The 60948-nt window shown below is 37.5% G+C and overlaps 4 protein-coding genes across 4 annotated transcripts in view; 2 read left to right on the top strand and 2 right to left on the bottom strand.

The window, feature by feature from the left end:
* The first annotated feature begins 5494 nt into the window (after nt 1–5494).
* On the top strand, nt 5495–27942 carry ltl (larval translucida). Its single transcript, XM_034983425.2, has 8 exons — nt 5495–5931; nt 20221–20389; nt 21459–21665; nt 22409–22597; nt 24235–24462; nt 24727–24948; nt 25074–25272; nt 25654–27942. Exons 1-8 carry the CDS (start codon nt 5606–5608, stop codon nt 26076–26078), a joined length of 1965 nt encoding a protein of 654 aa, XP_034839316.1. The 5' UTR covers nt 5495–5605; the 3' UTR covers nt 26079–27942.
* A 3378-nt stretch (nt 27943–31320) lies between these two features.
* On the top strand, nt 31321–50620 carry LOC117995488 (protein zer-1 homolog). The gene is made up of 8 exons (XM_034983496.2): nt 31321–32819; nt 33727–33935; nt 34691–34862; nt 35550–35711; nt 47156–47317; nt 47837–47986; nt 48320–48572; nt 48901–50620. Exons 1-8 carry the CDS (start codon nt 31791–31793, stop codon nt 49083–49085), a joined length of 2322 nt encoding a protein of 773 aa, XP_034839387.1. The 5' UTR covers nt 31321–31790; the 3' UTR covers nt 49086–50620.
* LOC138404528 (uncharacterized) lies at nt 36954–45078 on the bottom strand. Its single transcript, XM_069508771.1, has 2 exons — nt 44392–45078; nt 36954–39113 (listed from the first exon to the last, which is right to left on the bottom strand). Exons 1-2 carry the CDS (start codon nt 44406–44408, stop codon nt 37232–37234), a joined length of 1899 nt encoding a protein of 632 aa, XP_069364872.1. The 5' UTR covers nt 44409–45078; the 3' UTR covers nt 36954–37231.
* Nucleotides 50621–56648: 6028 nt separating the features above from the next.
* LOC117995427 (glutamine synthetase 2 cytoplasmic-like) overlaps nt 56649–60948 on the bottom strand; it is a 9906-nt gene continuing 5606 nt past the window's right edge. Inside the window, exons 5-6 of the mRNA XM_034983446.2 lie at nt 60419–60558; nt 56649–59350 (exon numbers count right to left, since the gene is read on the bottom strand). Coding sequence (XP_034839337.1) covers nt 59202–59350; nt 60419–60558 — 289 coding nt within the window. The 3' untranslated portion in view covers nt 56649–59201. The remainder of the gene's footprint in view (nt 59351–60418; nt 60559–60948) is intronic.

Below are 60948 nucleotides of genomic sequence, written 5' to 3'. Positions count from 1 at the left end.
ACTTCGAAGTGATTCTTTCAGCATTCCTAGCCTATTTAATAATACTTACGTAGCCGGTTACGAAACACGAATTACGGACCCGGATATAATATTCTTTTCTCCCACTTGCTCGGCATCGGCTACTTTACTGAAGAAAGGATTTCATTACAGAGGACTGTTATTGGGTCTTTACTGGCTGCACGCCAGCAATTTCCAACAGGACTTTAATGCGAATTGCTGGACAGTTTCATACTGATGGCCGCACGCCAGCAATTTCAAAAAGGATTGTTATGGAATTTGCTGACAGTTTCAAACTGATGACGAGGTTCTTTATGATATAGACTAATATAAATTGATTTTTTAAGGTACCTACCCGATTTTATTAATATTTTGACTTACAACTTTTTTTTGATAGAAAATATTACAATAAAATCTTAACCTAGCCTTATCTAATTACTATTTCTGCGCTGGACAGTCAGGCTGATCCGTTGCGCAATAAATGAGCCAGCCCTTCTGTCACTAGATGAGACTATTAATCGTGGTGTCGTAAAAAAATTCTGCACTAAGACTCTATGGCCCAGAGTCTCGGAAACGGAACAAAAATATAACTCTCGATAAGAGAGGCATACTTGCACCGCTTGCCGTTTTCAGCTATTTCTGCTGCGGCTCCCGGTCTTGATGCTGTGTCCCTTATATGACACGGGGCCAATGTGTCAACGCACGTTGCGTCCCACATTAGCGCCCGTTCCCGTTCCTAGGGAACCAGCGTCAATCCATCAGGTCTCTTGGTATCCCGACTAATCCCTGCCAGCTCAATGAGCGCAGGAATGTCTATGGTGGCAAGAGCCCTTTTAATCGTATCGTTAAAGCCATGAGCCATTTTAAGAGCCATGCTTAAATAGCCTACCAGCGCTCCTTTGGCAGGAGAGTCCGTGGATAATATTACGCTTATTTTTTATTTTTATTTTATTTTGTAACTTTGTTTCTTCAAATATTTTTTTATTGCTTTCACGCAAATGGGAGCAAAGTACGTCTCGGCTGAAATAGCGTAATCGCTATTTCAGCCGAGACGTACGGTACCAACCTCGTTTAGTTAAAAAAGGACTCGGCTTCGTCTCGGCCTTCCAATAATACTCGGCCAGTAATCGTTTTATTTCAGGCCTGGACTGTAATGTACTATTATCACTAACTAGTTAGGAAAGTATAAATTAATAGTCTTATTTTGTATGTTATCAACGTAAATGGAAGGATCTCACCTGCCCTACCCAAAGATTTTTTTTTTATTCACTTACAAGGTATATATATTAGCTTAATCTCACGTGATGGTAAGTGATGATGCAGTCTAAAATGGTAGCGGGCTTACCTGAAGGGATATGGAAGTTTCATTTAACCCTTACACCTTTGGTTTCTACTCGGCATCAATCACGGCACGGCACAATATTGCTAATTTTTAGCCTAGTAAGGAATATATTTTTCTCATAAAAAAAAATACTTAATATGTCATCCTACCTAATGGAATCCACAAGTGATCGGAAGGCTGGTAACTTACCTTGGCCAGCATTTTAGTTTTATTAAACTATTCAGCGGGTTAACGCAGCCAACGTTCTGGACACATTGCCTCTTCGCTTTATCTTTATTTACTTTCATCATCATTATTCCATCACCAGCTTACTACTGAGTATTGGTTTTCTCTCAGAATCAGAAGGATTTGGCCATGGTCCACCACGCTGCCCAGTGCAGAGTGGCAGACTTCAAACACCTTTGAGAACATTATGAAGAACTCTCAGGTAGGTTTCCTCTCAATTTTTTCCTCCGCCGTTAAAGCAACTTTTATTATTAATTAAAACGCACACAACTTCGAAAATAACGCGAGCCCGGGATGGAACCCCAGACTTTCCGAATAGGAGGCAGGCATCTTCTACCGCTCCTACTTACAATAAATTATATTTTAGAATAAAATAATGTTATGTTTATTTTTTACAAAAAACATAAATGTTACCTACCTTTTTGTTTACGATTATATTTCTATCTACTCTATTTATGTACTCCTCCTAACATATTATTTAAAGCAATTTTGAGGCGTACATTTTATATGAGGTGCCAATTTACATTTTTTAAATTATCCATCTTTCGAAGCTGATTAATTTGTAGTTATTGAAGGTGAATAAAAAGAATTACATAACTACTTACCTAAACGTTCCTCCTTCTTTAATATGATTTTCTTATACGCAGAAGCGTAATCGCACCTAGCATAATATTGATAGCAATCGGTAACATATTAAACGAAGCCGGTAAAGGAAAAGTAACACCCGAAGGTATCTCAGTAAGAACATGAAAATTGAAACGCGTGCCATTAGCTAGTGGGCGCTCGCTTCTCCGTTTCTCATCTATCAATAGCCTATCCAGTCCATTGCAAGAGTAAAGGCGTCTCCCAACGGAAGGGTTTGCCCATAATCAGCATGCTGGGCAAACCCTCCCGTTGGGTTGGTGATCGAAGTAGATGGTAGTAGTAACACAGAGGATGCTGCGGCCCGTTCTCCGTACGACATCCGCGGGAAAAGGAGGGGTGGTAACAAATATTCTGATCTGCCGTCACCACACTACTCGTGTGACCACACGGCGCACAGCTCCGTTTGTATGGACCTCTAATTCTCGAAAAAATATTTTTAGTCAAATCGTATATCAGCATTAATTTATAATTACTAGGTAGGTAGGTACTTATAAATCAATGTATTATATCATGCTGAAATTCTATTGTTTAGTAAGTAGATAGGTATAACTATTGTCATACATTCATATTCCCCTTCACATTGGAAACAGAAGGCAGAAGCGACGTGGAAGCGGAAATAAAAGCAGCCTTCCCTTGGAAGGAAACGTGAGTAAATAGAAATGAGTTACCAAAAACCGGCCAAGTGTGAGTAAGACTCGTGCACCGAGGGTTCCGTACTACAGAAGAAGTAAAACGGTATCACATAAACTCCTGTACAGGTACATAATAATATAATCAGTATTAAATTAAATATTTTTTTAATTTTAAAATGTTTGTGGTTATTGAAGTGGTATTATTACAACCCTGCTTTGAACGTGACGTAGAGGCAACGTCGAATCTTGATAATCGAACGGTAGGTTCCTCTTTCACCAATGGTCGAACGTAAGTTGATCGAGTGAAATCATTGATATTGGAGGAAATGACGCTTAGATGAAAATATACAGGTGTAACCAGAACGCTGGCAAAAACGAAAACAAGACGTGATAGTAGATTACTCATATGATACCACAAAAAAAACGCGATAAAAATATAAAAAATCCTATAATTTTATCCAATTTTACGATAATATATTGCGAATAAAACATTTGACTGATGCTAGAGGTCAACGAACGTTGTGTAAGTAGACCACTCGGCGTCAATGACGCGTCGTAGGCGGGTAATTGACCCGAGTTTTGCACGCTATACATTGCTGGTTTGAAAAATACTAAATCACTAAAACTACAGAATGAGGCAATTGGTTATTGGCTTATTGGTATTGGATTGTTTTAGGAAGTATAACAATAACGGTAAGTTTTTGCTAGCGTTCTCGTTACAGCCTGTATAAGTATGGATATTAGTATGGATACTATAGTGTGGCTTTAATGCTTGTTTAACGAATTAAGTAACAGCCGCACTCAGAGTCACTTAATCGTTACTTAAGGCATGAATTAGTATGGATAAGGAATGCCTTAAGTATCTAATAAGTGACTCTGAGTGCGGCTGTTAAAAATTGAAATTCAACATTGTGGCATCTTGTAGGTACCTCAGACATTCACCATAGGGGTTTGTATCTGAGGGGTCTGGCGTCTCAACACAAGCTGAGTGGCCTACTTGTTCAAGGTGCTGCGCTTTTGTAAAATAAAAATAATTGTTGTGCTAATAGTATAACATGTAAAGAAAGTTAAAGGTGAACGTACTAAAAGCTATAACAAAATAATTTCAAATATATCATAAACGTTCTTCGATTATGCGAATGTTATCATTCTTATTGGTTATTTTCTTGGAACTGTTATGTACTTCTCGTGATGTAATTTCGTTATCAGTCCCTATAATATGAGAATTGAATATTATAATAATATTACTTTGTAGTTTGTGATTAATTAAGTTGGGCTTTATATTCAAAAATATCAGTGCATAATATTTCACTACGTCAGAACTATTACTTGAACTAAAAAACCGGCCAAGTACGAGTCAGGCTCACGCACCGAGTGTATCGTACCGCAGTCGTATTTTTTCAATATTTTGCACGATATAATTCAATAACTATGATGCCTAAAAATAAGTAAAAATCTGTTTTAGAATGCACCGGTAAAGCCCTTTCATAATATGATACCCCACTTAATATAGTTATCTTACTACGAAAATTGAAAATACTAATTATTAGTTCATGACCACAGTTTAATTTTTTTGGGTGATGTATTATGTAACCCTAAATTCACGGTTTTTCCCCTTATGTCTGCTATAAGACCTACTTGCCAAATTTCATGATTCTAGGTCAACGGGAAGTACCCTGTAGGTTTCTTGTCAGACAGACAGAAAGTCAGACAACTAAGGGTTCCGTTTTTCCTTTTCAGGTACGGAACCCTAAAAACACGTTGATCAAATAAGATTCCCTTCAGCTCCATATTTATTTTATCTATAGGTATCTATACTAATAAATAAAATTGAAGTGTCGGTCTGTAATTTTGAAACAGCTAATCTACCTATATGATTATTAAAACTGTACCATAATTACTGTATCACATGTTTTTCAAAATTTTGTCTGCCTGTCTGTCTGTCTATTTGAACAAGCTATTCTTCGGAATGGCTGAACCTATTTTGACGGGACTTTCACAGACAAGTAGAGGATTAACCATTGGCTACTTTTTTAACCGACTTTCAAACACGAAGGAGTTGTGTTTTTCTACCTATGTACAGCGAAATCTCCGAGACTACGCGCAAAGGACTTAAACTATACAGCCTGAAACTCTGAAAATAAAATAAAGATGCCTAAGTACTAATCAGGACGAAGCGACATCAAGTTGGTGCGCGTTTTCATAGAAAAACTTTAGAGTTTTCATAAGAGATCCGTCAGTATGTCTGAGATCTTACTGCATACCCGCCCATGTGCTAGATATATTCAACTAAAATGCGACTTGAAGAAATACGAGTATGTTTTTGCACAGTTACCTACCTATCACACAAACTTTATAAACTAAAATAACTTATCAAACCCGGATTTTTCTACGATATAATATGATACACTCGGATTTGATTAGATTTTTTTGCTAAAGTTCAGATTATAGTTTGTAGCATTAAAAAAAACAGCTAGCTACAGTACATATTTTTAAGTCGTTGTCTACTTGTGCTCTATAATACCCGTCATAAATTATAAAGTGCACGTGAAGCAAGGTGTGATAATTGAAGTGTATGAATGGTTGATAGCGTAGTAGGCGGCGCACGGTGGTGTAGAGTGATGGGTGGTGATCGGTGGTAGATGTAGGGATGACGGGGTGGTCGAGTGGACGCGACGATAGCGGGCGGTCAGAGCGCGCGTCGCGGCGGCGCGCGCGCACCGGCAGGCCGCAGTAACGCGAACATCCCCGACCGGCACACACGATGATCGCGTTCGCGCTCGTCGCCGTCCTGGTGTGCGCGCTGGCCGGCCGCATAGGCGCCGGGGCCAGCTTCCACTGTGCCATGCGGCGCGAGATATCCCCTTGCACTTGCCGAAGAGACGACGTCGGCACCGGCGCCATCCTCGTCGTCTGCCAGCGCATTAGCACTTACGAGGACATCGCGCGAGCCCTCACCGGCAAGTTCAGCCCCGAGACCAAGATCGGTCTCGACATATCCTACTCTCAGCTCCCGGACTTCAGTGAACACAGCTTCCGAGAACTCGGCCTCTCGATAACGAGACTCAAACTCAACTTCGACAACCTCAGGCAAGTCGTTTTAACAATGCCATCGAATGTGTTTCCTTCTGAGGAAATGTGTAAGTTCTTTGTTAGTGTAAAATGGTCTGACGGAATGAATCGTCATAATAAAACATCAAAACAGTGCGTGAGTTGAAAGAGAAACAACAGGTCTGTGATAAGAGAAGCGACAGCGATGAGAATCGCTTCGTTATCGAGAGCGTGGGCGGCACCCTCTCCAGGGCTGGCTGCGAATCCACTCGGTGCTTCGTGGCCACGGGGAAAACTGAGAATAAACTCGTAACGCCTCTTAGTAACTTTCCCTCCATTTGATAAGTCGTTTATAATCGTAACAACATCGATTAATTTTTAAGTAGGTACGAGTAGTCATGAACAAATGTGAGAAAATAATTAAGAACTTACCTATTATGACTAAAACATGCAAGAAAAAAGTCAGCCAGTTAAAATGATTAATCAAACAGTAAACTCAACTGTACCTAGGTATTTACTCTGATGATTTTTAGAAATTCAGATTTAATTTATCCAAAAAAACAATTAAAATGAGCTTGACCAATCAACCCGACCCTTATTGAGTACCTACATCAATTAAGATTCTAGTACCTAATACTTAGGTATTTCTAAACACAATTCATATTGCTGTAGTCATCAACATAAATGGAAATTTTATTTTCTCTGAAACTCAATCGCTACTGATTAATATGGAATATTGTGAGTCATATGAAAGTACCAGTAGGTAGGTACCCAGTGCACCCGTTCGCGGGTCATGTACGTAATTACATGTTAGATAAAAATCCTCGCTTTTTGTCTTCAATTAATCAGAGAGTGATTGTAAACATCAACTAATTACCTATCCATGAGTTGGCAAATATCGATATAAGAGGAATATTTAATTTTCATAGTTGTCTCTCAGTAGAGTCGGCGTAAATTCCACAAACATTACGGGGATCACTTCTAGGAGACGCAGAGCGATAGGTCGCCGGGTTATCGCAGGTCGGTTCTAAAGCAGTAAAATTGAATGATATCACATTGGTCGTGTCATATTCACTATATTTACCCATTAAATGGTGTACAAACTATAGTGACGTTGTTTGTCGTGTTATTGTTTGACAAATGAACAAATCCAATTAAACAATTGCAAGTAAACATTTCTGTTTGGAATTTTATGTCCGGTTGCGTTTTTCTAGTTCTAATTGTTATGAATGACTTACAAAATACCAGATGCTGCCCACGACTAACATTCGTATGGATGTACCATTGACTTATATTATATTACTTCGTATGGACAGGGCTATATTGAACAAACAAAATGGCACCGACTCAGTGATGCTACACCAATGCAACCTCAGTGACGTCTGGATTTCAAACGGGTCGTTCATTAGTATCTAAGAGGTGGCGCTGATTTTGTCTGATAGTGTATGAGTACCCTTAAGGTACCCAAGTTCATTTTCCACGAGCAGCTCTCTTTACATTATTATCTTGACCTAAAACTTTTGACCTTTACACACATTGAATGTTTTGTGAATATTGCGAAGTACAAAATTTTATTGTTTGGGAGGACGGATCAATCCGTTACTTCGAGTAGCTAATTAATATATTAATTATAACCTAGTAATATTGGAGGTTAACAAATGTCAATATAAATACGTATTAATTATTGCTGCATTCCATACTCTTCCTGTATTAAGCCTGTATTTTAATTAATATAAATATACAAGTACCCACTACCTTTATCATCACACCCGGATGCTTCTGCTCCTCAAACACCGAGCAAACATGTCCTGAACGAGTGTTCGCACTTCAGTGTAAGCAAATTGGAGCTCGAGTTCGATGTTGAGGAATTACAACCTCGAACTGGAATTCCCTCTTATGTCTTCCCCTCATTTAGGACCGAAATTCGCCGACTTGCATCTGTATCGTAAAAGCAGTGGCTAAAAGAAGCAAGTTATTATATAGGTAGGTAAGTAGTAATAATAGTACAGTTATTAGGTAACAGGTACCTAAATATACTTAGTAAAAAAAAAATAAGTGCGGATACCAGCCCAGAGTGAAGAAGAAGAAGAAGAAGATACTTAGTAAAAATTTATAAAATAATTCATAATAATTTTTTATAACAAAATATTTATGACGATTCAAGGACCGTGACATTACAGGGTTTTCTGGGAGAAAAAAACTGTCTATATCAGTAGTATATACATAATTATAGAGACTGATAGAATAGAATAGAATGTTTTTTTATTCAGGTAAACTTTTTACAAGTGTTTATGAATAGTCAGGTAGTTTTAATTTACCACTGGTTCGGAACGCCGTTAGAAATCAGTCTCTATAACTATGTAAGTATGTATTGATATTATAATTATTAGTAACGTCTACCTATATTATAAATATTTTATAAATACTTCAGCTATTCTAAATATTCCAGTGCCATATTTTGGTAATGTGTAAGAAATGTGTATTAAATTAAAACGTCGGCCTTTTTATTTAGGGGTTGTGGTTTGATCTATGGCATGCCCCCCTTACTTTTTGGACAAATTAAATATCACTTGCTTCAACGATGAAAGAAAACATCGTGAGGAAATGTCGGTATATTACCGTTATCTTTCCATCTTGTTCAGTGGGTATAGCAATTCTACATCGAAGAGGTTTCACTTATGCCTTAAACGTCCCATATGTGTCCTGTCATTTTTCTGACAGTGTTTCTAACTATTCCACCCTGATGTTCAGATGGGCCTGCATAATTATGTTTCTTCTGAGAGTGGCGTCAGCCGCCATTTCAAAATAAGTTGGTTAAGTAAAGTAGACAGTTTTCTTATTTCAGATTCCCAGAAAATTTAATTTAATTTGATTAAATAAAAACTTGATGTTGTTTATAAATGTTTTTTATTCGTCAGTCAGTTTGAATGTGTTTATCATTGATTTAGATTTTTAAAAACCACGTTATCAAAATCCTCTCGTTAAAGAGAAAACCTACTTGTAAAATCTCAAGATCCAATTGTTTGAGCTGTATGTTAATATGTCAGTTAGTCAGGTTTTCCTTCTACATTATCATACTTGTAGGTAAACTAACTAAACCAGCCCGGCTTTCCCGAAGTGAATTTTAAAAAATTGTGAGGGATGGAATTTCCAAATCCATCCCTCAAAAATCCTGTAACACATACCTATGTACTTCTTCAATTTTTTCTCAAAAGTATATGCATTGAAATGGACAGATTTTCATACAAACTTTGATCCCGCACTATGTAACTCCCTTGAAGAGGTATTTCTGAAAATCTGAAACATAATTTCTTGATTTCAAACCAAAGTAGAAATTTCCATAAATAAAATAAAATAAATAAAATAAATTTTCTTTATTTCAGAACTTTAAATATTCTTTAAACAGTAGTAATATTTAAAGACTTAAAACTATGTTAGTACGTATAACTTAGATATAGCTTGAAAAATTACGGACTTTCATAAAAACTTTCATTCTCTTTTTACCCCTTACGGCGGCGGTTACGCACTCATCCGATCAGAGTCCAAGAAAATTCGTTCCTTTTGGTTTTGTATGGTAGCTTATGACATAATATGTTGTAGATAATCGCTGGTATTCTCACGGATGACGGATAGAACTCGGGTGACGGAAGTGCAGAGCTAATCGCCGTTAGGGGTGGAATTTCCAAAAATCCTTTCGTATAAAATGAAACAGCTGTCATTTAAAGTTATAAACCAAGTGATTTAGGCTATGCGTTGATAGAGCTGTCAGTCTTTTAATAAGTGTAGGATATTACGTGAAACAAATAAAATATTATTTTAAGACATACATTACACGTGAATATTAAAGTGGGGTATTTATTATAAAGTGGTTCTTTATCGATGCATTTACTAACCAATGTAGCTTCTCATCGCCGTCTAAAGGTCACAATTATCTCTCTTCGGTCATCTCTTAATCTACAAAAACATAAACATAAGTTCTATCGATCTATTTGTATACCTTAGTAGGTATGTTTAAAGCAAGGAAGTATTATGAACTGTAAATGAATGACATAATATTACTAATATAAATTATTTCCAAAATCTGAAACTTGTATCATTAAATTTATTTCGCAATATACAATGTTTGTCTACTTATATTATAATAATTTTAATGCTCGCGACGTCGTCCGACACAAATTTCAAATCCCTTAGGCATTGAATTTTCAAAAATCCTTTCTTAGCAGATGCCTACGTCATACCTAATAGCTATCTGCTTGCCACTGCTTGCCAAACAGCCCGATCCGTCCAGTAGTTCGAGCTATTAGTTGATAGATCAGTCAGTCAGTCAGCTTTTCATTTTATATATAGATTTTATTATAAGTATAGATAAAGTAGATAGTTACATAAAATCACTACTAACTAATGGAATGTACCGTGATTTTTGTAAATACATATCCACCTAAATGTGCGTACTTACAAATTCTCGAGTTCTGCGAGATATTTTGTTTGAGATGTGATTATTAATTAGTAGGTGGGTGGGTACGTAATACATCAAAAAATATTGTAGACCTAGCTAGTAGGTACATATTTTGTGCCCAGGTACCTACTCTATACTAAATCTACACTCAACAATATTTTTTTTGTATTGTAAATCTGGAGTGTCACAGACAGACTACCTACCATAAGAAGTGATTTCTTCAGAACACAGTATTTGCATACCATTTATTTGTTCTTAGCTGTGATAGTCAAGGGTTTATGTCGCCCGCCTCCTAATCGGAGGTTAATGGTTCGATCTCGGGTACGCACCTCTAACTTTTCGGAGTTTTAAGTAATTAAATATTACTCGTTTAACGGTGAAGGAAAACATCGTGAGAAAATCCCGTGTGAGAAATAATTTTTTGCCGTCTACTGTCCGAAGTTGTCACCGAAGAGGCCGCGTCTCGAAACGATTTTATGGACTCCTAGCGACCCGCCCCGCCTTCACACGGGTGCAATAATTACTAATGTGCTATCAGTGTAGTAAGACAGCATTTTTGATGAAAGCTCTCAGTTGGCTTGATTTCTTCCGATATCTTGAATAATTATCGTCATCTTTAAACAAACTTATACAAAACAATATTGAACTATACATATAAATTGATATTGATAAAAACTGCATTTAAACCCTTTGCATAGTTTAATAGATCAAAGCGCACAGAGAAACAGACGGCGGGAAGCGACTTTTTATACTAGGTATATGTATAGACGACGCGCTAAGGCGCTTAAAATTTTGTTATAATCGTTATAATCGTTCACACGAACAAATTTGTCCATCGTATTTAAGACTTTTGCGTGTATACGCAGTCTGTTATGTGCTTGTGACGAAGCTGCGGTCGAATAGGAATGGTCGTCGTGGGAACGGCTGTCTCGTACGGCAAAACCGTAATTAATAATTAATTATAAATAACGTATAAGTTAAAAAATCGAATTAAATAGCCGCCGTGTGGACGTAGCCACGCTTCACTGATCTTTTTTATATTAACCTAACGGGTTTTCTGTAAAGATACGGTGTAAGTACTCTACGAAATTTAAAACACTGTTTATCGATATATTATGTAGTACACACTCCAGTTATTTTCCCCGGCACAAATAGATAGGGAAAAAAGAAATAATTAAATATATCACTACAAAAAAAATGTGCTGTGATTTATACCTTTACTAATCGATTTAGTTAGGCTTCGCGTGGGTAAGTCGGATATAACTTTTTTAATTTTTTTATTCAGATGCAAGTTAGCCCTTGACTGCAATCTCACCTGGTGGTAAGTGATTATGCAGTCTAAGATGGAAGCTAACCTGGAAGGGCTATGGCAGTTTTTTTTACTTTGTGTGGTAGGCTTAAAACTGCATTTAAATCTACCAAGAAGTCTAGATGTTATAAGCTAGATATACTTTGCAGACAAAATATGCAATGTAACTATAAAAAGAATTTTTTTTCTCGCAACCAAAAGCGTTTGTTTATCTTTTAAGCTTAAGCAAACTAAGAAAAAGATAGTTATATCATTTCAAGTTCTCACTCGCAATTTTAATTTTTTGTGTCAACTATCATGTCAAAAGTACGATTTTAGTCCTGAATCCACAGCTCTGTCGATGAATCGTACTTTTGACATGACAGTTAACATATAGAGCTAAAATGGCACGTGAGGTCTTATTTTGTACAGACTTACGATGAGCCAAGCATGTACTGAAACTGGCATCATCCCTATAGCAGCAATAGGTATCTATAGGTTATGTAATTATAACTTTTGAAACCCGCAAATGATAACAATATGAGTGCTAAAAATATCTTCACACTTTGATAACAATACAAAAATAGGTTTAACTTCATATATTAAATTTACATTAACCATTATCCATTTTGAGAGTAAATTGATAAAGAATTATGGGTCTAGAATAAATCTACATTCAATGCACTTCTATTAAAAGTAAAAGTAAATGCTTCTGAAGTAACCGTGCGTGATCTCTGATAGGTTTACTTCAAAGAAAATGTCTTAAAAACATTTTCTTTAATTTGAAAATCGCCGATTATTTTTCAGTATACAATGAACCAAAAGCTTAATTTGCTGTAATCCGCTGAAACAGGTTGAATCTGTATGATGCAACATGCAGCATACGAAATGCACAGCCCGCCCTCCCACTGCTTACCATGCAGGAAAAGCAAGCAAAGTACTTTGCAATTGTGCATTGTAAGGTCTACATCTCCTGAGGATGCTCCGGTGTCGGGGCGAAACGAGTGTTTTTGGGATTTATGTGGTGCTGCGTGGTGGTGGGGCGTATTGCTCTTGCCGAGTGGATGCTTTTCCTGCATGGCTAGCAGTGGGAGGGCGGGCGTTGCATTTCGCATGCTGCATGTTGCATCATACAGATTCGACCTGTTTCAGCGGATTACAGCAAATTAGGCTTTTGGTTCATTGTATATCATGGACTTCCGCAAAGTAACGCCTGCTTCTATACAATATTTTTCAGTAATTTGGTTGAAATCCATGCTTATCTTCTGTTGCAAGATGCCACTCTTTTCCCGAAACATACAATTTCTTCTACTGGATTTTTAAAAAATCTAAATCCACGCGGACGAAGTAGTGGCACTGGTCTCATTTATCAAGAAAAAAACTATATTATCAGTACCCTTATTATAAATGCGAAAGTCTGTTTGTGTGTTGGTTTGTTGGTTTATTGGTGTGTTGGTTTGTCTTTCAATCACGTCGCAACGGTGCAACGGATTGACGTGATTTTTTGCATGGGTAAGATAAGGACCTTGAGAGTTACATAGGCTACTTTTTATCCCGAGAAATCAAAGAGTTCCCACGGGATTTTTAAAAACCTAATGCCACGCTGACGAAGTCGCGGGCATCAGGTAGTAATGCATTTAGAACTCACCATATTTGCTCTATGCGTCAACTGTCATGTCAAAAGTATGGTTCATCCTTAAGTTAAGGACTGAAATCGTACTTCTGACATGACAGTTGACACATAGAGAAAATATGGCGACTGAGTTCTCAAACTGTATGCACTATAAACAAATATTTTTTCGCTGCTTGCCATTGACAATGTATCAATGTAGGTCTCAGTAGTCAGTACAACCAACTACCAAGTCGGGCAGACCCGAGCCTAGCGCTGAGTTTAATTGGTCCCGTTTTGTAATTTAATTACCCTTTGGCCTAAGCCAGCGACAATTATGAATCGTTCTCGACCACGGCAATACATGTGCCACGGAGTGTAGGTACCTACTCATTTCCTCGATACAAATATTTGAAATTAAATGTATATTACGTAATAGGTCGAGATGGCAATCGGGATACGAGGCGGGGGCACGCCCGCGCTATCCCGCACCGGGTTAGCACGGGGGCTGTGCGGGTGTGCGAGGCCTCCTCACCTCGATTGCTATCTCGACCCGTTGCGCACCACATTTATTTCACGGAGGACAACTTACGTGCCACTTGTTATATTATATCAGAACTCTACCACTGCACCGTTCTAAATGCAGACATTCTACTGAAAATTTAATTTACTTACTTATTTTTCAATGAAAATTTTACAACTCGTATTCTTCATCTTCTTTATTGTATACTGTTCAATCCCTCCATTCCTCTTTATCTTAAAGAAATCTTTGAGTACCGATGTGATACACACTCTTTTTCTCTTCGTTCTCAAAATAATCTACGCCTGAAAGTTCCTACACACTCCTCTTCTTATTATGCTAAATCATTTACTGCTACCGCTATACTGCTATGGAACTCTCTCGCCTTGCATATCAAACAGTCTCAAACACTATCAATTTTTAAAACAAAATTGAAGCTATTTTATTTGTCCTCCATTTGATGTGTTTATTTATTTATTTTTACTTTTTATTCCACTTATCTGTCGTCTATTCCTCTCTTATTTACTGTTGTATTTTTATTTATATATATATATATATATATATATATATATATACATACCAATATTATGTGTATTTACTTTATTTAATCAGTACACCCGTTCCGCTTTCTTTAATTTTTATAATATCCTCTACCCTAAGGTTGCCTGGAACAGATCGCTATTTTAGTGATAAGGCCGCCTATTGTACATGCTATCTTTGTTATATGTCTATTGTTTTTGTTTTGGTGTACCTACAATAAAGCATATTTTACTTACTTTTACTTTACAATAAAACTTAAAGCTAGCCTTATCTAATTACTATACAAATAATGCCCGCGTGGTATGGTGCCAAGAATACTGGATGCATTTCCGCGCTGGATAGCCCGACTGATCCGTTGCGCTAAAAATGAGCCAGCCTTTCCGTCACTAGTTACATTAATCGCTTGATTAATCGTGATGTAATGTCTCGTAAAAGTTTTTTTTTTTTCACTAAGACTCCATGGCCCCAGGGTCTCCACGGCAAATAGGTAACTCTCGATAAGAGAGGCATGACACTTGGACCGCTTGCCGTTTTCATCTGTTTCTGCTGCGGCTCCTGGTCTTGATGCTGTTTCCCTGATATGACACGGGGCCAATGTGTCAACACAAGTTGCGTCCCACATTAGTGCACGTCCCCGTTCTCAGGAAACCAGCGTCAATCCATCAGGTCTCTTGCTATTTAATTACTTAGTTTTTGTATCGCAAGATTGAAGCCAACCATGCGCTTGATGACAATCATCTTTATCTAAATACTAGCTGATGCCTGCGACTTCGTCCGCGTGGAATTAGGTTTTTCAAATATCCCGTGGGAACTCTTTGATTTTCCGGGATAAAAAGCCAATGTCACTCTCCAGGTCTTTATCTATACCCACACAAAAATCACGTGAATCCGTTGCACCGTTGCGACGTGATTGAAGGACAAACCAACAAATCAACAAACCAACAAACAAACACACTTTCGCATTTATAATAAGGGTACTGATAAAATAGTTTTTTTTAATAAATGAGACCAGTGCCACTACTTCGTCCGCGTGGATTTAGATTTTTTAAAAATCCATACTGACTGACTGACTGATCTATCAACGCACAGCTCAAATTACTGGACGGATCGGGCTGAAATTTGGCATGCAGATAGCTATTATGATGCAGGCATCCGCTAAGAAAGGATTTTTGAAAATTCAACCCCTAATGGAGTGAAATAGGTGTTTGAAATTTGTATAGTCCACGCGGACGAAGTCACGAGCATAAGCTAGTACCTAATAAAGAGCAAAAATTAGGTCTAGGTTGGAGCTCACTTGCCTAGAAAATGCCTATCCACATTTGCTTTGAAGGTATTTAGATTATAGATACAAAACATGGACTACGAGAATATCTAAATTTACAATGAGTTCCTTCGGGGAGAAATTCGGGTTACCTCTCACTCATTTTTAACACGTTCATTACCAAGTTAAGAACAAAAGTTTTCCTGAGTGGTCGGTCTATTTCATGTTTTTAAACTTCATCATCTTCGTTTCCTGCTTGTTTTATAGTTTATATGAAATTAAAAAAAACGCGATCGTTTCGCTTGCTCTGCCTTCAATTTGATTATCGTTAGAGTATTTATTCTAGAAAACTTTGGTAAAAGAATTTTTACGTATCCGTTTACATATACTATAGTGTCAGCTTACTGATTTCCAGCCTGCTTTCAATGTACATTACGCGGCAGAAAATAATGAACTAATAATAATAACCTTTAGAATGAGATTTCGGCTTTATAGAGCGTTGTCACTGTCACTCATACCTATGTGATGTTTTGTCGGTCTCAACGACAGAGACAATTGTTCTACAAAACCGCAATCTCTTTCTATTTATTTTTTGCCGCGTACCTACTATAAATAAAAAAAATCGTTTCAAAACCATATCTCATCCAAATTTCATCCAAATCCGTCCAGCCATTTTTGCGTGATTGAGTAACAAACATCCAAACATCTACACTTTCACATTTTATAATATTATTTGGAATTAGGAATAGGATTAGGGTATGTTTATGAAACCGAAAAAAGGCCGGAGTTTTTCCAGTATCTTTAAACCAATGCTAAGAGACGTGGTCGTCTCAATCATAGACAAATTGAAACTGCAAGTAGCATCCTGACGAAACTTCATCTAAATAGTACCTATTTAAATCAAGATTTAAATTAAATCTAAGTGAATTCACTTTGCGGCCAACTAACTGCAGCTAAAAATTGGATTTCCCAGTAATATTTATGTTTTTATTTTTATCATTTATCACTGGTCACTGGTAGAGATCTCTCAGAGATAAGTACTTCCCTGTCCACTGTTACTCTCTTTTTCTCTTTGTTGTAAATGTTTTTGGTACAAATTAAATTAAATTAAAAATATGACTACCCTACTACTACATCCGCTATATTGAATTTAAAAAAATATAGCCTGTCTCAGGATGCTGCTAGGGATTCGAACAATACCCCATATCATCCCCATATAGTCCGTACAAAATGACTTCTTACGCGCAATTTTGACTCTATGGTTCAACTGTTTTAACTCTATGGTTCATTTGTTCAGAAGTTTCTCCTTCAAAATAAGGACCAAAATCGTACTTTTGACTTGACATTTGACACCTAAAGTTAAAATGGTGCGTGAGAACTCTTTTTAGGGTTCCGTACCTCAAAAGGAAAAAAGAACCCTTATAGGATCACTTTGTTTTCTGTCTGTCATGTCTGTCAAGAAACCTACAGGGTTCTTCCCGTTAACCTAGAATCATGAAAATTGGCAGGTAGGCAGGTCTTATAGTGGACATAAGGAGAAAAAACTGAAAACCGTGCATTTGTGGTTACATCACAAAAAAATGTGTTCACAAATAATTCGTTTTTCAACTTTTAAAGTAAGATTACTAGGTACTACTACTACTAGATACCAAGTGGGCTATTATAATTATGAAAGGGCTTTACTTGTACATTCTAAAACCGATTTTTATTTATTTTTATGCAGTACAGTTTTTGATTTATCGTGCAAAATGTCGAAAAAATACTACTGTAGTACGGAACTCTCGGTGCGCGAGTCTGACTCGCAGTTGACCAGTTTTTTTTACGCATTATAAGTACATTGAAATCTGTCAAGGCATTTAGAATTTATGGTGGAATAAAGCAACTCACACAGACAGGTAGGTACGTAACCTACATGAGCGCTGAAAACATTAGGTACACTTCTTTTTTGGGCAGTAGTGTAGTAAGGGTATAAGATTTTGCTGAGGGTTGAACTTGATGATGATGATTCTACTTTTACTTCCTTCATGTATCGCTTATCACTCAACCTCATCTTATAAGCTTTTCCATCTTTCTATATCGAGCTGAAATATGGACCTTAAAGTCTGCTGACCGGAAAAAAACTGGCCAAGTGCGAGTCAGGCTCGCGCAATGAGGGTTCCGTACTACAGTCGTATTTTTTCGACATTTTGCAGGATAATTCAAAAACTATGATAGATAAAAATAAATAAAAATCTGTTGTAGAATACACAGGTAAAGACCTTTCATATGATACCCCACTTGATATAGTTATCTTACTTAGAAAATTGAAAATACTAATTATTAGTTCATGAACACAATTTAATTTTTTTGTATAATGTAACCACAAATTCATGATTTTCAGATTTTTCCCCAAATGTCAGCTATAAGATCTACCTACCTGCCAAATTTCATGATTCTAGGTCAACGGGAAGTACCCTGTAGGTTTCTTGACAAACAGACAGACAGACAGACAACAAAGTGATTCTATAAGGGTTTCGTTTTTCCTTATGAGGTACGGAACCCTAAAAATAAATGCCGTCAAGATGTTTATCACCTGGATTGAGCACAAAAGCAACGTCTCCGTTTTAAAAACGCTAGGCGTAAAAACTCGGCTATCTACCATTTGTTTGCGAAAACACTCGCGATCTCTTGGTCACATAGGCAGAGAAGATGCAACAAGCCTAGATAAGTTCATCTAACAGGTAAGATCGAAGGAAAGAGGCCACGCGGACGTTACCCGAGACTAGGGTTGCCAGGTCGCCAAACCTAATAGCCGGACAGACCAGCCAGTTTGGCCGGACATTTGGCTAGAAAGGCCGGACACCCTACATTATTGAGGATTTTGTGTCTTGGTATTAATAGTTACGACAAAAAAATTGTATGTAAAATCAAGCTTTTTTTATTATTGTCATAAATATTGTTGTCGGACGGCCGAGCGCAGGCGAGTCGACTGTCGGTCGCCTGCGGGAGCGACCGACAGTCGACTCGCCTGCGCTCGGCCACGCTCTTTTGCGAAATGTAAAATCCTAACAAAAGCCGGACAAGCCGGACACTGTTTATTTTGGCCGGACACGCAATCAAAAAGCCTACCTATGTCCGGCTTTACCCGGACGCCTGGCAACCCTACCCGAGACGTTATACGGACGTAAAGGAAGCACTTGCCTCTGGCATCTACCGTGCAAAACTGTGCAAATCACATTTATCCGAAAGAAGCCACGATCCTCGGTAGTGATGAAGTGATGCAAGGAGGAGGAGGGTCGCTTATCATCATCGGGCTCTTTACATTTTGTGAAATATATTATTTATATTTTACTAGTTTATGCTCGCGACTTCGTCCGCGTGAAGTACACAAATTTCAACCCCCTATTTCACCCCCTTAGGGATTGAATTTTCAAAAATCCTTTCTTAGCGGATGCCTACGTCATAATAGCTATCTGCATGCCAAATTTCGGCCCGATCCGTCCAGTAGTTTGAGCTGTGCGTTGATAGATCAGTCAGTCAGTCAGTCAGTCAGTCACCTTTTCCTTCTATATATTTACGTACGTTTTGACGTTTGATAAAAAGATACTGATTTGACTAGTTGTCAATAGCAATTTGCAAAATTGATGCAACGTCAGAAACTTAGAAGTGCGTGCGCGCCGCGCCGTTCATGCGACCATTTGGCGCCGCCCCTGCAACGATAACCCCGGCACGTTGACCCCGCGTTTGTGTTTACTAAGGCATTATAATGTGCACAATAATACAAGTCGCCTTGCACTTGCACCTGCTTGCGTGATTTTTTCCGTGTTTCCAACACTCCAGCACTTAAAGGCGTTCGTGGCAACTAGGAGCACGAAACTTGGTCTACGGAATGGAACTTGTTTAGGCTATACTGTTTAGCTGAGTGAGGTGTGAGCCTGGTGATTAAGACGTTGGTATTCTATTTGTGAGGTTAGGGGGTTGATCTTGGGCACATACTTCTAACTTTTCGGAGTTATGTGCGTTTTAAGCATTTAAATATCATTTACTACAACGCTGAAGGAAAATATCGTGAGGAAACCTGCATGCCTGAGAGTTCTCCATAATGTTCTCAAAGATGTATAAGTAAAGGCTGCCATACCGCACGTGGCCAGCGTAATAGATTGGCATGGCAAAAATGTGATGAAATTTTATTTTGTTCATTAGCATAGTTTATTTTAACTGTCACATAAAAGGGACAGATGAAAGACGAATACATGCGACTGAAATGCGAATGCTGAGATGGATGTGTGGTGTGACAAGGATGGATAAGATGAGAAATGAATATATAGGGGGAAGTTTGAAAGTAGCGCCCGTGTTAGAAAAGGTGAGGGGTAATAGGCTATAGTATGGGCATGTAATGCGGAGGGAAGAAAGCCATGTCACTAGAAGAATGTTAAATGTGCGTGTGGAAGGAAAAAAGAGGAGTGGACGACCAAAGAAAAGGTGGATAGATTGCGTGAAAGAGGCTATACGTGTAAAAGGAGTAGATAATGCGTTGATGGATGACAGAAGTGAGTGGAAGAAAAAGACATGTTGTGCCGACCCCACGTAGCGTGGGATAAGGTACGGAAGAAGAAGAAGCATAGTTTATTTTAAAACGATAAGCCAAATGATAAAGATCCTTGTCCTTTTACAGTGAACTAAAGGAGAGCGTTTTCACGAAGCTGGACTTACTCGACTACTTCAGTTTGGCTGACAACTCATTCACGGAAATGCCAAGGCACGTACTTCGCCATATGCCGCACGTCAAGACCCTCGACTTCTGCAGGAACAAGATCACTAAATTGACGGAGGAAGACTTTAAAGTACGGGGTTTTTATCCTCTAGGCCAGGGGAAAATGTAACCGAAAATCGCACGCGCAATTTTTATTATTATTATTTTATTCATTATAGGTATACGCTTGACCACAATCACACCTGATGGGAAGTGATGATGTGGCCTAAGATGGGACGCGTTTACCTAGAAGATGCCTGTTCACTCTTGTTTTAAGATAAGATTGTTTAGAAGATAAAGATAAAGATAGATAGTGGTTGATAGATGAGATATTTCCGCTAAAATATCTCATCATCATCCTCAACAAATAGACGTCCACAGCTGGACATAGGTCTCTTGTAGGGACTTCCACACGCCACGGTCTTGCGCCGCCTGGATCCAGCGGCTCCCTGCGACTCGTCTGATGTCGTCCGTCCACCTAGTGGGGGTCTTCCAACGCTGCGTCTTCCGGTGCACCTTGGGACCCCAACGTCTAACGTGTACAAACTATGTGCCCTGCCCATTGCCACTTCAGCTTCGCAACCCGTTGAGCTATGTATGTTGAGCTAAAATATCTATTGTGTGGGAATGGAAGAGCGCTATAATGTCGAAGAAAATTTCAGCGTGCGAATTCTGCTAAATTTATCCCTGAACTTACCGACTAAAAGTCTTTACCAAAGCATTGTACCAAACCACGACTACATGATTGAACTCTGTACACGAAAATCACACGCACTTCTTCAAAAATTCTATACTAAACTAATTATTCGCCAGTGAGACAGGAGTGAAGAAGGCGGATAGGGAGGCGTAAGGGGTGCAATGGATTGACGTGATTTTTGCATGGATATAGTTAAAGACTGGAGAGTAACACACACTACTTTTATCCCGGAAAATCAAAGAGTTTCCACGGGCTTTTAGACACCTACATCTACGCGAACAAAGTCACGGGCATCAGCTAGTAATACATATTTTTAAAAAAGTACTATACGTACTAGGTAAGTACATACATAGTTTAATCTAGCACCAATTTCACCCAAATCTTACACCATTGCATTACGGAAAATCACATTGAATTTCTAGTCGCAAAATTGTATCCAACTTGACACTGTATCTTCTTATAGGATATTCAAGAGCTGGAACACCTAGTTGTTGCTGACAACCAAATATCCAAGATCGAGAAGCACGCAGTACCGAAGGGTTTAAAGCATGTTCACTTGGGAATTAATAAATTGAGCTCTTTAAATGGAGCTCTTCGCGATCTTGATGATTTGGAATGGATTTTCATTAATGCAAATAACTTAAAATCCATTGACAATGAATTGCCTGTGGTAAGTACATAAATTATAAACAACAGATGTTGTAATGTTTTTTATAGAATACTGTTAGCTATAAGATATAGAGAAACCCAGTATCACTTTTTTATATTTCACCGGACACAAAAGTGGGTAGTTAGACCTGATGAAAATCCCAAATTGATTTGGACTTTATTCAAAAGCACTTCGTTGCGTGACGCACTCGGCAAATATAGTTTATACCTATAATATGAGTTTTTAACTGTTATAAGCAACATAGATATCCTACGATAAGCAAGTTCTAGTCGGCACTTGCATCAGGGTTTGCAACCAAGTAAAATAAAATACTACAATTCATACAACGCATGTCGGGCATAAGCTAGTACCTATACTAAATAGATAAACGCCTGAATATTTACACGCATATTGTAGTAACAAATTTCGATACCTTTATTAGTTTTTAATCAAAACTACTTTAACTCTAGAGCCAAGAGAAAGAGCCTCAATAGCTCAACGGGTAAAGGAGTGGACTGAAAACCAAAAGGTCGACGGTTTAAACCCCGCCCGTTGCACTATTGTCGTACCTACTCCTAGCACAAGCTTGACGCTTAGTTGGAGAGGAAACGGGAATATTAGTCTCTTAACTAATATTCTTTAAAAAAAAAACAAACACCGAGGTGTACGCCGTAAATATTCGTTCTTTGGAATTACGGAACACTAAACATATAGGTAACTTAAAATCAAAATAACAATTATGATGTATCTATTTAAAATTCCAGAAAGCCAAAAGGATTACGCTGATACATGCAGCTCATAACGAGTTGCAAAGTTTGCCCAAAGATTTGCAGCAAATGCCGTCTTTGGAAGCTATGTTTTTCTATGACAATCATATCAAATCTCTGGATGGAGCGTTGCAAAAATCGAAGAGGCTTACGAGGATAGGCCTGTCATTTAATAAAATTGAAAGTGTAAGTTGTTCTATTTACTTTTGGGGATGTCTGGGTTAGTTGCAGCGCATATCAATCGATTGGATTGGAAGGGCTTTGAAGATTTTGGCCTACCTAGTTGTCAGCCATTTTTATTTTTTTCAAAAAGAGCGGCCACGCATAAAACCTATATATAATATACCAATAGCTGGCCTTAAGGGGACTCAGTTCAGTGCTTTCTTCATACAAACGTAGGAGGGAAATTACAACAATATTCGATATTGTACGCACAAAACTAAGAATTGTATCGATTTATCTCGTCATTATCTAGGTTTATTGATATATAAAACATTGAAAAAAATATTGATTTAAAAGTTACGAGGCTCAAAAGATTCCTATTTTAACACTAAATTAATGACAACTTTGGATGTAAATAAATAAGGTTAGGGATATGAAAATTCTAAAACAATTTATCATTAGACGTAGTTTATTTATTCATTACTTGAAATAACTTTACTTTGCAAACATAAATTCAGCAGTTTTTTCTCAAAAATACTCTTCTTAAACCCTTTTCGCGCGTTTGATTTCGGTGAAAATCATCGTGCCTCTCAACTTTCTCATACAATGTCAAGTTTTTTTTTTTTTTTTTTTTTTTTTTATTAACTATCAAATATTGAACATTTTACAAATACTTTTAACACAACAAAAAAACCACTAAGGTTTAGTATGTTGCTTATCATTCCGTCCATTAATCGATTTTGGGTATAGTGCTTCCATAAATAATATATACATTATGTATAGAAGCACTAGCACTAGGGAGCGTTACATGATAATAATTTGTTATATTTAATTTTTCAAAAATGGGAATTCAAAAGTGAAAAGCAAACATGTTACCCACGTGCGCTGCCAATTTCGGTCGAGCGTCCTGCGTCACCTTAATACAAATAAGAATTGTGTGAGACAAAATCTTCCAAAGTAGCACATTTCCGAGCATTGATGTTGGAATCCCCCTCTACTATTATTCTAGGTTTCCGAGATATAAACTGTCAAAACTGTAGGTACTGGTGGCGTAGGCTAGCCACCAGTACAACAGGCAAGCTAAGCTAAGTATGTCAATCGGCTCTTCTCTGAACGCACGTTAGCAATTAGCAAATAAGAAACTGTAGGTACATATAAATAGGTAGTATAAAAATTAATAAAGTAAGAAAATATGTATATTTATATTATATAAGATAATGTAATATTATACATAAGAAAAAAAAATAGCATGTAACATAATTATTATAATAATGAATGACAAGCTGAAAAAAAAAAACGTAGCTGTTCATTCTCGTCCAACAGAGCAAGGCAAAAAAAAAAAAAAGAAAGCAAGCCATGTCAGCTATAAAAGGTCTCCGATCATCATGTCGGAGGACAAAAAAGCGGACATACAAAAAAAAAAAAACGCACGTTACCAATGTTTGGCTCTTCTCAATTCCAACACGACTATAATGGACAGTTTCATATTGCTGACAAGGTTTTTTAAGTGTACACTAACATGAATTTGTTAGGTGTTCTTTTAGGTACACGTAACATATGTTTTATTCTGTTGCATTTTCTTGAGGGACGTGATCCCAGAATTGGCCACGAGCGCTGAGTTTTAAAAACCTGGTTGTAAGATTGTTTATCTATTTTTACAGTTAGCTGAAGATGAGTTTGCTGAAACAGAAATATTATCTGAATTGGATATGGCATACAACCAACTTAGGACCCTAAATGGCTCCCTAAGAAGTCTGAAATCTCTGCGCTATTTAAATTTAACTCACAATTCCCTCACTGAATTCTCTTTACAAGAAATCAAAGGACTTAAGCGCTTGTCTGTAATCGATCTCTCTTACAACAAAATAAGCAGCGTGACTGGAAATATGGTAATTTATTTTTTATATTATTCACGCAGCTCAGCTTATCCAGTTGTTGGTAAGGGTTTGTATAACTCCGCATCTATGTCTGTGCTATATTATATTATCATAAATAAATTCGTGTACCTGATTCTTAAGGTATTTTCACTCTGATAAATCATTCAGTTAGTAAGAAAAAAGTCAAGTTAGGAACTTTAAAATAAAGAAAAGAAAATTCGTTATTTCTGCAGACTACTTCCTATCTACTATTTATTTACATATTACATGTTACAGAATCTTGTGGATGTTGAAACACGAGTATTGGAGTTGCGTTTAGATCATAATCATATTCTTAACCTGGGCGGAGCTCTGATGGGTCTTCGTGGTCTCTTGACACTGAATTTGAGCAATAACCAGATACAAAAAATATCACCCGATGATCTTATAGGCCTAGAAGATTTGAGACTCCTGGATGTATCTCACAACCATATCACAACCTTGGAGGAAACTTCGAAGGTTTGTTGTACCTAGTAGCGATGATGTGGACGCATTTTGGCTTGCGAGCATTTGCGAATTACAAATTAATGTTTGCGTGTAAACACATTGTTTTGTTATTGCAACATGTATTAAATTTCTTCCAGACGTTTTTACCATCGCTTGAAGAATTGATCGCTCACCATAATAACATTACGATATTGGACAAAGATTTTCATGGCCTGCCTTCGCTCTGCAAAGCCGATTTGTCCTACAATAAGATTCAATCAGTGAATTTTGAAGTTGTTTCGAAATCAAGATGCACGATCAATGGAGTGCCCAGTATATTGAAGATTTATCTTCAAGGTTGGTTCCATCCTCTCAGTGCCACATTTATTTGCGATTAATGTTTGTATACCTATGTACAAATTAAATTATAATGCACTTTTTAGTGATTTAATGTAATAATGTTTTGTATTTGTCTGTTGTTGAATTGCGAATGTACATTGAATTGTTTTATTTTTAATCTGCTATGGCGAAATTATACTATATTTGCATATTTTTATGTCATTCTAAGCATAATTTATAATCTAACAATGACCTTTAAAATGCACCTTATTTGTAGTTACATTCAACTTATTGGCTACAGATAATATTCTTTGAGAGAACTAATAGAGATTGTGACGATTTAATTGCTTCTGTTCTACTATGTAGTTGTTTATTACTTAGGTACTAAATTTGTTTCAGATAATCCCGTGTTATGCGACGAGCGAATGTACGAGTTAATGACGATACTAGGAGGCTTGAACGCGCGAGTCAGCGGTGTATCAACGTGTGTTGCTACACAAACTTCGGCGCCTGTTCTGATGAGAGCGCTCAATGATATCGTCCCTGATACTCCCGTAATCGTCGTTACCCAGCTAGGCCCAGGAGTCCAAGTCGTGGAAGGTCGGGAAGTAATACCATCTCAGCTTGCATATCAACGAGTCGGCGCGCTGCTCGGGCATGTCATATCCGACCGCGACGGCGGTCTGATGCTGGTGGACCCTCCAGTAACGCTTCCTCCAGAAAACACTAATGTAGTCGTCAAATGGCCGGATGAAAGGAGAGAAAAATCTCACCCCCTCGCGGATCACCTGCGTCTACGTGATTTAAACTCCTCGCCGCAATGAAAGTGTCCTGTGCCGGCTCCGCACGCCGACATCTAAGAACTGAGTGCTTCGCCTTAGTAAATAATATGCTGCCTCTGACGTAAACTGGGGCAAAGTGTCTTCTGATATGTTTGGATGCATGGTTTGTATGCAACTTTTAGCATTCGCGATGTATATAGGAGTCATAATTCGAGGCATCCTTAAAATTTGGAATCTTTAAATACGACGAGCGATGCACATACCTAAGATTATACCTAAGCATAGAATATAGAAACTGAACGTGTAGATAAATGATTTATAGCCGTTGTTTGTTTGTGTGATTGTTTCCGATGTAGGTATTTGTAGCCAATTAATTCGATTACTTATGACGTGTATTAAGGCTGTTTTACGCTGGAGCAACAACATGCGACAATCAGACATAATATAAAATTTGCAGAATGCGGCAGTTTATAATATTATGCCGAGAAAACATCGTGCTGTAGAATTGGAAAATTATGGTACGACAGCTGTTTACCGACGATTTTTGCTGCATTCTAAATTACTGTGCCATACGGCCATGTAGCCTCCAGTATGCTGCAATGTCGCAATTTGCTTGCTTTGGCGTTAATGGAGTTTTAGAATAATTATTATTATAAAGAAAACATTAGTGTCTTAACGTTTATTTCGTGTAGAAAAGCGTCGCACTCTTTAACTATTTTAACAGCATCACAAAATACTGTATAAATCATGAAAGTTGTACCTAAAATAATTTATGTCATGTATAATATTATTAATTATTATTATAGAATAAAGATGATAGTGTAATTTATATTGGCAATTAACAATACGTAGGGGAAAAAATAAAATATAATCATCATGGAATAGAACCACATCTATAAATTAATATTAAGGTGTTTGTTGTGAGTTGAAGATTGTATCCAAGCAGAATCGCTTTGATTTTATAAGAACTAAGATACTTACATATTAAATTAGACAGTACAGTTTAGTTTGCCAGTTGCAAGACAGACATTTTGTAGACATGTGACGCAGGTCAATCTTAAAAACTATTATAGCTTTTATTAAGCATCTCCTCAAAATGCGTAGTCTCTCAAGTACTAAGTATAGGACTGAAAGAAATATTTTGTTAAGACGTCATTAGGTTACCTACCTAGGATGAAACCTATCATTTTTGGGTTGTTTATAATTTTGTCGACCCGTATACCCCACCTTATTTACCCGTAGCTACACTGCGTTAGCGTTGGAATGGAATTAAAAAATCGATGCATCGACATGAGTATGTCGATGCTGGAAAAAATAAAAATGGCAGACATAAGGTAAGCCAGTTTAAAATATTTGTTTAAGATTTGAACTAACAAATTCTGAACTGTTTCTGAATTTTTGTAAATTCCAAAATCTAAAAATTTACTATTTATATCCATGACTTGTTCTTCGGATAAAAATGCAGCGAACGAGGAAGGATCTAGAACATTCTCCATTTTATAATTACCTATTGTTTTTCAACAAAGCGCTATGTAACTATTTTGTATTTATTTTATCGATACGATATATCGAAATATTTTTAGATTTCCTACTCTAACGCAGTGGGTGTACGGGTAAATACTAATTTTCCTTGAACCCACTGGTGGGTTTCCACGCACCAGTGGGTTCAAGGTATTTCAAGTTCAATGCCGGTGGGTGCACGGGTCGTTTACCACCTAAACACGCCTTTTATCTATTTCTTCTAATTACATGTATACCCTACATAGGCAACAGTTTGTCTTTTACCTGTAATCGAAACTCGAATAGAAAAGCCAATATATTATTAATTGTTTGTAGCTATAATTGCCACTATATGGAGATAAAATAACGATTGTAGTTGTTGTTTGGATTAAATAACACAAAAAGAGACGTCGTTGTCATTATAAATTTTTCTCACCTCAGCTTTAAGGAATACAGTAGGTACCCAGCAGGAAATATTGTAAATATTTACATCGATCTTTAGAAAGAGATAGCGGTTTCATAGAGCGTTGTTTCTGTCGTTGAGACCGACAAAACGCTCTACATAGCCTCATTCTAAAAGTCGATGTACAATATTTCTGTAGGTGCTTATTACTGTAGGTGCTTAGTACCTATAACACGCTACAGGTGGAGATGACAATCGGGGTGGGGACGCCCGCCCCACACACCCGCACAGCCCCCGTGCTAACCCGGTGCGGGACAGCGTGGGTGAGTGCGGGTGTGCGGGGCGTCCCCCCGCCTCATACCATACTTATTGCCATCTTGACATGTCGCTTACTATACCTACGAGCATTGAGAGTCGTAACGTAATAGATACCTACGTCTAATAATACGACGTAATAGACATAATAGATACGTAATAGAAACGTCTCTCAATGCTCGTTACAAATACCTATCGACAAAAACTACTGAATAATACCATCTCTATGATAATACCTGATAATACCTATATCGACGCTGGAAATGATCTTGTCGTATCTCGAAAAATGGTAAAATTACTTTTTTTTTTATATTTGGAATCAGAAAAAAATACCGCGTTGAATGGTCTGACTTTTGAATTCCTAAGACCTTTTAAGATACGACGTTAATTTTTTCTGCACATTTAAAAAAAAAACATACCTCAAAATGTTGTAAATACTAAAAAATCAACTATTGTTTATTTTTTTAAATTCAAATACAAGCCCTTGACTGCAATCTCACTTGGTGGTAAGTGATGATGCAGTCGAAGATGGAAGCGGGCTAACCTGGAAGGAGTATGGCAGTTTTTATTTAGCCCAAGCCCCTTTTCGTTTCTACACGGCATCGTACCGGAACGGTAAATCGCTTGGCAGCACGCGTTGCCGGTAGGGTGGTAACTAGCCACGGCCGAAGCCTTCCACCAGACCAGAAATTTAGAAATTATAAATTCCAAACCATTGCTAGGAATCACACCCGGGACCTCCAACTAATAAGACCACAGCGACTGCGCCAGTCAGACTGAATTACCACAGGTCGTCAAAATATTATAATACCTATACTACAGATACCTAATAAAATCTTGGTATACCAGATATCGGCATACGGTTTAGTTAAGTCAGTTCCTGTGGTAGCTCTCTGCGCGGTGCTGCAGGGTGAGAGTGACTCTTTTATTTTCCGGGATAAAAAGTAGCTGACCTTCCTCGGCATGTACAGCACGCGGCCGAAAGTGATGAACATTCTTTAGAATGACATTTCTTCTTTGTAGAGCGTTGTCTCTGTCACTTATACTCATATGACGTTTTGTCGGCCTCAACGACGGTGCTCTACAAATTTGCTATCTCCTTCTAAAGATTGATGTTCATCACTTTTGGCCGCGTACTGTAAGCTAACTTTGTACTATTTCATCAAAATCAGTTCAGACAGACAGACAGACACACTTTTGTATTTATAATATTATGATGGTTTATATTTATTACGGATCCAATGTAGGACCTACTTTACCTATCATAAAAATTATAGTAGTCCACCAAATTGAGTTAACATGGTTACTCTAACTAAGAAAACACAGGAAAGGGACGCACTGAATACCCGTTTTTCTCTTTCGGCTCGCGTTACTGGCCTTAGTAGGCAAGGGCGGATCCAAGGGGGGGGTCACGGGGGTCATGACCCCCCCCTGGGCTGCGTCCAGGACCTAGGTGGACCACTAATTAAAATTGTTAAACATAATGATTTTTTATTTTTATATACCTAGATTTTATGTAAGTTCCTTCAATACTTAATCAATTTAATATAATATTTTGTATGATGGCAAAAACATTATGTTCTTGCGAACAAACGCATCCAAAATTTGAATTTTACCGCGCCACCGCTACCTTTCATCGAGATGTCACATTTCGTGTGTCGTTCTTCAATGATTGAAGAACATCACACGGCACTTGCCCAGGGCCCACGATCGATTGGGGCCCAGTAGTCCCTGCCAGATCACCAAACTATAACAGACCAACCGATATTTTAATACCCAAAAACATATTTATTTCGATAAAATCAACGGTCAAAAAAGCCATCTCAAACAAAGGACCGTAGAGATTGTTAAATGGTCTTATATCCGATCTTTATTGCCTTTACGCAAATGATAGAATATTTCATTCTTTTTCACACTTTTTAAAAAATTCCTGACAGTAAAAACCTCTAAAAGTAAAAAATAATATGTATTATATACCTATAATGTATTGGTCGGATTGGTCCTTTACGTTTATTTTTTATAGTAAAGTTTTTATTATCCAAGCGCTCGTTGCATCTGGGGACCCCTAAAGATAATAGAACTATTCTTTGTACAACAGATGACTTTATAGTTTTTAGTACAAAATTTTTGGCATTTATCTATATCGTAATACAATATTTCTGACATTTATCTTTTCTTTTTTGTAAATAATGTCATAAATTTTGCGCTCGCTTCGCTCGCACGTACGGTTCACTACGATTAAAAATCCCTTCCGAGATGCAAGCTATCACTGAGTAGTACCTACCTACCTACATTTGGCCGTGAAAAAGTACCTAACAAGATGATAGACAGACAGAAAATTTCGCGCTCGCTTCGCTCGCGCTTTTGCTCTGTATTAGTTGTTGCCCGCCCGCAACCTTGTCCGCATTGATTTAGGTTTTCAAAAAACCGTAGGAACTCTTTGATTTTCCGCATAAAAAGTGTATGCAGGTTTCCGGGACGAAAGCTTTTTTTGTGTAGTACCTGGTCAAAAAGATAGACCGTCAAATGGTAACAGATAAGTAGATAGACACGCTTTCTCATTTATAATATTAGTAGCTACCTTATGATTTTTTCGTAAATATATGAAAAATTTCGCGCTCGCTTCGCTCGCGCTTTTACTTTATATTGGTTAATGCCCGCAACTTCGTCCACATAGATTTAGTTTTTTAAAATTTCCGTGAGAACCCTTTGATGTTCCGGGATAAAAAGCCGTTTCCGAGTGTAAACTATCTCTGAATAGTACCAAATTTTGATTTAGAATATGGACTTTGAAAAGGTAACAGATAGATAGAAACATTCGCATTTATAATACGTCTTGAACGTGACTTATCTGCTTTCTTTGGCTATTCCAAGAAAATAGTACCTACCTACTCTGTCAAGATCATAGGGGCCCCGTTATTCTAATGTGCCCAGGGCCTCCAATAGGTTAAAGACGGCCCTGCGTGCGGGTGTGCGGGGCGTCGCCTCCCAACCCCCGCTCGTCATACCCCGATTACCAACTCGACCTGTCGCAAGAGGTCGAGATGTTGTGACTTGACCACGACTATGTGACCCCCCCCTGGCACCAAAGCTGGATCCGCCCTTGTTAGTAGGCCTTCTAGGTGTACTATGTAGTAGTACATGCAAGTTCTTTGGGACTCACAAACTCAATGGCTTACCAAGTTTACAATGTTACCCGTGACGACTGTAATCTATGGTATAGACTCAGCTGCCATGCCATTACCAAGTGCCAACGGCAGTCACAACTCCATGAAAAAAAATCGCTTGCATCTTGCACATCACATTGCGAAAATTTTTCGGACAAGTGAACAGTGCCGTGATTTGGTGAGAATTTATCATTTGAGTATCCTAAAATCCAGACTCCTGTCTACGAAATAGTCGAATACACTTGTTGGAAGGCGGACACAAATACACTGGCAACAGGCTCTTCATTATTGCGTCTCAAAGTAAAACGGTGACACCGATCACGAAACTACCTTACATTTTTAACATGTAAATTTAGTACTGCTTTTACAATGTCGGAACGAAAAATTTCTGCACTGTACGATAACTCTCCGGATACCCTTCTAAACTTGTCTTTGGAATACATCAGTAACAATTTAGATATTTACACAAAATGGGACCTCGAAAATGGCTGTTGGACCCTCCTGAAATGTATAAGATTACCCGCAGAGATTTCTGAAAGATTATTGCAGGTATATCAAACGAAAAAACGCGTCGACGATCACTTCGCAAAGTTGTTCCGCGACCCATCACAAACTCGTTTGGAGAATCTGTACCTGCGGGATACAAAAATCTCAACTGAGTGCGTTCAATATTTGCTGGAGCACAAGCCCAGGAGGTTGGAATTGCTGCAATGCGATAACCTATCCAATGAGTGGCTGGATTTGCTAAGTAGAAATAGTGAGAATCTGGTGAGCCTTAAACTAGGGCCATTCAACAGAGACGTTATCACGTTCGACAGGACGAATGGGTACCGGCAGCGCTACAACGCGATCAACGCACCGAAGTTGCGCCAGCTGTCCGTCCAGTGCAGAGGGTCTCCACTTTGTCCCATTCTGCTCACGAAACCACTATGTCATCTTACACATCTAGAATTGTTCGACTTCCCAACCTCGGCCACAACCTGGACTTTATGTGAGATGAAAAATTTAAGATATCTCGTGCTTCACAATGTTTCATGGTCGAAAGCAATAGTGGATTGGATAAAAAAGCTGCACTTGCTAATACACCTAGACATATCTTATGCCAATGAGCAGTTCGGCAAATTCGCCAGACCCAATGAGGTTTTGGCTGGCTTAGTAACAAGTTTGATTCATTTAGAATCATTGGATATATCCGGTACAAACTTAGCTGGGACTGGCTCTGCTGTCCCAGCCCTCACTGAAGAGAGCACATCTGAGTCAATGGAGGATGCTCAGGTTGCTCAGGTCCGGTGTGACATACCAGGGCTTGTGAGCCGAGTCAACAAGCCACTACAGTTCTTGGGCTTATATGGAACCCAGTATGGTGCATGCAAGAGGCATGACATCCCAGCAAAAGTAGTAAGTACACTAACTTAAAAAAAAACTTGCCTAAGTAAATAATTTTCATTACGTAATCCATACTAATATTATAAATGCGAAAGTGTGTCTGTCTGTCTGCTAGCTTTTCACGGCCCAACAGTTTAACCGATTTTGATGAAATTTGGTACAGAGTTAGCTTACATCCCGGGGATGGACATAGGCATAGTTCCTACGGGACTTTAAAAAACCTAAATCCACGCTGACGTTTGACTGCAGGTAAGACGCAGATCCACGAAGGCGCGGGCATCATCTAGTAAAAAATAATTTTAGAAACTAATGAAAGTTGTTAAACCATTTTACACAAAAACTTTCTGAATTCTTGTATTTTTCATTAGAGTTCTTAATACCCACTTAACAAAATATTTCAAAAGTCATTCCTTTGACTCTCTACTACCCTACTACCCTAGGTACTTCAACCTGCCTTACCAACTCACCAGCTTTAAAAAAAACGCTAAACACTTCACTCGGGTGGAAGTTCTGTAAAACCTTTTTTAGCAGGATTCCCATTATAGAATAAACCTATATATGCAAAATTTCAACTACACCCAGCATTTTGAGCTGTACATTGTCAGGCTAGGCTCGCCCAAGATAGTACCTACGCTGGCATCAGCCGCCGACGGCTCCCATTATTGCACGGCAACGGCACCTTCAAACTTATGAAGAGAGAGAGAGAGATGTAAGAGATAACAGTTTACATGATAGAAAAAGAAGTATGTTAAACTTTAGATTGCAGTGGTGTGCAAGATGAATTGTGGCACTAGTTGTCTAAAGACTTTGCAGAGTGAGTTCTCTGTGTCTGTACCTATAGGTACTAATAAGAAGTCTGTGTTCATATGCAAGTCATTTCTTCACTCTTAATATGGATCACCTCATTACTCTTTGACAGATTACGGGAGACTCCAATGAGGATCAACTCCTAACAGCTGCTGAGGTTTATATAGAGCGGCCCGGAATATTAACGCGAGTTCTCAATGACTTGTATTATAAGTTCCGTAGCACTGAAAGATACACTGCTTACGCCAGTCGCACACTGTGTGTAGTGCTTGATGCTATGGAAACACATGTTGAAGAAAAGCACATACAAATTTCTTGCAGGTAAAACAAGTTTCTTCTGAACTATAAGTAATAAATCTTTAAATAATAATTTTGCACATTTATGTAAGTATATTTAGTGTAAACTGTGTAATTAAAAACTATTACTTGGACATTACTTGAGTCTTGTAAACAAATATTCAAACCTGTGTCTCCCTTGGGCCATCACGCCCGAAGCACCAACCAAATAAAGAGGAAAGATTCGTTTGTTTGTAATGGGAAATGGGAAAAAAATTGGGAAAAGTTGATCAAATTTAAGTTATGAAATGATTCTTACATAAAACTTTTTTAGTTGATCGGCATCAAAGAAATTGTGGAAGGATCTGGAAACATTATTATCCCAAGCCATCTCCTGCCATTATGTGATTAATGGAAAGGAGTTACGAGTACGACCCTCAGCAATGAGGAATATGGCTATAAAAAAGATGCAATTTCATTTATTTTCAAGGACAACTTGCGCTTGTCCAAAAATTGACTATGCCAAAATTGTTTTTACAAAAAAACACCTAAGGCTTTCTAAGACAGTTTCCCTGTATCTCCTATGGTTTTCGATTTCCCCATATTACCCCAGTAAAAAAAAGTTGCTATGCCTGACTGACTGATCTATGACTAAGCAATATAGTCAAAGTTTGTTCTGCTGACTTCTGCTGGTTCTCCTGATATCTCCGTGACCCCACAAGATTGCTCTGCCGACATATCCATTGACAAACTACCGTTGTCTTTGTAGACTGTGGACTTTAGTGTGAGTTTCCTTTCAGTGCCATCCTATTCTATATAATGAAAGGAAGAGAAAAGAATCGCATTGGGATAAAGCTGAAGAAACGCATCATAATTGCGCTGCTGGATGGCATGGAGGCTCACCTCGAAGACGAGACCTTGATGCGGAATGGTTGCCTGACACTATGCCAATTCAAGATCCCGAGAGATGTGGTGAGTGGAAGTTACTTGACTTGCGTGAGGATTCGGGTATTTTTGATGGTGAATTGATATTGTAGGTGCCAAGTAACAACTTCGTGATTAAAGTCACAGGTTCTCAACCCTGTGGGCTGTGATGTAAAACACTCCTAAAGGATTAGGGCTCAAGAACTGTTGATGGCTTGATAGCGAAATAATATTTCAGAAGTCAAGCATAGACTTTATTATTGAACTTCAAGTTCCAACTCACTTCAATGACTGATTGCAGATAGCTTTGAAATATCAAACAAACAAAACTCATCAATCCTGATGCTGCAGGGTTACTGAGTTATGAAGATTCAGGAACTGTTGAGGTTAAATTAATATTATAAGTACCAAGCAACAACTTTATGACTGAACTTCAAGTCCCAACTCCTCATTCCTGATTGCAGCATGCAGTACCCCTGCAGCTTTAGGAATGATGCTGCAGGGGTGCTGGCGGGGTCCTAAATTGTGGAGATCCATGTGCTGTTTAGATAGTGACTTGATATTGTAGGTACCAAATACAGATATTGCTTTCATTGAACTCCAAGTCCCAACTCGTCAAACATGATGCTGTGGCACTTCTAAGCTGTGAGGGAATGAGCCTAAAAAGCTTAGTTTAGTTATCTTATCTCTCTCTAATTTTAGTTATATTTTTATAACTTCTTCTTTACGTTTCAGCTGTTTGCATACGAACGCGTAGTACGGCTTCTGTTGAGCGGCGTCGTCGACGGGACTCATGATGGGTTCGTGCAACGGATTGCTATCTATCTCCTGAACTCTTTAGCATGTCATGTAGATGGCAGACAGAAACGTTTGCTCGGCCATCATGACGCTATAGAGGTTAGTAACAATATTACATACGAAAGTACGGCTCGCGTAGACTAATCGGATTTCAATGTGCAGGTGGTGTCAGGAAAATAACTTTGATTTTGAGTGTTTTATCGAACTATTTAGTGGGTAGCATAGTATAGACTTTTATTTATTCAAATAAAGTATTACAAGTGCTCAAATATCTTTAATGTATTGGCTCACATGCGACTTGTCCTATGAATGTCTCTGTAGTCTGTATGTAATATTCGTATTATTTTAAAAAAATATATATAAATTAAAGCTGGCGAAAAACACGAAAGGTTTTTATGATTTCTAACACGCAGTGATGCGAGTGTTTTCGCTCGCGCGCTCTTTAGCTCGGGCAATCTGGATTTTGGACTCGATAGAACTCTTCTATATTTATTAATTAATTATGTTATGTGAAAATAATTATTGTTATTTAAAAGATATTACTGTTCCTTTCTACATAAGCATCAGTGACATTGAAAAAATGTTTTTCCTCGCGAAATTGTATATCAAAATAAAGGAAAAAGCTCTGCTTATTAGGCTCTTTACGCACTTCATCCAATCCAAAGTAGCTGTAGTAATTTGTATAGGGTGTTGCGCAATACATTTGAATTTCATTTTCCATACCTTAAACAAAAAGTTTTGCTGCTATTATTAATATTGGTTACTAGACAATGACCGCGACTTTGTACGCGTGGATTTAGGTTTTTAAAAATCAATTATATTGTAATATTTTTATCCATAAAATAGTCATTAATTTCCGTAAATTTTTTGGTAAAAATGGTGGTAAATTACCGTACATTTTTTGGTAAAAATGGTAGTAAATTTCCGTACATTTTTGTCTCGCAAAATCTGTGAACTATAGAACTATGTACATAGAAGCGCGCGCACTGCGAAATTGACTCCGCACCGGATTTTAATAGATTTAAATTCAAATTTACGTATTTTAAAACGCAGCGTAATTCACCATATCGCAGTGCTCACTCTCTAAAACGAATATATTTTAAAGTGTTATACTCATTACTCCGTATTTTTTTATTTTGAATATTATATTCTCTACTAATACTAACATAGGATAAGACTGTTACTAACACATAATATTGTGGTAAAGGTAAATAAAATATTTGAGTCCAAGGCGCCGTCCTATTGTCATCGCTCGTGCGATGATGCGATGCGATTTCATCGTGCTGTTAGGAGGTCCGCTTCGACAGTCTTTTGAAAAAAAAACCACAAGAAATGTCCAACGAATTTAATTTGGAAATTCACACACACGGAACTTTTACTTCACGCGAATACAGTAGTTTCAGTGTTAACTATTCAATATGGAAATGTGGACTGCCTCGCCGCCTCGCGGATTGTTCGCTTTATATAAATTGAAATGCTGAAGCAGCGAATTAACACGTCATGTTAAAATTATTAATTTATAACATTTCCCCCCTTTAAACGAAGCTTTAATTTAAAATAAAGCGTAGTAAAAAAAAAGAAAAGGAAAAGGAGAGAAATGGTAAAATATTCTACATAATTTAATTATTTGTAAGATTTCTTTTGGATGCACTAAGATTTCGAAGGTCTACAGATGCGTTATCTTCATCATCTGTTATCTGTGACATTTCAATAGAACTTTGGATTTTGTTTTCTTTATGCGAAATCTTTTTGCGATTACATTGGTAAAAAATTTGGATGCAGAATTCGTTGCAATTACGTTGTTTAAAACATTTGACAATCTTATAACATAAAAATAGAAAAATTAACGAAATAATTATATAAGTAAAAGCAGAGTAATACGAGCTATATTTTATAAAATGAGATTCCTCTTGGATCCTGTTGATTTGCAACTCAAGATCGTTGAATTGGTTTATCGAATTTTTTAAGGAATCTAAATTAATATTACTTAGGTTAATAGGTGATAGAAGAGGAATCGTTTTGTTAATAATCTCTTGGTTGCAGCAGTTATCATTAGTTATATCAAAATTAATATTAAAGTTATTATTATCAATAGTTAAATTTGAAATGGTAGAAGGTATAAATTGAATCGTTTTAAAGTAACCAATGCAACCTTTGTTCAGTTTTAATATTCCAGTGCCAGATATAGAATAATCCTTAAAGTTATCATTACAATTGATAGTTAGTTTGCTTGTTTTTGACTGTACAAATATCCATTGATTATTTTTTAATTTATGCCATATGTCAATAAGACCATATAGGATTTTCGGTTCACATTCCCTTGGTAAAGATAGAGTCACTTCAGTTAAAAGTTTTGTCTCGCATGAAGGATTCGAATTTACAGAATAAATTGACTCTAATTTACAGATGGAATTTTCACTATTTAAAATAGTACAATCTCTTAAAGTATCTAATAATACGTAATTTAATCTATCGTCAGTTATAGCTAAATAGGGTTTAGTAGGCTTGATTAAGGCAAAACTTTTGGATTGTCCTTCGTAGTGAGGAGTCGGAAGCGGGATTGTTTTATAGACGTTATATTTAACGGGAGAGACAAGAGGGATCTGTATTACAAATACTATCTTATTGTTATAGAAATAGGAGACTAACTTAGATATATCTATAATGGTATGTATATTTTCGATACTTAGTGCTACAGGAAAATCTAAACCTTTATTGATTGAGTTTCTGTGTTTAGACAGTTCATCATACAGTTTTACAGGACTTAGAACAGAAGGATGTAGAACATTAACTTTTGAAAACAAAATTGCGTTTATTACAGTATCGAGAAAATTTGAGATAGCTAGTAAAGAGCTTTCGATTATATTAACTAAGCTATTAAATCTAGTTAAATACATTAATTTTTCATTATCACTAGTAACATAAGACAATATATCGTTTAATTTATTAATCTGAGAGTTTAACTTTATCTCATTTTGATTTAACCTAGAAATAGTAGAATTAAAAGTATTAATAGACGACTTAACTATATGAATATTATCTTTCATTAAATGAAATATCTCAGATTCAGATCTCTGACAAGAGCTAATTGCAGCATCATATTTTCGGGCATCTTCAGCATCTAAAGTGCCAAAGAAAAACTTAAGGATTTCACCACCAAATTCTAAAGATCTTTTGAATCTAGCAGGATTTTCGCTTGAGATAATATGAGATAGAGATTGAGCCTTGAGATAATTGGATTCTAGAAGTACTTCAATTGGACTAAAAACATTTTTGCAGCTAGAGTACTCTTCTGGTTGCAACTTAGCACAAACTAGAGAGGTTTTAACAATCAACCGGTCAACTTTGTCAAGCTGTGGTTCCAATGAGACGGTGTTGAGATGCGTGATTACTCTCCAATAATCATTGTAGAAATAAATTTTTGTAATGGGGTCGAAATATATTCCAGGGCTATGCGTTATGGGTGTAATCATTGGCTCAGACGAGACGTAGGAGAAAAATCTGAAAAGAATGATAAGCTTAAGTTACAGCGAGCTTAATTAAATTAGTATGATACTTAACATGTTTTCTATTTATTAATAAAGTAACATTATGTTTTCCATTTATTTTAACGATTTTGTAAGGGCCTTTCCATATTGGAGATAAGGCTTTACGAAGTCTGTGATGGTATTTTAAATATACCATGTCACCAACTTTATATTCTATGTTAGGATTAGAACTTGAATCATAGATTTGTTTTGAAGATTCTTTACTTGATCTAATATACTCTAAAGCTTTTTCGCGGCTTACTTTCATTCTATACTGAAGCGCACGGACATACTCGTGGTATGTAACATTATTATCTGTGTCGTAGAGAGAATTAGGAAGGGTTGGTTTCTGTCCAAACAGAAGTTCAAACGGAGTAAATTGAGTAGTAGTATGAGGAGTTGTATTATACGCGAGAACAGCTGTTGCTAGGTAGCAATGCCAATCATTTTGATTTTCGTTTACAAAGGATTTTAGGTATTCTTTAAGAGTAGCGTGGCTGCGTTCCAGCGCACCGTTAGTTTGGGGATGGTAAGGGCTAGAAAGTAAGGGTTTGATTTTGAAAATATCGGTAACTTGTTTAAACAGTTCTGATGTAAAAGTCATGGCTTGATCAGTAAGGATCATTTTAGGAATAGCGAATAAGGACATAAAGTGGACCAGATTACGGGCTACTTCTTCACTTGTTGAAGAAATCATAGGATAGACACATAGGAATTTGGTAAGATCATCTTGCAGAGTCAGTATGAACTTGAACTTTTGGAAACCTGCTTCAGGTAAGACACCAACTATGTCCAGAGCTAATCGTTCAAAAGGCTTTGTGCTCGTGGATGTAATAACCATAGGAGCTTTATTGCAAGCTCGTAAAGGTTTGTTAACTTGGCATAGTTTGCAAGACTTCACATAGCGTTCTATGTCAGTTCTCATTCCTTTCCAGTAGTATGAGGCTTTAATTCGACTATACATCCTATTCACACCAGGATGTCCTGCTATGGGAGTGTCGTGATTCTCTTTGAGAATTGTAGGAACTTCAGCTGGAGTTGGAAATATTATTTGATTTTTATAAATATGTATTTTGATATCAGTGTTATGAAATACGTAGGAAATCATATTATAAATTTTGGTATAGGATAATTTAGTAAAAGGTTCAGAGAAATCGGAGATAGCTATTTCATCAATGCTAGGGTGATGTGATATAAGTTCATCACGAAGCATCATCAAAGTGTCGTAAATGGAGCGAAAAGTTGTCTCATCGTAATGATGAACCTTGGTAAAAAGAAAATAATATGTTTTATTATTTTTTGTAACTGACCTTACCGAACATTGTTCACGTTCGGCTTCTAACAATGAAGCGGTGTCGGTTATCTGAGATAATAATTCCTCACAATGTGGCATTGAGTTGTCGAAATCTAGAGAAACGGGGCATGCAATAATTTTGCATTTGGAAAGATGTAAAGCTTGTGAGTGTTCTTCAATTTTTGTGTTAGAATCTGGTAAAGAGTTTGTAAGTTGTTTCTTAAAATATGCCTCGTAGGAAAGCTTAGTAAGATTATCTGTATTTATAGCATGAATTGGGATGCGAGACAGAGCGTCTGCATTTGAATTTAATTTTCCAGGTTTGTAAATAATCTCGTAATCGTATTCCTCAAGTTTGAGGCGCCAACGGACGAGTTTGGAACCAGGATCTTTGACGTTGAAGAGCCATACTAAGGGCCGATGATCTGTTACGATTTTGAATTTAGTGCCGTAGAGATATGGTCGGAAAGTTTTAACGGCGAATAAAATAGAAACTAACTCCTTTTCTGTGGTCGAGTAATTTCCTTCTTGTTTGTTTAAGGTTCTAGAAGCATAGGCTATTGGTTTGTCCTTGCCGACAGGGCCTTGAGATAGCACTGCGCCAACGGCGTAGTTGCTGGCGTCTGTGGTAACGATAAATGGTTGAGAAAAATCAGGGTATTGGAGAAGAGGAGCTGAGGTTAACTTTTCCTTCAGGAGGTTAAAAGCTTGGTCCTGTTCTATAGACCAATGAAAAGTGACATCCTTCTTGAGTAAAGATGTTAGAGGTTTTGTGATCTTGGAGAAATTGTCAATAAATCGGCGGTAATAACCAACGAGACCGAGGAATGATTTTACTTCTTTAGGATTTTTAGGAATTGGGAAATCACAGACTGATTTAATTTTTTCTGGGTTTGGAGAGACACCTTTATCCGTTATAATGTGACCTAGATAGGTGACTTCCTTTCTAAGGAATTCACATTTATCCGGTTGTAATTTGAGATTATAATCTCTGAAACGGTTGAATACCATTTTCAGTTTTTCACAATGTGATTTGAGATCTGCACTATAGATGATACAGTCATCTAAATAGACATAGCAATGTAAACCTTGAAGACCTGATAACACTGTGTTCATAAGACGTTGAAAAGTACTGGGAGCGTTCTTAAGTCCAAACGGCATCCTAGTGAATTCGTAGTGGCCTGCTGAACCATTTGTGTTGACTACAGTAAAGCCAGTTTTAGGTGCATCTGAAGGATTCAGCGGAATTTGATGGAAACCGGAGACTAAGTCCAGTGTGCTAAAATATTTGGAATGACCTAGTTGATCTAGGATATCTGTGATCAAGGGAATAGGATATACTTCGGATACAGTGACGTCATTGAGGCGGCGGTAGTCGATAACTATTCGCCATTTCTTTTTCCCGGATGCGTCCATTTTTTTGGGAACCACCCAAACGGGAGCATTCCATGGAGAGATAGACGGTTTTATAATTTTCTGTTGTAGCATTTTCTGGATTTGGGAATCGACTTCGTTTTTATGACATTCGGGAAAACGGTAAGATTTAACATTAATAGGAGAGCTATTACCCGTGTCAATAGAGTGTTGAATAGCGTTAGTATGAGTTAGAGTATCTCCTTCGAGATAAAATATATCAGAGTATTCAGAACAGCACTCTGAGAGAACTTTTCTCTCCTCATCGTTAAGATGTGAGTGTCTTATAAGACTTAGAACACGATCGAGTCGATTTGATGAAGAATTAGAAACGTGGTTGACAATTTCGGGGGATTGAGACACTTGGCGTAGTTCAGAGAAGTCTATAGGAGTTAAATGAACCTTGAAGTCTTGGATTTCTATTTGAGATTCAGTGGTATTTAAAACAGAGACATTGACTTTATAATTAGGCTTCAAACTTACTATACAGTTTGCTATATATACACCTTCGGATATAGAGTGATCTAATATGAGTGCGTCTTTTAAATGACGTAACTCGAACTTGTCATTTGAGACAGTGCATTCAACAATAGCTTCGGAGCGAGCCGGTATTATATATCTAGGGCTCGAATAATGAATTGGTAAAGTGTAATTTGAGATAGTAAGGGATTTAGTATTATAATCGATATTAGTATGGAAAAAATGTAGAAAATCGGTACCTAAGATACCGTCTGATTCCAGATTCAGAGCGTCAGTTATGACGTGGAATTTAAAAGAAATGGTGTGGTCGTTTATAATAAGGTTAAGCACAACTGTTCCTAAAGTTTCGCTATAGGAATCAATATCGTTTATGCCTTTGAGTTTTATAATTTCTTGAGACAATTGGGGCTCTGCTGGTAAACACGAGCGCTTAATAATGCTGACACTTGCGCCTGTGTCAACTAAGAAACAGAGAGGTTTTTTATTACATTCTATTTGTAAAAATGCATGAGGTAAGGACACCAACTTTTTCAGGGTGCTTGTTTCGAAGATTGGGACGTCTTTAAGAGGCAATGAGCTTTTGCTTGCGTCGCTTTGGGGGTCATTTTGAATGACTTTAGAGTTTGTAAGACTCAGTTGATCCTTTGAAGGAAACTGAGATTTAAAGGATTTTGTAGTATAAGAGCTAGTATAAGAATTAGAATGAGATATAGTATTATTTGAGCAATCTTCTTTGGAATGCTTTGTATTCGATTTTGTAGGAATCAGTGAGGATTTAGGATATGATTCAGCGATATTTTGGCAGTCTTTTGGTGATTGCCGGGATATAAAAGATTTGGTATAAGATTCAGTGTGACTCGGACAGTCATGTAGCGATTGCCGAGATATAAACGATTTGGGAGAATTAGTATAAAAGGATTTAGTAGTTCGAGTGCCATTTTGGATTGTTGATTTCGGCAGGCACGCATCCGAAATCAGTTTAAGTTTTTTGATTCAGGGACGTAACTATTCGTCACTTCATTTAAGGATTCAGAGTATTCATACATGTTAACATTAGCACTGTTACTATGAGAGGGACCTGACGGAGGATGAGAGTTCATCCGACGCTGATTATTATTATATTGGCGCTTACGACATTCTGAGATAAGATGTCCTTTGTGTTTACAATAGGCACAGGTTTTGACGAAATTTGAGTCCTTTGATGAACTTTGACTTGTTTCTGCAGAATATTGAGGGTTAGCGGGAGGAATATGGAAAGATGATCTCTGTGTAAATTCGCGCCTTTTCTTAAAGCACTCTGAGAAACTATGATTGGTCTTCTTACATAAGGAACAAAATTTAGTTGGATGTTTTGGTTGAGTAATTTTTACAAGTTTGAAAATTTTTTCTTCTTCGACTGCTAGAGAAATTGCTTCATTAAGTGTCGAAGGGTTTCTGCAGCGGACAATATTAGAAATATTAGGGTTAAGACCTAATTGGAATAAGCTTAAGGCGAGTTCTTCCATAGCTGTGATTTTGCCTAGAAGGAGATTACGATCAGTGCATGAATTTTGAATATCAGCTTGAAGTCGAGTTAGGCATGCTTCGAGTCTGATAGAATATTGTGTCACACTTTCGGACTGGCCCTGTTTACAGTTTTGGAGATCAAGTAGCAGATGGGACGAGTGTTTTTTCTCGCCAAACGTGCTTTTTAAATATGATTTTAATTCATCCCAATTATTGAAATTTTTAAGGCTGCAGGCTAATTGAGCTTTGCCCTCAAGTTGGGAGATTATATATTTACATAAGATATTTTGCTGGTCGGGAGCAGCTAAACTAATTGCGTTATCGCAGTTAGTTAGGAACGCGGCAAGAGTTTCCCGATTCCCATCATAAGACCTTACGAATTTAGTGAGTATAGAGAGAGTCACTTTTGCGTCCGAACTTTCTGACTTTAAACTCATTTTTGATTACTGAAACTGAGATATGGAGAGAAAAAAAAAGGATTTAAATTTAAAATACAGTACGAAAATATACAATTTAGACAATTTACGCTTTTTATACAAAATTAATATAAACTACTTACAGGATAACGGCAAACATCACGATTTATTTTTCACAAAAAGGTTTTCACTTTGATGTCACTGCACTGAAAGTTAAATTAGGTCGATGCGTTTGCGACACGTGAAGGCTTTGAACTGTACGGAATGCGTCTCGTATTTCACGCGGCGACGATATCGAGTAGGTTTCTGAAGATATTGAAGAAATTGTATTTCGTAATTTTGAAGGCTTAAAATTTATTTCACTGATGTTTTTGAGTGAGTCCAGGATATTCGCGTTCTTCGTGTGAGATGCGGGCTCAGTCTGGCAGGCTGAGACTTATCGTCGATCTTGAGTAGAACCGGTGCTTAGTGGTTGTGATGCGGGCTCAACCCTGGGGGCGAGGCTTATCGTCGATCACGACTGCGATGACCTCAGGATTCTTTGGATGCTAAGGGTCCTCTTGCGTGAACCTTCTTAGCATCCCACTTCTGACACCAATTGTTAGGAGGTCCGCTTCGACAGTCTTTTGAAAAAAAAACCACAAGAAATGTCCAACGAATTTAATTTGGAAATTCACACACACGGAACTTTTACTTCACGCGAATACAGTAGTTTCAGTGTTAACTATTCAATATGGAAATGTGGACTGCCTCGCCGCCTCGCGGATTGTTCGCTTTATATAAATTGAAATGCTGAAGCAGCGAATTAACACGTCATGTTAAAATTATTAATTTATAACAGTGCGATGAAATACAATATGAACGCATCGCATGATCGCGCGATCTTCAATAGGACATTCAGTAAAACACAGTTTGTTTGAACACACGGGACGCTCGATCATTTTCGTCGGACGCACGCATCATCGCACGAGCGATGACAATAGAACGGCGCCTTAAGCTGGGTATTCACTAACAAGCCGTCGCATGTTATTCTTACTAAAAACTATAAATAGTCTGCCACAAGCAGAACGCACCGCACTCGCAGTGAGCCAACGCGCGGCGACGATTGGCTGTTTTTGCCGCGAATCAAAGAACGCTTGCGATGGAAAGGACCGGCTTTGACTACTTGTACTTTGAACTTCGTTAATGTATCTATGTATAGTTCGCAACAAGTCGTTATGCCAATGATTGATGGAATGATTTATCATACAAACTAGTGAGCCAAATTGCCACATGTGCATTAAGAGGAGACTCTAGTCCCAAGGAATTCGAAGAAGTTATTGTCGTCACGCTGCGCCCGACCTACCCCCGTAAAGTGCGAAAGGGACAACTGCAGCTCAGGCTGATTTTACCTACTAAACTATGACCAAAAGATGTTTCGTATTCCGCTAATTCCTTCGTCAAAACTGGACAGATCTCAAAAATTCTTATATCAAAATTTAGAGGAAAAGTGTATCTATATGCTTCTATCATTTTCTTTATTGTTAAAAACTTATCACGGCGTCTGATAGTCGTCTTAACATGGCGGCTAAAACAGGTTTTTTTACAGCTTTTTGGGTTGTCACATTTCTTTTAGTGATTATGTTTTGGAAAAAAAGAAATTATAGGCCACGTATTAATTTGACCTAGATTTTCTTGAAAAAAAATTCTCTATAGTCATTATCCACGAAGAAAAGAGCGGAATGCGTTTGTATGGAGAAAGGCCTAATAGAGTCCCCTCTGAAATATTGCTATAACATTACGCTGATTATTCTATTATCTATATATATAAAAGGAAAAGGTGACTGACTGACTGAATGACTGACTGACTGACTGACTGATCTATCAACGCACAGCTCAAACTACTGGACGGATCGGGCTGAAATTTGGCATGCAGATAGCTATTATGACATAGGCATCCGCTAAGAAAGGATTTTTGAAAATTCAACTCCTAAGGGGGTGAAATAGGGTTTTGAAATTTTGAAGTCCACGCGGACGAAGTCGCGAGCATAAGCTAGTTGCAAAATAAATTAACAAAATTGCAAAACTAATCACTTCAAGGCAAACTATACCTACTTACTACTATAGGTAAGCCGCTGTAAGCTTAGCCCTTCTGATGGTCTGCGGGGCGGGAGCGCGCTCAACCAATCAGTTAGTCTGCCGCTGTTCGCCGGCAGTGACTGACGTGAACGCTGATTCGCACGTGATATTATTCTAGCGACTGCTACCCACGATATTATTAGTCTTGCGACATGAATCAAGATAACCTACCTACTCCCTATTTTTTATTTTTTACTTTCAATTATTATGTACGCGATTAATAAATAAAAATCATAAAGACTATTGTTTTTAAATATTAGCTGATTTAATTCATTAGATAACTGCATCAGAATGTAATAAACATACATAATAATATATTAATTAGTTCTAACACATGTTAAATAAATTTAACTCACGATCCGCTCCGCTCCACTCGGCCCATCTCAGCATCAGTGGAAACGCAGTGTCCGTAAGAGCGGGGGCACACGATGCGTTGCGGCGCCGGAGCGGTGTCGCTGCGTCGACTTACATAGAAATATCTGTGGCATGTCACACTATGCGCTCCGGCGCCGCACCGGACTTGCAACCACCGAGACGAGGCGGGGAGGGGTGAATGCGTTGCGACGTCGGAGCGGCACCGCTCAGTTGTTTATGCGTCACAAGGAAAGACACTGTCCAACGCTGCTACGGCGCCTGCGACAACAACGTTGCGGCGCCGCACCGCTCCTGTGCCCGCTGATACGGTGAAATCTTTGCGGTGCGGCGCCGCATCGCATCCTGTGCCTCCAGTCGTAAGTGCTGTCAGAAAATTACGGGTATAATAATAAGTATCTTCTGAAATTGTTACAGAAAATGCTATTCCTGGTCTCTGACCGGCTTGATAGGCGCTTGTGCGACGACGTTCTGGAGGTGGCCTGGTCCACTATGTGGAACGTCACTGATGAGACTCCGCAAAACTGCATGCGTTTTCTGGCAAACCACGGCATGCACTATTTCTTAGATTGCCTCAAGGTAAAACAAAGGCTACTTCTCAACTCTCTCATCTCTCTACCCAATCTGTAAAGTAAAATGACAGCTCTTGTCTCTTGTTGTTGTTATTGCTATCTCAAATAATCCTCCCCGCCGAAAAGGATAGTACTGGATTCAGACCCGTCAGGTTAGATTGCGTACAACTGACTTAGGTAGGTCTTATAGCACAAGTAAAGGAAAAAATCCGAAAACCGTGAGGTTACATAAAAAAAAATCTAATATTCTCACGCAAAAGTTAATTTACTAAATCACATATCAGATGGCGTAGCCCGTCATTAACTTGCAGTATTCTACATAAAAGTGTTAGGTATATCTTGTACGATATGAATGCACTCATAAAAATCTGATAAAAGTTATCCAATGACTGATTGCAGAGAGCTTTGAAATATCAAAAAAAAAACTTGTACGATAAGTAGTACGGCACCCTTCATGTGGGAGTCCGACTCGCACTTGACCGGTTTTATTTTATTTGAGATTATCCATAATATGTTTTTCTTTTAGAATTTCCCGGACAAAGAGGAATTGCTCAGGAACATGATGGGCCTCTTGGGAAATGTGGCTGAAGTAGTTGCGCTGAGACCACAACTCATGAATAAATTGTTCCTGAATGTGTTCAACCAGCTTCTAGACTCTTCTAGCGACGGCATTGAGGTATTTTATTTTTATTTTAAGAAAAGCCTCTCAACTTTTATGAAGTTTTGGGTGGGAATGCCAATTAAGTGATACATAAATTATTACTATTACGCGTAAAAATTAACCCCTCACGGCCCATTTTAACTTTTTCTTTTGTATTAACATCTAGACAAGATTGCTCCTACCTAGTTCTCATCATCGCTGTTTTAATCATAATTGTCGCCAAGTGCAAGCTGATAGGCTATAAAAAAATAGCGCAATAAAAAAAAGTCTCCACTATAAGACTACAGCTACAGCTTGAGTCGCGAAATCAGAATATTTTTACAATAAAGTCATTAATAACGTCAACAGGTCAGCTACAACGCAGCTGGTGTGTTGGCCCACATAGCATCCGACGGCCCTGAAGCGTGGACCGTGGAAGAGCCATCTCGGCCCGTGGTTCTAGAACGCATAGCCGCAGCGATTGAAAGATGGGATCGTAGAGCGGAGCGAAATATAAACTACCGCTCCTTCGAGCCAATATTGACTTTACTACACGTTTATCACACTCCCCAGTGCCAGCATTGGGCCGTCTGGGCTTTGGCCAACCTCACCACTGTTTACCGTAAGTATTGTTCTCATTTGAGCTAATAGTAACGCTATTGCGCGCCTATCACTGTGCCAATTTTAAGCCGTTTGGGCATATGCGAGCTTCGTAAATAAACTAATTTTCAATTTTGTATTGAGTACTGGCCCAAATGAGAGTTGTCATTTGAGTTAATACTGATGCTATTGCACGCGTATCACATGTCCTAGTGCCAAAATTGGGCCGTCAGGACTTCGACCACCCCCATAGCTGACAAGTAGTAGCATAAAGTTAGATAAAAAAGACAGGTCTTTGCTTTTCTATTCTTAATTTGGACGCATAATAATGTTAACATTGAACATTCCAGCATCCAAATACTGCAGCTTGGTAGAGGTGGAAGGTGGGGTAGAGTTGTTATACGCAATACTACGTCATCCGGCGCCATACCAAAGGATCAAAAAGCTGGCCATGATTGTTATCAACAACTGTGAGGCCTTCAGCAGCGGGTACACTCTGCCCGAAGAAGAGATTGTGATGCCAAGAAATAAATAAAATATTATCAGGTGTTACTAATAATATAAGTTTAGATAAAATAATATCAGGGCATATGTTCAAGTGTGCCGTAAAAATCGTATTAGGCTACATAATATTAGACGATTTTCGACAGTTTGCAAGCTTCCCTGAAAGAAAATGTTTTATGGCATGTGCTGTTTTTCGGAAAAGGTCTTCAATTGTTGTGATTGTTGAAGTGTACTGGACGATCCTCTGTGACCTTACATCTTAAGTTGATTAATTTTTAACAGATAAATCTAAGGGACATAGCCCACTTTCGATACGATTGCCGCCTATAAATTTAGAGGTAGGTAACTCCACAAAGTTTATGTGAGTTATGGCTCTGCAGTTTGTGTAATGAATGCTTTGAAGTATCAACAACTCATACAGGAACTGTCAAGTTTGTTCCTCATAAATCAAAGTTAGGAGTGTAAAAATTTGAACATCATAGCGAATAGGGCTCCTGGATAATCTTTATTGTATTTTTCGCACAAGAAGCCTCTTTTGGTCATAAGATTGTCATGTTAACAATAAATGTTACCTATAGTACGCGATAGGTCGAGATGCCAATCGGGGTATAAGGCGTAGGGATGCCTAGGTGTGTGAAGCGTTCCCACCCCGATTGCCATCCCGACTTGTCGCGGACTACAGTTAAGAAGTCCTATAGCATATTAACTTTATTATTAGATGCATATTTATGTTAACTCAATTTTAAATAGTCTTTTCTGTTTAATAAGTTTACTCACTGCCATTTAAATATATTTAACATTTTCTTTTTGGCACATTATTCTTTTGTAAAACTAAACATTTTATAAACCCTTACAAGGTGAAAATTTGCCGATTAATTCAAAGATGTTTGTTATGTTAATTAATTTAAAAACGAATTGATTAGTCATAGGACGATTTCTTAAAAAAATTGTCATTTCAAAATCTCTTAATTTCTGGTTTTATTTATTTAGATAAGTAATGTGTTTGTTGTGATAGCAACCTGAGTTGAATAGTGTATCAAGACGGACTTTTTATGTGAAATTCGATAGCAGCTTGTGCAAGTAGGTGCAAGAAGACTAAGTGGAAGTGCATTCAAACACATAGCTGAAAGGACAGCTATTTACCCAATCAAGTTCATTATTAGTGTTATTCAAGTGAAAAACTTAATCAACAAATAGTGAGTGGTTAATACTTAATAGTGAAGTGAATAATACAGGAGTATATTGAGCTTGAAGATATAGGAATCACTGTCAAGTCAACACAAATGATCCCATCTATATAAAGTATGTTATAAATGTTTAAGGTCCAATATTTAATCTCATTAACCATGTTTTTCATGTGTATTCAATAAATTGCTGTATTTCTTCATATTTAGGGTCAATGTTGTCTAAAGCGAAGCTCGTACAACAGTACCGTGGTTTATTTTGTACAATATAATTAAATTAAAGGTATGATTCCGAACCACGCTGCACGCAGCAGCGCTGCCGCAACAGTGCTGGTGGTGAGTCCTGTCGCGGCACTACTGGTCCCCATACAATCTCTATAAGCTTATATGACATTACATTCCGAGCTAGCCAGCAATGTCGCGGCAGCAATGTAGCGGAACATTGATGCTGCCTAGCTCGGAATGTAATGTTATATAAGCTTATAGAGATGGTATGGGGACCAGTAGTCCCGTGACAGGACAGTTACAGCTGGTGACAGCACTGTTGCGGCAGCGCTGCTGCGTGCAGCGTGGTTCGGAATCATACCTTAACTAATAAGATACTGTATAGTGTTAAGGGCAAATATAAATTTTCCACTATAGTTTCTGTAGTAAAAATTACTTACAGAGTGAATTACTTGAGCTTACATTAGAAAGTATTTCTACTGGTCATCACATTTATAATTTTCAAATATTGCGGATTTATGAATACGCTCATCTGCAGGCCTATATTCTGTATCTGAGTGGACATGTAACATGCATGTACAATTGACCAGAAGAAATAGTGTCAAACAACTATTTTGTTAAAGGTTAACTTTGGTGACCAACAGCGGTGATGCACTTGTAAAGCACTAAATTGAGCACACTTCGACTTTGCTCAGCTTTAACTAAGGCACTGTTAAAACAAGACAGCGGTACATCACTGGTATACGTCTATCTCGCCTTAAGTCAGAGTGAACTCAAAGCACGCTTTATAGAGCTCAGCCTCAGAGTCAGACATGAATCTGTCTCGTTTTAACGCTAAGTAAAGTCTGAGCAAAGTCAAAGTACAAAATATAGATCTTAACCTAATCTCCGTCATAAGTATTGTTAGGAGTGGAGTGGACACTGTATAACAGTTTGTGAAACACTACATAATATAAAACCAAATTACATGTCTACTGAGATACATTTGCTCGTTTTCCTGAGCAAACTACAGTAAATGTAGAGCAAGACTGTCATATTTTCATCACAATCATTATACGGTATTTATGAAACCATTACTTTTAAGGTAATTTCAAATAATTACCACTGCTATGTTGTATAGTCAATTAATAATAAAAAAGTGTCTAATAATAATTATTTAAGATGTTAAAGTAGATTCCATGTCTATAACTAAAAATACTTGTAAGTAAAAACCTTTTTATTGTTAGTGTTTAGTTTAGAATACAGGAGTAGATAAATGTGAGAGGATATCATAAAGTGGGAACTCTGAATTTTATTTAGATTTAGAGACTTCGGAATCTTACTTCTTAAAATCTATAACATAGCATAGTGTTGAAAATTCTTATTTTTTCTATGCACAACTATTCACAAACATTGTTTGAAATTTTTTATTTTTTTGGTTTGTACCTGGTTAAGGCTGCTTTGATACAATTATTCACATCCAATAATAATTACTTGTTTATTTTGTTTCCTATTTAATTACATTAAAGTTGCCTTTGAATTGAAGTGCATTATATGTGAGAGTCCGTCCGTGAGCTATGCAGTGTGTTGAAAATCGCCTTAATTTTTCGATTCATTTATTTGTTAGAATTTTTTTTTGTATTCTACTTGATTACATTAAAGCTTATTTCACACTACTAAATTATATTATTATATTATGTTATTATTAGGGATAGAAATTGCTTTAAGCTGAAATATATGTGAAATAAGCTTTAGGCTGATTTCACTTCGTATTATATTTTTATGGACGTGATTACGTCCAATTACTTCTTGGATTTTTTTCTACATCAGTTTATTGAGGCTGTCTTCGAAATTCAGCGCATTGTAACTGAGACTTAAGCATCACTAGAACACGTGATAATGTCTTTTTCGATAGGTATAGCTTGTTAGATTTTTTTGTTTAGAAGCCTGAGTTTATTATGTTGATTTTTTTTGTTTTCTACCTGAGTTTATTATGTCGAAATATTTTTTGTTTTCTACCTGAGTTTATTATGTGCCTTCGAAGTGCAGCGCATTGTATAGACGCACGCATAAATGATGTGCATACCATTGCTCTTAAATTGCAAGGCAAGAACTTTTTTATCAGCAAAGTGTATGATTCGGCCTTTGTTTTTAGAGTTCAGGAAAATACAGAAATTTTGTTTTATGTTAATGATCAATGCCGCCTCAACTGAACAGTATGACTGGTCATAAATAAACCATCAAGAGTCACACACTAACCAGGGGAGCTATCTAGAAAGTTGTGATTATTACATTGCGATACTTGCAATTGATTAAATTATTGTATTCTTATTTCTTTGCTACAACTGTAGCATAACCAAAAGTTTGTATATGAAGTAGCATATTATCAATGTCACTATAGTTGTCAATGAGGAGGTTTCTAGGCAACGTTCGAGAAAATTTTCATAGATGGCGCTAAATACTACCACCACTAAAAATGAAAAATGGCACACCTAAAAGCCAATAATTGGGAATTGAATTAGTGGTGGTAGGATTCAGCGCCATCTATGAAAATTTTCTCGAACGTTGCCTAGAAACCTCCTCATTGCGGAAATCAGAATTTATTCCTATTCTCACATTATAGCCGACGATCGAATAATGTGACGATCGGAATTGACTGATATTGCCTGATAACATGCTCAGCTGTAACAAAATAAGCAGCAATACAAAAAGCTGTTAATAAAGATTACAATAATCGCAATTTGACATCATACACATCTTTGTTCTACTGTGGCCTGATTTGATGTAATCTGTGGTATTCAAATCAAATCTTACTCTTAACTAACTTTTGTGATTTTTTTTAAATCTTTTATAAAGGCTTTAACATTTATGTATGTCAGCCTGTGATTTCTTAGAGCCCAAGTAAGATAAAATTTCAATGCCACAAGGAAAGTCTTGTTACTAATATGATTAAAACTATTATAGGTGTTTTTTTTTGTTGATTCTTAAGAAAAATAATATAAAAAGAGAGTAAATTATATAAAAAGATCTACATATAAAAGTATTTTTATTTCTGTCAGAAAATGATTTTGCAGCAAGATCTGTAGAACATTTTGAGGAGTTGGATACAAAAGCTGATAACTAATTATTATTGATCCTTCAGGGTTCCTCCTTAAATCATCACAAACAGATGAATTAGTGGAGTGAGCCAAGCTTTTTGGCACAGTTTCAAACTAGCTTTCTTGTCTTTGATATAAATTTTACAATTGTTTATAAACTTCCCGATGAGTTAGAGGCTTGAAAATTTAAACAGGTTGGAACTGGATCACAATGCAACTTTACTTGCTTCCTTGTCTGTCTGTTTGTTAGTTTTTCTTGGCGGTCTGTTTGTCGAAAAAGTTTACATGTTAAAGCTGCAGGATAACTTTCTTGTCTCTAAAAATACCTACATCATCATCATCATGATCAAGCCATTACCGGCCCACTACTGAGCACGGGTCTCCTCTCAGAGTGAGAAGGTTTTAGGCCATAGTCTGCCACGCTGGCCTAATGCGGATTGGCAGACTTTGAAGACCTTTGACAACATGAAGAACTCTCAGGTATGCAGCTTTCCCTCACGATGTTTTCCTTCACCGTTAAAGCAAGTGATATTTAATTGTTCTAAAAACGTACATAACTCCGAAAAGTTGGCGGAGCATGCCCAGGATCGAACACGCGACCTCTCAAAAACTAAAGAAGGCTAATAGTTAAGATGTCTTACCACCACTTTTATATACCTACACTATTATTCCATACTTTTTAATATTATAAATGCGAAAGCCTGTCTATCTGTCTGCTAGATTTTCACGGCCCAACAGTTTAACAGATTTGGATGAAATTTGGTACAGAGTTAGCATACATACATCCTGGTGACAGACTTTATCCCGGGAAATCAAAGAGTTCCTGGGGACTCTAAAAAGTCCATCGGCTTAACCGATTTATTTGAAACTAGACGATGCCCGTGACTTCATCCGCGTGGATTTAGGTTTTCAAAAATGCCGTGGAAACTTGATTTTCCAGGATAAAAAGTATAAAAAGCATGTCCTTCCCCGGAATGTAAGCTATCGGTGTATCAAATTTCGTCAAAATCGGTAGAACAGATGGGCCGTGAAAGGCAAGCAGACAGACAGACACACTTTCGCATTTATAGTATTAGTATGGATTTGGTACAGAGGTAGCTTACGTCCCAAAAATTGACATAGGTATCTTTTAACCCTGGAAAAGCAGAGTTCCCATAGGATTTTTAAAAACCTAAATCCACGCGGGCATCATCTAGTAAATAATAATTAAAATATCTTGTAAAAAGTAGGTGGGTAGGGGAGAACAGGTAGACTATGGACGACTTTTCTTTAACTTTTTTAAGACAAACTTTCTTTTAATAATTAAAAACAACCAATTAAATGTATTATAACTGACTTCTAATGTAAATTTCTTTATACATATTGGTTTTTAAGATTCAAAAGATACTTTTAAAAATCACATCAAATGTCCTAAGTCTTCCTGTAACTATTTGGGGTGACTAAGCCAAAACTGCTGTTTTATAAAAGGAAAATGCCTTGTTGTTACTCTTTTTATTATCACCATTTTACAATATCACGAAATTGAGTCTTATTCCTACTTAATTGTTGCTGGAATATGAGAACTAGTTGATTGATGGCAGATCAGTATAAGATCAACACTGGAATTGCTGGTGTGCTCATGGCATGGGGTCCTACGGCACGTTGTTTTTGTATCATCCAATTGTTCTCACTTCGTAGCTCTGCTGCCGATGACGTCGCCGCGTGCGGAGGTGAAATTATGTCGGGTGGTAGCCTCCGCGCTGCGGGCGATGATGTTGCTGCCGGGAGCCGTGCGCGGAGATGATAATATAATAAGTCCGTAGTCTCTAGCATAGAGTAAAGTAATATAGACTGAAAGTCTCTAGCCTGCGGGCGATGATGTTGCCGCCGTGTGCGGAGATCGCCGAGATGATAATAAATGATGTCTGTTGGAAATCTCCGCGCTGCATGCGATGCCCGTATATTCAACGTATTTGCCTTGCCGTTACTCTTTTTATTATCACCATTTTACAATATCACGAAATGTAGCCGCCGCGTGCAATGATGATGTCAGCTGGTAGTATCCGCGCTACCGCGATAATTAAGTATTCAGCCAAAGAATTCCGAAATTCGTTGTTAAATCAAGACACTCAATTTCTATTAGTTATAAATAATGTAAATAATCAAAAAGTCTTGCCTAAAAATGACTTTTCTTTTCTAACGCGCCATTTTAACCACCGACCAGAAATTTTAACTCTGTACCATAGAGTAAAGTAGACTAGATATAGAGACTATAGAGTATAGACTGAAAGTTTAATGGGCCTGAGGCCTGAAAGTCAAATATCCATAGGCCACGGTCAAGCATGTTTGTCAAATTTTACGTTTTTTGACGTTTTGTTTGATGAGGTCATCAAACACGTGATAGTATCACCCTGAGGAGATTGGCTCATATAACTAGTTTGTATCGAATTTTGTCACAATCGCTGCGATTGTCTTTTCCGTGGAGATGGCGTTCGTGGCGTCGCAACTCGCAATGCAGCCTGGCCATCGGCCAGGAGCACGGTGCAAACTGCAAGTACCACTCAAACAGGTCTGTTAAACAAGCTTGTCAAACATGTTTGTCAACAAGGCGTCACTTTCAATCCAGAAAGGGATACTGCGCGGAGTGATGAGCATGCGCAGACAAAGGATTTCTTGCATTAACTTTAGCAATGTGTTTAAAAAAAGGAGACTTTGGGCACGAGTATGGTCAAAACAGCGAGATAATAATATGTTCAGAAATATGAAGCTAAAATGGAACGTTTGTTTGACAAACATAGCCGTACACCGTTTGACAAGCACGTAGTTTGTTTGACAAACACGTAAAATTTGACAAACATGCTTGACCGTGTGCGGGGCCTCCCTCTTACATTTGAAGGTGAACCATAGAGTAAATAAGCTGCCTTAATGTCCTATATACAGTGCGACAAGGCTATCTTGGCGCGTGGCGAAAATCGGAACTAACATTGCCGTCGTCGCCGAGCTGAAGTCGAGGGCATCATCTAGTCCTATATAATTGATATTGAAAAACACTTTAGATCAAAACAACTAAATTCCTAACAGAATGCAACGAAACAGGACTCGTAAATATCACAGGAAATGAAACAAATATTACAACAAATCGTATCATTTATTTTATAACGCTCTATAATATGTTCATTTACAATTTAAATAGAGTTTTGTTGTATTTCAGGCCTATGCTGCATGCTTAATATATTTTTAGTAAATGAATTCATAGCAAAGAATTTATATGAAACTACATTTTTGTGCTTAACATGACGTATAGGTACTGGTGTTTATAGTTTCATTAGGCGCCATCTCCACGGACGAGAGAATCGCAACGAGTCCGTCCTAACTCCTACTATCGTCTGATAATCTCCACGGTTCAACGATAATTCCGCCAGCGTGTCGTCGCAACTCGCAATGCAACGCCACGAGACCGCAACGGATCGCCGCACCACGTGACCAATGCCTCGTCGTGTTTCACAACTGTGGCATAACGTAACGGGCTCGTCACGTCTCGTGGCGATACCGCCACGAGACGTGACGAGCCCGTTACGTTATACTTACTCTTCCAGAATCACTCGTATCGCCGCGATAGTATCACCCTGAGGAGATTGGCTCATATAGTTTGTATCGAATTTTGTCACACAGCGAGAATGTCGCTGCGATTGTCTCATCCTTGGAGATGACGCCTTGGGACATTCAAAGGCATTAGATATACCCATTGTTATATATATATATATTGGTTTAGGCATGAAACTATTTAACCTATCTTCTTAATCACGTACTATTGGATTAAACAATAAATTATATCTAAGTATATTATTATAGTAATGATTTCGTTAGTATGTTGTACCTAATAAAATGAACATGTTAGAAATAATGATATGTGATTATTTGTATAAGATAAACTATTTAACATGAAAATAACAATTAATGTTTAAATATCACATAATAGTCGTAAAAATATTCTCTAAATCTTTGTTATAATATCTTGTGGTCCATTTTAATGCACTACTTCACATCGTGCCTTGATCTTGAAGTGCTAGCGATATCTACCTACCAATACCTACTATCAAAAATTTAATTGTAATTTGTTAATTCAATTCCTTTAATTCCTCCTACAATTTCAAGCTATAATACATTTAAAGCTTGTTATTATATTGTAGTGATAAATTATCAGCGATTTTTTTAGTCCATGAAGGACGTGTTACATTACAAAAACATTAAATATAGAGCAAAAATCGAGTAGGTAGGTACATATATATTCGATTTTTACTTCATATTATTTAGGCTATTAGCTTATATTATCAACAGCGATTACGATCAGCATTTAAAGCGTGTCCCCGAGAAATATGCTGCGCTAGCCATATTATTAGAGATTATACGTACCCTTTTTTTAAAAGAAACATCAAATTTAAAAAAAAAAATTCTTTAAATTTAAATGTTTTCAATGAAGTGAATATTTATTACATTTTATTATAAAAGAAGCATTATTAATGTTGAAAATTGAAATAATCATTATTTCACCTTTTGCTGCTTTTATTTCATATTTAGATAACATAATCCATATATTCCCCCCAACACATTGTTTTAATTTCCAACTAACATGAATACAGACACTGGAACAATGAGCATTTTGCTCGTTATAATTTTTTTTAAAGATTAAAAATTGATTTTATTAAGAAACAGACATAAAGGATTAAGTAACAAGTATTATCTCTGTTAAGAAAGTAGGTATTCATCACCTTAGAGCCTCAAATCTCAATAGCTTAACGTTCAGGAGCGGACCGAATTCCGAAAGGTCGGCGGTTCAAACCCCACCCGTTGCACTGTTGTCGTACCAACCCTAGCACAGGTTTACGCTTATTGGAGGGGAAAGGATATTTAGTCATGATTAGCATGGCTAATATTCTCAAAAAAAACTACTGAAATTTATGGACCGGGCAGCAAGAATCTATGACGCAAACTCTGGAGCAGGGGCGCGCCTCAAATCACATAAGATTTATGAATCAACATAGTAGTAGAACATACATCTTACACTATCCTACATTGCGACTTATAAGTCTTCGTGTGTATAAAATTGTAAAACGTGCTACAGACAATTTATGGATTCAAACAATGTTGCCAACTAATAAATTTATCTCCAAAATTACTTACCTATTTTTATAAAATCCGTTCATTCTCCCTTTAACCAACACACAACATGTCTTAAATGTCTTCGAAGATTTCTAACATTTCCACATTGGTCAACTATATTCGAGTGACTCACAATATGTACCTACAATCATTTCTCATCAGAATCTACGAAACTAATTAAGGCTGAAACACACGCATTGAACTGCTCAAATGTCATACACGTGAATGCACGTGTTTGTAAATACTAAGACTTGCTAGGTACGCTGAAGGCACGCAGCTGCGAACTTCACTGTGTTAACGTCTAGGTCCTTGTATTACGTGTTGTAGGAGTCGCGTTGCACAACTTTCCTCCACGCGTTCTGTATATTTGCATATCCCAACCCGTTTAAAAAAATGTATACCAGAAATATGGAAAACCCAAAAGTGCCAACACATAACGTGCGTTGGGTATTGTTGTAATATCGTCTTTATTACTCGCTGCTAGCTGACACGATCGGAAGCGGCGTGGTCTCCTCCCGTATGTTATTCGTTGAGGATGCAAGTCCGCATGAGGGCGTCGATCACAGCGTAAGGATCGCAGTTGGAAGCGGGCCGGCGGTCCTCGAGGTAGCCCTTCTTCTCTTCGGCTACTAAGCGAGGTATCCTGATGCTGCTTGCACGACTTGCCACACCTGGAAAAATTGCATAAATATAAAAAACAAATCGTGCCTAATCAAAGAAATTAAAAAACACGACTGCTCTGCTAAAAACGATTTAAAAAATAAAAAGTTCACATTTGAAAATGGCGCCATACCATACGCGATACAAAGCCAGTGTCACTTGGGATGATGTAAGGATTCTAACGATATCCCGTACATACGAATCTGTTCAGGCATTGAAATAAGTTATATTGGAATAAAGAAACTCACATACATAAATACATATGTACCTACATGAACGCTGAAAACCCAAAAGGAGGGTTATGTTTTTCAACTTTTTAACCTGTACGTATTTATATCCACTAGTATGTTCGCTCGTAACTACTCAACAGCTTATTAGATTTTGATAAACGATACGTCATTAGATTCGTCTTCATGGCGAAAGTATGGCGGGGTACACAATTAAATTTAAAAAAAAAACAAGCTGTCAGATTTTGTGTGTGGGCTTTAATGTACCTACGGACTGAAAAATATGCAGTGCAAATCGCAGCCGGGGTTTTTTGAAAACTTTTTAAAATTACTTGTCTGTAAAAAGAAAATCTGACAGGCTGACTGATCTATCAACGCAGCTGAAATTAGGCATGCATATGCATAGCTATTATGACGTAGGCATCCGCTAAGAAAGGATTTTAGAAAATTCAACCCCTAAGGGGGTAACATAGGGGTTTGAAATTTGAGTAGTCCACGCGGACGAAGTCGCGAGAAAGCTAGTTACATATACTTATAGAAGATAATGGACTATTTTAGACTTGCCTTTACACAAGTTTAAAAATCTACTAATGCTCCTGTAAAAAAATATTATATAATTGAAGATTATCTAAATGATAAAAATGCGTGAATTTGACCTGCAGCTCGTTCCAGCAATATACATGGCATAATATTATATATTAAATCTTTGGAAAGAGCAACCGCCGAGTTTCTTGCTGGTTCTTCTCGGAAGGAAAGTCATTCCGAACCAGTGCTAGATGCAGCTGACGATTCAAAAATACTTGTAAAAGTTTAATTGAATAATTTTTATTTTTATTTTTAATGGTTACATACCTGCACTGAAGTCGTTAATACTGGCAGTCTCGTGCAGGCCGGTGAGCCGACGCTCATTGTCCTTACCCCCGCGCGGGTCGTACACCTTGATGTGCTTCATGTGCACCTTCGACAGCTTGTCGATCGCCTTCTCGATCTCACTGTTGTCAATTACAACATTACATTACATTACATTACATCTATGTATTAAAAAAAATTACAAAAAAATTATTTCCCCATTTTTAGTGGCCCCATGGTATTAAAATATGCTTTGCCTGGTTAAAAATCTACTGTTTAAGTACTAAGCTATTACACTGATCGCGAGCAATTTACTCTTATCCGTTGAGGAGTTCCATTATCTATCTTCGAAGATGTTCATCAGATCTGCACCAAATTTAAATGTGACCAACTTTAAAGTATACTCTTTCAAACAAAAAAAGAATTTTCAAAATCGGTCCAAGCGTCTTCGAGTAATCCGGTAACATACATAAAAAATAAAAAATAAAAAGATTCAGACGAATTGAGAACCTCCTCTTTTTGAAGTCGGTTAA

The sequence above is a fragment of the Maniola hyperantus genome, chromosome Z (assembly GCF_902806685.2).
Source record: "Maniola hyperantus chromosome Z, iAphHyp1.2, whole genome shotgun sequence".
Taxonomy (NCBI): domain Eukaryota; kingdom Metazoa; phylum Arthropoda; class Insecta; order Lepidoptera; family Nymphalidae; genus Maniola; species Maniola hyperantus.
The sequence above is the reverse complement of the archived record's forward strand: the minus strand, read 5'-3'. Positions and strand labels throughout refer to the sequence as shown.

Coding starts and splice junctions, on each gene's coding strand:
- ltl (XM_034983425.2), top strand. CDS start 5,606: ATGATCGCGTTCGCGCTCGTCGCCGTCCTGGTGTGCGCGCTGGCCGGC. Junction 5,932..20,220: donor CTCAACTTCGACAACCTCAG/GCAAGTCGTTTT, acceptor GTCCTTTTACAG/TGAACTAAAGGAGAGCGTTT. Junction 22,598..24,234: donor CATTTAATAAAATTGAAAGT/GTAAGTTGTTCT, acceptor CTATTTTTACAG/TTAGCTGAAGATGAGTTTGC.
- LOC117995488 (XM_034983496.2), top strand. CDS start 31,791: ATGTCGGAACGAAAAATTTCTGCACTGTACGATAACTCTCCGGATACC. Junction 32,820..33,726: donor ATGACATCCCAGCAAAAGTA/GTAAGTACACTA, acceptor ACTCTTTGACAG/ATTACGGGAGACTCCAATGA. Junction 35,712..47,155: donor GCCATCATGACGCTATAGAG/GTTAGTAACAAT, acceptor AAATTGTTACAG/AAAATGCTATTCCTGGTCTC.